This window comes from Phyllobates terribilis, unplaced genomic scaffold (assembly GCF_046119375.1).
Source record: "Phyllobates terribilis strain yellow unplaced genomic scaffold, ASM4611937v1 Scaffold_5__5_contigs__length_657084704, whole genome shotgun sequence".
NCBI lineage: Eukaryota > Metazoa > Chordata > Amphibia > Anura > Dendrobatidae > Phyllobates > Phyllobates terribilis.
Window position 1 is genome coordinate 640581331 of NW_027362765.1, and position 72089 is coordinate 640653419.

The window sequence follows — 72089 nt, forward strand, 5'->3', positions numbered from 1 at the left end:
GGTGTCTTACACTGTGTGGAGGACCATGGCGAGTGTCTTACACTGTGTGGAGGACCATGGCGAGTGTCTTACACTGTGTGGAGGACCATGGCGAGTGTCTTATACTGTGTGGAGGACAATGGCGAATGTCTTACAATGTGTGGAGGACCATGGTGAGTGTCTTACACTGTGTGGAGGACCATGGCAAGTGTCTTATACTACGTGGAGGACGATTGCGAGTGCATTATACCGTGTAAAGGACCATTGCGAGTGCATTCTACTCTGTGGAGTGTAGAGAGGTGTGGGGCCATTATGCTGTATATAGGCCCATTATACTACATGGAGGTCACAGTTGGGGTATCATACTGTGTTGGGGTCACCATACTTTGCTTTGAGAGGTGAGGTGGGGTAACGTAGGGTCATTATACTGCGCATGTGGAGGAATTCACCATGGGGGTATGATACTGTGTTTGGGGGACACTTTTGTTGGCATCACACTTTATGGGGCAATGAAAGAGGGATCTAGGACTTCAGCAGGAGGAAAATTACTATGTAAAGACTGGAAGGTTGTGAGATCTGCTCTTCTGTGACCCCGACAATTATTTACATTTTTTTTTGGGGGGGGGTGGGCAAATAGAACTTCTGTTATGGGGCCCCATGATTCCTATGTACGCCCCTGTTGTGGAACCTACCGAAACAGACTAAGGGACCTTTTTAAACGCTTAGGAAGCCTTTGCAGGTGTTTTTTGTTAATTATTCTCATTTACTGAGATAATGACTTTTGTGTTTTCATTGGCTGTAAGCCATAATCATCAACATTAACAGAAATAAACACTTGAAACAGATCACTCTGTCTGTAATAACTCTATATAATATATGAGTTTCACTTTTTGTATTGAAGAACTGAAATAAATTAACTTTTTCATGATATTCTAAATAGTAAGATGCACATGTATACAGGACAGGAGAAGTAGTACTGCGCAGTGTATATATACAGGACAGGAGAAGTGGTACTGTGCATTGTATATATACAGGACAGGAGGAGTGGTACTGTGCAGTGCAGCATCGGACTGGCATAACCGGGACACCGGACAATCCTCCAGTGGGCCCCCTGTGCGGGATATAGTGGGTGTCAGCCGGTTACTGTTGTCGGACCTATTAGAGGCCGCGTGCTTCTGTTAGGGTGGCTGCTATGCACCACGCGCTGACGTCACCGTGCGGCGCATAGTAGTGGCGTTTAGTGCCGCCAGCCAATCAACACTGTCATTGAACGTCACTGCTATGCGCTGGGCCCTGACGTCAGTGCGCTCCTCTTCTTGTTGCTGGTGTCTCCGCTCCTTCATGTCGCTGTATCCCTGGAATCTACCACCAGGGGTCTCACTATAGCAGCCATCTCAGCCATTACAGGCTCCAGGTAATGGCTTACATGTGCTGCTGTTGATCTGCTGGGATTTATAGTCCAGCACCATATGACATGCTGCTGTAAAAGTGTCGGAGATTGGGCTGATTTGGAAAGTTATAGGGTAACACCACCTCAAGGGACCCAGAGCACCTAGCCAATGCTCAGACGTCAACATCATTCCAACCTGCCACCGTTGTAATCATAGCCCTGTTCAACACTCATATAAACCACATCTGACCCTTTCTTTCGCCGGGCGCTTACGTCAGTGCAAGATGCATAGCAGTGATGTTAAATGGCCAGCAACCTTTAAATGTCACGGCTATGCACCGTGCATCAACATCAGCGCGCGGCCTCTGATGGGTCGGCGGCCATGTTAACAACCACACCGGATATAAAGGCTCAAGAGGACGCCATGGGAGTGCAGGAAGGTAAGAAGAATTTATATTTTGTAATCGTACCACTATTTCACTGTGTATGGGCAGGGTAGTGACATAGAGGCCCAGGATGGAGGGAGGGATACATAGGGGACCAGGATGGGGCGACATAGCATCAAGGGGCCCCAGATGGTTGCAATTACTGCATGGAGTCAAATTAAGGAACATATACTATTAGTTTATGGTGCCAAGTGGGGGACATTATTACTGCTGTAAAATAATTTGCTTTTGAGGAAACTGTCTTCCATGGAGGAACAAAAGGGGGGTCCTGTTACTATGGAGGGCAGCACTATGTCGCTTTTTTTCTTCATCTGACGTAGTGTAGAAATTGGGGAAAAAGTGGGGATGTGCTCGAGAAGCGATTAGCTATAGATAACTGTGTGTTATTTTCAGAAGAGATGAGTCCTGGCTGGAAGAAGTGACAGCAATCTGTGCCAGACAAAGAAAAGCAAAGATGAAGGACTTCACCTAGTGACTTCACTGGTGAGTCAGTGTATTACATGTACACTATATACAGAGCTCCTGTGTATAATGTCTCTGATGATCCCTGTATTACTTATACACTGACACTATATACAGAGCTTCTGTGTATAATGTCACTGGTGATATCTGTATTACCTGTACACTATACACTATATACAGAGCTCCTGTGTATAATGTCACTGGTGATAACTGCATTACCAGTACACTATATTCAGAGCTCCTGTGTATAATGTCACTGGTGATAACTGCATTACCAGTACACTATACACTATATACAGAGCTCCTGTGTATAATGTCACTGGTGATAACTGCATTACCAGTACCCTATACACTATATACAGAGCTCCTGTGTATAATGTCACTGGTGATAACTGCATTACCAGTGTAACATACCTGGCGGCATTCTTGTATAGGGCACCATCTCCCACTATGCAAGATCGCAAACTCGATCCTGTGTATAATGTCACTGGTGATAACTGCATTACCAGTACACTATATTCAGAGCTCCTGTGTATAATGTCACTGGTGATAACTGCATTACCAGTACACTATACACTATATACAGAGCTCCTGTGTATAATGTCACTGGTGATAACTGCATTACCAGTACCCTATACCCTATACACTATATACAGAGCTCCTGTGTATAATGTCACTGGTGATAACTGCATTACCAATACCCTATACACTATATACAGAGCTCCTGTGTATAATGTCACTGGTGATAACTGCATTACCAGTACACTATACACTATATACAGAGCTCCTGTGTATAATGTCACTAGTGATAACTGCATTACCAGTGTAACATACCTGGCGGCATTCTTGTATAGGGCACCATCTCCCACTATGCAAGATCGCAAACTCGATCATCAGTCCAGTCTGCTAGCCTGGCTTCTTTCCATGCTGTCTGTTTGTCTCTGTTCTGACTGCTTAGGGCGGCGGGCCGGTTACCCCTAATGTGTCCTCAGCCTATTGCTGTCAGTCACTGGATATTTAAACCAGCTTCACCTGGAAGCTGATGCCTGAGCAACGCTATCATTCAGTGTTCTCCCTGACTCTGAATGTGCCAGGTTCTGTTCTTGTCTATTTCCACCACTCTGGGGACTGTATTCCCAGACTGGCTCCTGTATCTCCTTCAGTAGCAGTTCCTGTCTGAACTGTACCCTAGCCTGTTCTTCCCGCCTTCTAGGGGCTGTATACCTAGACCTGTTGTCTGTGTTTTCTTGCCTGTCTGTCCGCCTTCCTGGAGGCTGTATTTCCAGGCCAGTCTGAACACGCTCCTAGCCTGTTCGTTCCGCCTTTTCTGGGGGCCGCATACCCAGACTCGCTCCTGTATCTCGTTGCAGTGTCAGTTTCTGTCTGAACACTCAGTTCCTGTCTGAACACGTTCCTAGCCTGTTTCCTGTTTTTTCTCTATGTCCGTACCTTCCCTTTTTCTGCAGAGTCTGAACCTGCACCTAACTCCTTCTCGTTCTCGCTGTACTTCCGTTTGTGAGTTTAGATTCCACTCGCTACTTCATTGCAAGTATCTTGTGTGTATCTGGTTCTGCCTTTCCCTTCCAGTCTGTTCCAGGTGAACAGAGCCCTGTCCCCTCTGCTCTGCCTTGCTCACCGCTCCGGCGGTTCTTGCCTGCTCTGCCTTGCTCACCGCACCGGCGGTTCTTGCCTGCTCTGCCTTGCTCACCGCTCCGGCGGTTCTTGCCTGCTCTGCCTTGCTCACCGCTCCGGCGGTTCTTGCTTGCTCTGCCTTACTCACCGCTCCGGCGGTTCTAGCCTGCTCTGCCTTGCTCACCGCTCCTGCGGTTCTTTCCTGCTCTGCCTTGCTCGCCGCTCCGGCGGTTCTTGCCTGCTCTGCCTTGCTCGCCGCTTCGGCGGTTCTTGTGTGCTCTGCCTTTGCTCACCGCTCCAGGCGGTCTCGCTCTGCTCTGTCTTTGCTCACCGCTCCAGGCGGTCTCGCTTTGCTCTGCCTTTTCTCGCCGCTCCAGGTGGTCTCGCTCTGCTCTGCCTTTGCTCACCGCTCCAGGCTGTCTCACTCTGCTCTGCCTTTGCTCACCGCTCCAGGCGGTCTCGCTCTGCTCTGCCTTTGCTCACCGCTCCAGGCGGTCTCGCTCTGCTCTGCCTTTGCTCACCGCTCCAGGCGGTCTCCCTCTGCTCTTCCTTTGCTCACCGCTCCAGGCGGTCTCGCTCTGCTCTGCCTTTGCTCACCGCTCCAGGCGGTCTCGCTCTGCCCTGCCTTTGCTCACCGCTCCAGGCGGTCTCGCCCTGCTCTGCTCTTGCTCACCACTCCAGGCCATCTTGCCCTGCTCTGCTCTTGCTCACTGCTCCGGCGACCTCGCTCTGCTCTGCTTGTCTACCGCATCTGCGGTTCTGTTCCTGGGTCCCAGTCTGTACTGGACCTTATCTAGTCTGTGCTCCAACCTGCTAGTGCCTCCCTGTCGGCACTCCAGCTGTGCTTGCCAGTACCCCCTGCCTGCATACCTGTCGTGCTTACCAGTGCCCGCCTGTCTGCATACCAGCCGTGCCTGCCTATACCCACCAGTCAGTGTGCCAGCCTAACCTGCCTGTTCCTGTATTCCCCGGTGTGGGTCAACAGCCGTGTCCGGGGTCTGACCTGGAGTCGCACCTGGTCCCTCTGCTCGGTTCCTCCCTGGTGCACAGGCGTCGTATGCCGTCATGCGACCTTGGTCAGATCGGGTAGATACTTAGTTACGCCCCTCCAGGCACTCTCCGGTTCATGGTCCAGTGGGATCACTAAACATGCACATGCCAGTCAGTCCGGGCATGTGCATAACAACCAGTACCCTATACACTATATACAGAGCTTCTGTGTATAATGTCACTGGTGATAACTATATTACCTGTACACTATACACTATATACAGAGCTCCTGCGTATAATGGCACTGATGATCCCTGCATTACCTGTACACTGACACTATATACAGAGCTCCTGTGCACAATGTCACTGATGATCACTGTTTTACCTGTACACTGACACTATATACAGAGCTCCTGTGTATAAAATCACTGCTGATTACTGTATTACTTGTACAGCATACACTATGTACAGAGCTCCTGTGTATAATGTCACTGGTGATCACTGTATTAACTGTACATTATATACAGAGCTCCTGTGTATAATATCACCACTGGTAATATTCATGTTATTAGTATTGTGGTTTTTATTCATGATCATTATTGTAGTATTATTCGGTCACTATATGGTAATATGTGATCTGGTCATGGTGTGGCGGTATTTCTCCTTGTATGGGTATTATTCAGTTACCTTGTTGTGGTAATATGTGTTTTGTTCATAGTGTAGCGGTATTTGTTCCTTGTACAGTACAGACCAAAAGTTTGGACACACCTCATTTATAGATTTTTCTGTATTTTCATGACTATGAAAATTGTACATTCACACTGAAGGCATCAAAACTATGAATTAACACATGTGGAATTATATACTTAACAAAAAAGTGTGAAACAACTGAAAATATGTATTATATTCTAGGTTCTTCAAAGTAGCCATATTTTGCTTTGATGACTGCTTTGCACACTCTTGGTATTCTCTAGATGAGCTTCAAGTGGTAGTCACTAGTGTTGAGCGAGCACTAAAATGCTCGGGTGCTAGAAGCTCGGGCCGAACTCACCGTGATATTCGGGTGCTCGACCCGAGCAACGAGCCCAATGTTAGTCTATGGGAGCCAAGAGCATTTTTGCGGCGGCACCCCCGGCAGTCTGTAGAAAGCCTAAAAAGTGCCCAAAACGATAGTGACAGTGTTCAGATGGCATGGGGACATCATTTCTGACCCCTAGGTCACTGCTGTCAACAACGTTCTCAGAGGTATTAAGCCACTTTTACGGGCTCACAATAAAACGTTCAAAAACTAAACTGAAACGGTTTTCCTGTGAAATATGTTAAGGAACTCCCTTTCCAGGGTAAAGACTTGTGTATAAGGTAAAATAAATAGCCAAAAACAAAAATACTCCTCCACACCTTGGGCTATGTTCACAATTAGCATTTTTTATGCGTTTTTGCACTTTTGTATTGCTTTCAACCGTGACAAATTCATTCACCGGGAAATGTAATTTTAACATTTTACAACCTTATCTGGCCATGTGCTGTATGACACATGCATACAGTGCTGAAAAGACAGCATGGGGAAGACCCCTGGAAGCATCTCTGACACCCAGGTCACTGCCTAAAAGTGTGCCCAACAGAAGTGATCCTTGCCGCATCAAAAGATGCAGACTTGCAGCTATCCCCATGCAAGTCCTTGTCCCAGGGCAGTGTTCAATTGTACCTCCCCCATTCCTTGCAATGCAAGCGCAAGTATGCAGCCTGCCACCCACCCACCCCCAGGCTGCAATACCATACTGCTTGCTTGCTTGCTTGCACTTGAAATTGGGCATTTTAGGCATGTGGAGGTGGAATCTGGCCACCACATCATGGCTGCGTCGGCGGCCTGGTATTCATACTCAGTCCCCAGCCGCCCGGCGGCCGGGTGTCCACGCATGGTCCCCAGCCGCCTAGGGGCGGCCGGGTGTCCATAAACGGTTCCCAGCCGCCCCTATTTGAAGGACAGCCTAACTACAAACACGTGGACAAGTGAATGTGGCCAGGGATGTCCATCTGACTGACGCCTTCACACTAGGTTAATATTGTTGAAGCCAGGACACAGTTTGACACTGGGATGCAACACGTCCTCCAGACATAGAGGATAGCGGGTCCTGGGTCAATCAGGCTTCAACACAAAGTTCAGAAGGTAGACAGCAGCAGTGGTCGGCCTCCTACACAGCGAGTAAATTATTCATGATCATGAGGCCATCCATCTCCTTAGCTTTCTCTTCCTTGGAATGCAAGCACATGTATGTAGTAGTGGCTAGGCCTGAGGTGGTCAGCGTTTTGGAGCATATCCTACCTCCTCCGAGGATTGCTGGATGTTTTCCTGCTACTATCCCAGTTTTATGACTCCTGTTAAAACAAAGCTTCATGTGATGAATGATGGATGAGGTGGTGGCAAAGGAGAAAGAGCAGGAGGAACTGGGATCATTCGCATCAATATCAGGCCAGTCAACCACACATGTCTTGTAGGATATGTTTCTGTACCAAAAGGAGCGGTTCGGCTACACAGTTATAGGGCATACAGTGAGTGCAATGCCTACCAAAAATTTCGAGGCACTCCAATGCCCCTTGGAAGTGACATGAAGGTCAGAGGGCCTTAACTAAACCGTATTTCCATTTATAGCAACTGGGTCTCCTGTACACTGTTGGCCTAAGCAGTGAATGGAAGGATTTCCAAAAATTATGAGGAACTGCAATGCCCCTTGAAACAGACGTGCATTACAGCATACTAAAAACCTTCTACCCATTATTGGGGAGTGGGTCTCCCTTAGTGTTCGCCTATGCATTGAAAAGCAAAAACTGACTAAAATTAGGAGGAATTGCAATGCCCATTGGAAGAGTCGTGGAGATTAGAGGTAATTAAAAACAACATTTCAATGCCCCTTGGAAGAGCTGTGGAGTACAGAGTGGTTTAACAAGATGGTTTTAATGCCCCTTGGAAGAGACGTGGAGGTCACAGTAGCTTAATAAGGCGGTTTTAATGCCCCTTGGAAGGGACGTGGAGTTCAGCGTGGTTTAACAAGATGGTTTTAATGCCCCTTGGAAGAGACGTGGAGTTCAGAGTGGTTTAACAAGACGGTTTTAATGCCCCTTGGAAGAGACGTGGAGGTCACAGTAGCTTAATAAGACGGTTTTAATGCCCATTGGAAGAGACGTGGAGTTCAGAGTGGTTTAACAAGACGGTTTTAATGCCCCTTGGAAGAGACGTGGAGGTCACAGTAGCTTAACAAGACGGTTTTAATGCCCCTTGGCAGAGTGGTGGTCGCAGTGGAATAAAAAGACAATATCAATGCCCCTTGGAAGAGACGTGGAGGTCACAGTAGCTTAACAAGAAGGTTTTAATGCCCCTTGGAAGAGTGCTGGAGGTCACAGTGGAATAAAAAGACAATATCAATGCCCCTTGGAAGAGACGTGGAGGTCACAGTAGCTTAACAAAACGGTTTATATGCCCCTTGGAACAGTGGTGGAGGTCGCAGTGGAATAAAAAGACAATATCAATGCCCCTTGGAAGAGACGTGGAGGTCACAGTAGCTTAACAAGACGGTTTTAATGCCCCTTGGAAGAGTGGTGGAGGTCACAGTGGAATAAAAAGACAATATCAATACCCCTTGGAAGAGATGTGGAGGTCACAGTAGCTTAACAAAAAGGTTTTAATGACCCTTGGAAGAGTGGTGGAGGTCGCAGTGGAATAAAAGACAATATCAATCCCCTTGGAAGAGACGTGGAGGTCACAGTAGCTTAACAAGACCGTTTTAATGCCCCTTGGAAGAGTGGTGGAGGTCGCAGTGGAATAAAAAGACAATATCAATGCCCCTTGGAAGAGTGGTGGAGGTCGCAGTGGAATAAAAAGACAATATCAATGCCCCTTGGAAGAGACGTGGAGGTCACAGTAGCTTAACAAGAAGGTTTTAATGCCCCTTGGAAGAGTGGTGGAGGTCGCAGTGGAATAAAAAGACAATATCAATGCCCCTTGGAAGAGACGTGGAGGTCACAGTAGCTTAACAAAACGGTTTATATGCCCCTTGGAACAGTGGTGGAGGTCGCAGTGGAATAAAAAGACAATATCAATGCCCCTTGGAAGAGACGTGGAGGTCACAGTAGCTTAACAAGACGGTTTTAATGCCCCTTGGAAGAGTGGTGGAGGTCACAGTGGAATAAAAAGACAATATTAATACCCCTTGGAAGAGATGTGGAGGTCACAGTAGCTTAACAAGAAGGTTTTAATGACCCTTGGAAGAGTGGTGGAGGTCGCAGTGGAATAAAAGACAATATCAATCCCCTTGGAAGAGACGTGGAGGTCACAGTAGCTTAACAAGACGGTTTTAATGCCCCTTGGAAGAGTGGTGGAGGTCGCAGTGGAATAAAAAGACAATATCAATGCCCCTTGGAAGAGTGGTGGAGGTCGCAGTGGAATAAAAAGACAATATCAATGCCCCTTGGAAGAGGCGTGAAGGTCACAGTAGCTTAACAAGACGGTTTTAATGCCCCTTGGAAGAGATGTGGAGGTGACAGTAGCTTAACAAGACGGTTTTAATGCCCCTTGGAAGAGTGGTGGAGGTCGCAGTGGAATAAAAAGACAATATCAATGCCCCTTGGAAGAGACATGGAGGTCATAGTAGCTTAAGAAGACGGTTTTAACGCCCCTTGGAAGAGTGGTGGAGGTCGCAGTGGAATAAAAAGACAAAATCAATGCCCCTTGGAAGAGTGGTGGAGGTCACAGTAGCTTAACAAGACGGTTTTAATGCCCCTTACAAGAGCCATGCAGTACAGCATATTAAAAACATTATTCCCATTATTGGGGAGTGGGTCTCCCATAGTCTTTGCCTATGCCTTCCAAGCAAAAGCTGCCAAAAATTAGGATGGAGGAACTTGCAATGCCCCTTACAAGAGCCATGCAGTACAGCATATTAAAAACATTATTCCCATTATTGGGGAGTGGGTCTCCCATAGTCTTTGCCTATGCCTTCCAAGCAAAAGCTGCCAAAAATTAGGATGGAGGAACTTGCAATGCCCCTTACAAGAGCCATGCAGTACAGCATATTAAAAACATTATTCCCATTATTGGGGAGTGGGTCTCCCATGGTCTTTGCCTATGCCTTCCAAGCAAAAGCTGCCAAAAATTAGGATGGAGGAACTTGCAATGCCCCTTACAAGAGCCATGCAGTATAGCATATTAAAAACATTATTCCCATTATTGGGGAGTGGGCTTCCCATAGTCTTTGCCTATGCCTTCCAAGCGAAAGCTGCCAAAAATTAGGATGGAGGAACTTGCAATGCCCCTTACAAGAGCCATGCAGTACAGCATATTAAAAACATTATTCCCATTATTGGGGAGTGGGTCTCCCATAGTCTTTGCCTATGCCTTCCAAGCAAAAGCTGCCAAAAATTAGGATGGAGGAACTTGCAATGCCCCTTACAAGAGCCATGCAGTATAGCATATTAAAAACATTATTCCCATTATTGGGGAGTGGGCTTCCCATAGTCTTTGCCTATGCCTTCCAAGCGAAAGCTGCCAAAAATTAGGATGGAGGAACTTGCAATGCCCCTTACAAGAGGCATGCAGTACAGCATATTAAAAACATTATTCCCATTATTGGGGAGTGAGTCTCCCATAGTCTTTGCCTATGCCTTTCAAGCAAAAGCTGGCAAAAATTAGGATGGAGGAACTTGTATTTCTGGCAACACGGACCACGGTCACCCTGGTGGTATACTGGTGGTGGAGGCTGAGGATAAGGAGAAGAGCAAAATACAGCCGAAATGAGGAAGCGTATACCCATGTGTGGGTGTGAAGGGGTGCATGGGAATACACCTCCCGAAATAACAGAGTGGATTTGACTTTATGTTACTCTGCTGTCATTTGGTGGTGATGAGAAGTCTGGCCCAATCCAGCCCTTGTTCATTTTGATAAGGGTCAGCTTGTCAGCATTGTCAGTTGACAGGCAAGTGCGCTTATCAGTTATAATTCCCCCAGTGGCACTAAAACCACGCTCCGATAACACGGTAGCGGCAGGGCAAGTCAGGACCTCCAAGGCGTACAGAGCGAGTTCATTCCAAGTGTCTAGCTTGGATACCCAATAATTAAAAGGCACAGAGGAATCACAGAGGACGCTGGTACGGTCGGCAAGGTACTCCCTCACCATCTTTTGAAACTTTCCACTCCTTGTGAGAGTACCCCGCGCCTCAGGGCCTGTAAGCTGGGCGGGTCTCAGTGTTCCCCTGCCTCTGCTGGATTGGAGTTGCGTCTCTCTCGCATGTACGCCTTGGTTAGGCAACGAACTGTGACCTCTGCCACTAGAGTGTTCAGATGGGAATTTTTTTAACAGTTCTGCAGCAAGGGCCTTCTGGTACTGCCCCATTTTTGTAGACCTCTCCACCTCAGGAATAAGAGAGTGAAAGTTATCCTTGTAGCGGGGGTCTAAAAGTGTCACCAACCAGTAATGACTGTCACCCAACATTTTGACAATGCGAGGGTCAGGGTTAAGGCAGCGTAACATAAAGTCAGCCATGCGTGCCAGACTGGTAACGGGCAAGACTTTCGTGTCCTCACCAAGATGACGACTGACCATGCTCTCCTCCTCCTCCCCCCTGTCCTCAGGCCACCCACGCTGAACCGACGGTATGACAGTTGTACAGGTATTACCGTCTACAGCGCATGATACCAGCTCCTGTTCTTCCTCCTCCTCCTCCTCCTCCTCCTCTCCCTCATTGTCGCCCAATGCACGTTGGGATGAGATGAGGCTGGGCTGTGTGTATTCGCCCGCTACGGCTTCTTGATCCATCTCATCATACTCTGGCTGCAATGCCTCCTCTTTAATTCTCTGCGGAGAGCGTTGCAAAAGACAGACAAGTGGGATGCTGACGCTAATGATGGCGTCATCTCCACTCACCATCTTGGTGGACTCCTCAAAATTTGTCAGGATGGTACATATGTCAGACATCCAGGTCCACTCCTGAGGTCTTATGTGTGGAGTCTGACCTGAATATCAATGGCCTTGTTGCAGCTGGTACTCCACAACTGCTCTCTTCTGCTCACAAATCCTTTGCAACATGTGGAGGGTAGAGTTCCAACGTGTGGGGACATCACACACCAGTCGGTGTGCCGGAAGCTGCAAATGCTGCTGCAACACAACAAGGGCAGCGGAAGCTGTAGCCGACTTCCGAAATTGAGCTGACAGGCGGCATACTTTGACTAGCAGATCTGGCAACTCGGGGTACGATTTAAGAAACCGCTGAACCACGAGGTTAAGCACATGAGCCAGGCATGGTACGTGTGTGATCTCGCCACCAGGTTACGGCCATTGTCACACACGACCATGCCTGGATGTAGGTTCAGCGGTCTCAGCCACAGATCTGCCTGCTCTTTCACAGCTGTCCACAACTCACAAGCAGTGTGAGGTTTATCACCTAAGCTTATGAGTTTCAGCACAGCCTTGGCTGAGGCAGTACTGCAGTACTTCCAGTTTGTAACTGATGTGGTGATATCTGAGATGGAGACTGAACATGAGGAGGAGGATGATGCGCAGGAGCTGTACACTGTGGGGGCAACTCTGACTGACATAGGGCCCGCAATCCTCAGTGTCGGTAGGATGTGTTTCGTCCCAAGGTCCGACTGGGTCCCGACTTCCACTATGTTTACCCAGTGTGCCGTCAGGGAGATGTACCGTCCCTGGCCACAAGCACTTGTCCACGTGTCCGTTGTCAGGTGGACTCTCCCAGTAACTGCGTTGTTGAGGGCACGGCAGATGTTTTGGGACACGTGCTTGGTAGTGCGGGGATGGCACACTGGGCAAAATAGTGTCGGCTGGGGACCGAGTACCGAGGGAAGGCCACCGCCATAAGGTTGCGGAAGGATTCCGTCTCCACCAGCCTAAAAGGCAGCATTTCCAAAGCAAGCAGTCGTGAAATGTGCGAATTTAGGACTGTGGCCTGTGGGGCGTTGGCTGCGAATTTGCGCTTTCATTAAAAGGTCTAGGATATGGACAATTGAACGCTGCGGTGTGACGTGGACGTGGACGTTTTTTCTTGAGAAACTGCCATAACAAGTGAAGACTGAGATTAGAGGGCATCTTTGCATGCAGTATGGACAGGGGATTGCCTTGCACGCACAACAGGGGGTTCTCTTACACGCACAACAGCGGAAGAAGCAGTGGTGACACCCGCTGATACTGGTCGTGGAACCTGGGGTTCGCCCCACAAAGTCGGGTGCTTTGCTGACATGTGCCTGATCATGCTGGTGGTGGTCAGGCTGGTAGTTTTGTCACCCCTGCTGATGTTGGCATGGCAGGTGGTACAAATAGCCTTTTTGGTGTTATCAGCAGAGTCTTTAAAAAAATTCCAGACTCTGGAAGACCTACCGGTTGTACTGGCAATGTCCCTCGTGTTGGTGTTACTGGGAACTGTTGCCCGCCTTCTGTGTGTGGCCACCACACTGCTTCTTCCTGCCTGTTGGGATACTCTGCCTCCCTCTCCCTGTGTGCTGCCTTCCTCGCTCTGCATGTCCTCCTGCCACGTTGGGTCAGTTACTAGATCATCCACCACCTCCTCCTCTTCCACTTGCGCGCCACGATCCTCCTCCTCACTTTGTGGCAATTGTGTCTCATCATCGTCCACAAATTGCCAGCGTCGACTTCCTCTGGCCGTGGCTGTTCAAATATTTGGGCATCGCTATATGGGATCTCCTCTTCCGCCACTTCTAGTGGAGCAGGCAAGGGGCACAAATATGGAAGTGGACCAGTGAACAGCTCTTCAGAGTGTCCAACTGTGGGACCAGTTGCTGTCTGACGACACTCGGCATGGTGGGAGGAAGGAGCATCAGGGTGAGGAGGAGTATGCGGTCGTGACTCACGGCTACTAAAACTTGACCGTGTGGAAGACAGACCGGAGGTGGTGGTGCCTAGGTAACTGGAAGTATTATCTGCTATCCAATTAATAACTTGCTCACACTGATCAGTTCGCAATACTGGTGTTATAGTGTGCTTCCCTAGTAATTCGGTCAAGAAGTGGGAGCGAGAAGATGTGGCTGTTGGTTGTGGCACATTTTCACCTTGGCCACGGCCCCGTCCTCTACACGCACCATCACCAGAACATCCAGTTCCACGTCCCTTGCCACCCGCCTTGCCCATTGTAAATGAAGTAAAATAGCTTACACTTTCAGTATCAATGGAAAAAGGGTAATAAAAAGGAGATTAGAACCATGGAAGAGGAAAACCACAGTTCTAGTTATCTGGCCTACACCAGAATCTTTTAAACAGATATATTTGTGTCTGAACAGTCATGGAGACACGATTACTGTTTTTTTTTACAGAAAAAAGACCAAAAGCTGGATAATACAGAGATTTGAACTGTGGAACTGCAAAACCAAAGTTCTAGTTATCTGGCCTACACCAGAATCTTTTAAACAGATATATTTGTGTCTGAACACTCAGCGAGACACTATTACTGTTTTTTTTTATGGAAAAAGGCCAAAAGCTGGATAATACAGAGATTTGAGCCATGTAACTGCAAAACCAAAGTTCTAGTTATTTGGCCTACACCAGAATCTTTTAAACAGATATATTGGTGTCTGAACAGTCACAGACACACTCAATTTTTTTTTTTTGGGGGGGGGGGGATACCAAAAGGTTAATCAGACGCGTATTTGTACAGTCTAACTGAGGAAAAAAAAAAATACAGGATTTAGATGAAAAAAAAAGGATTTTTCCTGGCCCCTGAGATCGGGGGATAAGTCTAGCAATTTGACCAGCAGGAGCACACAGGACTGTAATGCACTGTTTGTTAGTATAACCACTGCGTCTCCTATACCGCCTGCCTGATATCTGGGATGGATATTAGTCCTGAGAAGGACTGTTTGTTTGATTTGGCAGGCTTTAGAGACCCTACACTACCTATTTCGCACTATATATCTCTTCCTAACTCAGCAGCACTCTCCCTACACTGTCTGATCCTGGGCGACTGTGTCCAAGATGGCGGCGCCCGGTTTAAAATAATGTCTGCGGCATTACAGTGACTGGCTGGCAATCCCTGCATGTTCATTAGCTCTATAAAGAGCGCCAAACATGCAGGACGGAGACCCGAGCTCCCGCTCGAGTGACCCGGAAATGCTCGGTGCTCGCCGAACATCCCGAGTAGCGAGATGCTCGGGTGAGTACCGAGCAGTGTCGAGCATGCTCGCTCAACACTAGTAGTCACCGGAAATGGTCTTCCAACAATCTTGAAGGAGTTCCCAGAGATGCTTAGCACTTGTTGGCCCTTTTGCCTTCACTCTGCGGTCCAGCTCACCCCAAACCATCTCGATTGGGTTCAGGTCTGGTGACTGTAGAGGCCAGGTTATCTGGCGTAGCACCCCATCACTCTCCTTCTTGGTCAAACAGCCCTTACACAGCCTGGAGGTGTGTTTGGGGTCATTGTCCTGTTGAAAAATAAATAATGGTCCAACTAAACGCAAACCGGATGGAATAGCATGCCGCTGCAAGATGCTGTGGTAGCCATGCTGGTTCAGTATGCCTTCAATTTTGAATAAATCCCCAACAGTGTCACCAGCAAAGCACACCCACACCATCACACCTCCTCCTCCATGCTTCACGGTGGGAACCAGGCATGTAGAGTCCATCCGTTCACCTATTCTGCGTCGCACAAAGACACAGTGGTTGGAACCAAAGATCTCAAATTTGGGCTCATCAGACCAAAGCACAGATTTCCACTGGTCTAATGTCCATTCCTTGTGTTCTTTAGTCCAAACAAGTCTCTTCTGCTTGTTGCCTGTCCTTAGCAGTGGTTTCCTAGCAGCAATTTTACCATAAAGGCCTGCTGCACAAAGTCTCCTCTTAACAGTTGTTGAAGAGATGTGTCTGCTGCTAGAACTCTGTGTGGCATTGACCTGGTCTCTAATCTGAGCTGCTGTTAACCTGTGATTTCTGAGGCTGATGACTCGGATAAACTTATCCTCAGAAGCAGAGGTGACTATTGTTCTTCCTTTTCTGGGGCGGTCCTCATGTGAGCCAGTTTCTTTGTAGCGCTTGATGGTTTTTGCAACTGCACTTGGGGACACTTTCAAAGTTTTCCCAATTTTTTGCTCTGACTGACCTTCATTTCTTAAAGTAATGATGGCCACTCGTTTTTCTTTACTTAGCTGCTTTTTTCTTTTCATAATACAAATTCTAACAATCTATTCAGTAGGACTATCAGCTGTGTATCCACCAGACTTCTGCACAACACAACTAATGAAGAAATCCCACTTATTAAACCTGACAGGGCACACCTGTGAAGTGAAAACCATTTCCAGTGACTACCTCTTGAAGCTCATCAAGAGAATGCCAAGAGTGTGCAAAGGAGTCATCAAAGCAAAAGGTGGCTACTTTGAAGAACCTAGAATATAAGACATATTTTCAGTTGGTTCACACTTCCACATGTGTTAATTCATAGTTTTGATGCCTTCAGTGTGAATGTACAATTTTCATAGTCACGAAAATACAGAAAAATGTTTAAATGAGAAGGTGTGTCCAAACTTTTGGTCTGTACTGTATGTGGTATTATTCGGTCACTATGTGGTGGTAATATGAGATCTGGTCATAATGTGGTGCTATTTCTTCCCTGTATGTAGTATTATTCGGTCACTATGAGGTGGTAATACGTTGTCTGGTCATGGTGTGACTGTATTAATCCCCTGTATGTGGTATTATTCGGTCACTATGTGATGGCAATATAAGGTCTGGTCATGGTGTGGCGGTATTTGGCCTTTGTATGTGGTATTATTGGTCTTGGTGTAAAAAAATACTTATTTCTGTATATTTTTTTCTATCAAGGGCTTCTTATCAGATGCGATCGATCACAGACTATATCACGATATTCTTATAAAAAAATTTATCAATTTATTCTTGGATTGTCCATTAACCCCTTTACGACATAGGGCATATTAGTACGTATCTGTGCCCTGGGCCTTATGGACCAGATACGTATTTATATGCCCTGGCGATTTCGCCCGCACACAGGCTGTGCGGGCGCAATCGCCCCCGGGTGTCAACTGATTGTCACAGCTGACACCCAGGGCTATGTGCAGGGAGCGGTCCTGCACCTCTCCCGGCGCATTAACCCCCGCAATGCTGCGATCGAAGTCGATCGCAGCATTGCGGTGGCTAAGGGGAGGTGATCGGTGTACTCACCTCCTCTTCGGGCCTCCAGTGCTATCTGCCGCGGCTTCCTGGATGTTGCCATGATGACCCGATGTCTTCATGACAACATCCGGGTCACCAGACAGCAGGAAGATTTTTTGAACATGCGCAGTGCATTTCCAAACTATCTTCTCCCTGTCCAGCGCTGACAGCCTGCATGGCACAGGGATGGTGCTCCATTCCTGTGCCATGCAGGCGATGAGAGAAAAAAAAGTGAAAGTCCCATAGTGGGACAAAGTAAAAAAGGAAAAAAAACTGTCATAAATTGAAAAAAAAAATTAAAAAAAATTGTAAAAATATAAAAAAAAAAATAATCCACCAAAAATAAAAATATAATGTACCCATCAATAAATATTATTATGAAAAAAAACACAAAAAAACAATAAAAGTACACATATTTGGTATCGCCACGTCCGGAACGACCTGTCCTATAAAACTGCCCTACTAGTTAACCCCTTCAGTGAACACGGTAAAAAAAAAAAAAAAAAACCCGAAGCAAAAAACAATACTTTATCACCATACAGCCAAACAAACAATGGAATAACACGCGATCAAAAAGACGAATATAAATAAAAATGGTACAGCTGAAAACGGCATCTCGTCCTTCAAAAAACAAGCTGCAATACAGCTCCATCAGCCAAAAAATAAAAAAGTTATAGCTCTCAGAATAAAGCGATGCTAAAAAATAATTTTTTGTATAAAATTGATTTTATTATGTAAAAGTGCAAAACATAGAAAAACGATATAAATGTGGTACCGCTGTAAACGTACTGACCCAAAGAATAAAGCTGCCTTATCAATTTTACCACACGCGGAACAGAATAAAAAAAAAAAAAAAAAAACAATTCCTGAATTGTTGGTTTTTGTTTATACTGCCTCCCAAAAATCTGAATAGAAAGCAATCAAAAAATGGCACATGCCTGAAAATGGCACCAATAAAAACGTCAACTCATCCCGCAAAAAACAAGCTGTCACATGACTCTGTCGGCCAAAATCTGGAAAAATTATAGCTCTCAAAATATGGCGATGCAAAAACTAGACTTTACAAAAAATGCGTCTTTTAGTATGTGACAGCTGTCAATCATAAAAACCCCATATGATTCTGGTATCGCTGTAGTCGCACCGACCCAAAGAATAAAGTCGTCTAATCACTTATACCACAGGAGGAACGGCGTAAAAAATAAACTCTCGGGTTAGGGTTGTGCTAGGGTTAGGGTTGGGCTAGGGTTAGGGCTGGGTTTGAGGTTAGGGTTGTGATGGGGTTGGTATTTTTTTCAAAAGTAAGAAAAAAAGATGACGATATGGCGACTAGTGTTGAGCGCAAGTGCTCACTACTTGAGTTTGCATCGGGTGCTCTGGTATGCATTGAGTATCGTGGGTATTTGAGTGACATGCTCGAGTCTCCACCCCATATGCTTCACGGCCAAAAAACTTTGCGGGGATTGCCTGCCATGCACGAGCGATCCCCCCATGGTTTTTTTGGGGTGTCTAATAACCGTGAAACATGCGGGGCAGGGACTCGAGCATGTCACTCGAGCACACGCAGTACATGGTGCATACCTGAGTACCCGATGCAAACTCAAGTAACGAGCACTTGCGCTCAAGACTAATGACAACTTATTTAATATAATGACCTAATGTTATCAAATTCTGTGTCGTACCTCTGGGTTCAAAATGTTCACTATACCCCTTGATAAAATCCTTGAGGGGTCTAGTTTGCAAAATGGGGTCACTTGTGGGGGGTTTCCACTGTTTAGGCACATCAGGGGCTCTCCAAACGCGACATGGTGTCCGCTAACAAATTGAATGGTAAATCGGCTCAAATTGTTAGCGGACACCATGTTGCGTTTGGAGAGCCCTTGTGTGCCTAAACATTGGAGCTCCCCCACAAGTGACCCCATTTTGGAAACTAGACCACCCAAAGCACCTATCTAAATGCATAGTGAGCACTTGGAACCCCCAGGTGCTTCACAAATTGATTCGTAAAAATGAAAAAGTGGAAAAAAAATACTTTTTCATTTTTACGAATTAATTTGTGAAGCACCTAGGGGTTCCAAGTGCTGTAAGCATGAGGTTACTAAAATAGACGGGCCTAATTTGGCTAGTACATAAAAAATGTTAATTTAAAAAATATATGTGAAGGATATAAGGTAAAAAAGACACATAATGGGCGGATGCTGTCTTGAGGTGGGTTCCAAGTGATCACTATGCATCTAGATTGGTGCCTTGGGGGGTCTAGTTTCCAAAATGGGGTCACTTGTTCGGGAGCTTCAATGTTTACACACACAGGGGCACTCCAAACGCGACATGGTTCCAATTTGTTAGCGGACACCATGTCGCGTTTGGAGAGCCCCTGTGTGCCTAAACATTGGAGCTCCCCCACAAGTGACCCCATTTTGGAAACTAGACAATCCAATGCACCTATCTCGATGCATAGTGAGCACTTGGAACCCGCAGGTGCTTCACAAATTGATTTGTAAAAATGAAAAAGTGAAAAAAAAAAACTTTTTAATTTTTACGGATTAATTTGTGAAGCACCTGGGGGTTCAAAGTGCTCACTATGCATCTATATAGATGCCTTGGGGGGTCTAGTTTCCAAAATGGGGTCACTTGTGGGGGAGCTCCAATGTTTAGGCACACAGGGGCTCTCCAAACGCAACATGGTGTCCGCTAACAATTTGAGCCGATATTCCATTCAATTTGTTAGAGGACACCATGTTGCGTTTGGAGAGCCCCTGTGTGCCTAAACATTGGAGCTCCCCCACAAGTGACCCCATTTTGGAAACTAGACCCCCCAAGGCACCTATCTAGATGCATAGTGAGCACTTGGAACCCCTAGGTGCTTCACAAATTGATTCGTAAAAATGAAAAAGTATTTTTTTTCCACTTTTTCATTTTTACGAATCAATTTGTGAAGCACCTGGGGGTTCCAAGTGCTCACTATGCATTTAGATAGGTGCCTTGGGGGGTCTAGTTTCCAAAATGGGGTCACTTGTGGGGGAGCTCCAATGTTTAGGCACACAGGGGCTCTCCAAACACAACATGGTGTCCCCTAACAATTTGAGCCAATTTTCCATTCAATTTGTTAGAGGACACCATGTTGCATTTGGAGAGCCCCTGATGTGCCTAAACATTGGAGCTCCCCCACAAGTGACCCCATTTTGGAAACTAGACCCCCCAAGGCACCTATATAGATGCATAGTGAGCACTTGGAACCCCCAGGTGCTTCACAAATTGATTCGTAAAAATGAAAAAGTGGAAAAAAAAATACTTTTTCATTTTTACGAATCAATTTGTGAAGCACCTAGGGGTTCCAAGTGCTGTAAGCACGAGGTTACTAAAATAGACGGGCCTAATTTGGCTAGTACATAAAAAATGTTAATTTAAAAAATATATGTGAAGGATATAAGGTAAAAAAGACACATAATGGGCGGATGCTGTCTTGAGGTGCACTAGGCAAGGTTGCTTGAAGGCTGGGTAGTGATTGGTTGATACCTAGAAGGGAAGGGAAAGGTGGTTAGGGAGGTACTGGTTTACCAGTTTGTGACAATCGTTGGAACAGATGAGAGGAGTACGTTTTTGAGTGGGGGATGAGGGTCCAGATGGTTCCCGGTTAGTAGGGGTGTTGTAGGCTGTTAACCTATGGGAATATGGGGAAAGATCAAATTATAATCCAAGAGGAGGAAGAGGAAGACCGGAGGAGCTGCACAGGAGGTGGTGAGTTACAAGTATGTACCAATGTCTGATGTTGCGCCTGCCACCTTCTGTTTAAACCCCACCAAACCTAAAGGCACGGGCTCTGCAGTGGGCTCGAGGCAGAGGCAAGGTGGGGAGAGGAGGAGGACGTCCGGCGATGCTGCCGTCTGTGCGGGGAACAGTGCAGGGGGCGAGGCTGTGGAGGTACTCACAGCGCCGGACATAGGAAGTTCTGTGGAGTTTCCCACCCTGCCCTCTGCGGCTAAGCCGGTTATCACCGGGGCTGGGGGGGCAGGGAAGGATGTGAAAAACACATCTCCAAAGAACACTGGGCACACTGCTGCGACAGGGGCGCCCAAAAAGGACACGAAGACCCCAAAGTCTGTGGGTGCTGGGCGGGCAGAGGTGCCGAGAAAACAGTCTGCCCAGCACAAGGATAAAATGCTGCAGTAGGGGGGCGGGGCGCTCCAGGAGACGACCTGCAGAAAGCCAGCAGCAACCAAAGGGAAACGGGTGTGGTGCTGCATGGAAGGGAGTCTCTGGAAGTGCTCCCCTCCCCCGGCCCAGCAGGTGTGAGTGCAGAGACACCAGACACAAGGGAGGAAGGAATGGAGGTGACTGTGGAAGGTGCAGAGAACAGCAGAGGTAATGGGGTGACAAGTAAAGGGAATGGAAATAGTGGTGCAGTGAATGATGGGAGTAATGGTGGAGCAGATGGTGAGAGTAATGGTGGAGCAGATGATGAGAGTAGTAGGAATGGTGGAATTAGTGGTACAGTGAATGATGATGCAGCAAATGGTGGGGGTAGTGGTGCAGTGAATGATGATGTAGCAAGTGGTGGGGGTAGTGGTGCAGTGAATGATGATGTAGCAAATGGTGGGGTTAGTGGTGGAATGAATGCTGGGAGTTGTGGGAATGGTGGGAGTTGTGGTGTAGCTAATGTTGGGGGTAGTGGTGTAATGAATGGTGGGAGTAATGGTCCTGCGAATGGTGTGAGTAGTAGTGGAGTGAACGATGGGAGTATTGGTCCTGCGAATGGTGTGAATAGTACTGGAGTGAATGGTGGGAGCAGCACTGGTGTTGGTGGGGGGGGAAGTAGGCGCTGGTCCCGCTGCCCCCCCAGCATTGGCGGGGGCTTCAGCCCAAAGCTATTCAGGAGCTGTCAGTGCTGGGGGTAGTAGTGCGCCCTCGTCTGGTGGCCCTGGGGATGGTGACTTGCAACAGCAGCTCCTGGACGCCCTGAGGAGAGGGGAGAGCTCCATCACTGTAGAGGGGAGGGAGGTTGATCTGTCTTTCTGGATAGAGAGACATGGTCTTTCAGCCTTCCGAGATAGAGGGGCAGAGACTGTCTGGTCTCTGCCGACAACGGGGCAGAGGAGTAACCGTAGAAACGTGGTCCGTCTCCAGTGGGTAAGCAAGGATGCCTGTCCTGATAGGTCGAAGGTGGTTGAGCTCCTGCTGAGGATGGGCTTTGCGGCATATGACATCTTTGCCTTGATCCATCCCTAAGGGACCTCCTACTTCGATGTCAGCTTCGTGAGACCGGAGGGCCTTGAGCTTTTCTGGTCTCGCCATGAGCTGGCTCGGAGTCGCCCCGAATGGCATGGTCTCTTTCCCCTGGCAATAACCCGCCAAGATTCAGTCAGGAAAGTGACCGTTTTGACTAGTAATTAGTCGCTTTCCTGTATGGACATTACCACCTGGGTGAGTCGATACGGAGAGGTCACCAATATTCCCGAAAAGAATCTGGATGACCATGGTATCTGGTCAGGGGCCTGGACCTTCATGGTGAGATTGAAGGTTTCGGGAAACACTGTTACCCATATCCCCTCCTCAACCTTTTTGGGGAGGGATAGGATCTTGATTTTCTACCGGGGGCAGCCTAAGGTCTGTCACAGGTGCGGTAGCCCCACACACTTCAGTGCGCAGTGTACCACCCAGAAATGCGCACTGTGTGGGGACCTTGGTCATCTTGCTGCTGCCTGTCGCAGGATTAGGTGTAACTTGTGTGGTGACCTCGGTCACCCGTTCAGTCGCTGTCCGCGTTCCTTCGCCAATGCGGTCCTGAAAGCGACAAGTGCGGGACAGGCGAAAGCCGGGACTAATCTTGCCGGTGAAGGGACCAGTAGGGGCGGGGGAGGCAGGGATCCGGTGAGGAGCAAGCTGCCGCCATCCACTATCAGGCGGCAGGAGAAGCACCGTGGGGACAGGGGGCAGGGAGTAATGTCCCTAAACTCTGACCCAGGTACTTCACTTGCAGCTGAGGATCCTAAAGACAGTGAATTGAGCGAGGAAGTCAAGAGACTTGAAAGGGAAGAGCGAGAGGACGCCACGTCTTCCCAGGAACCCTCTTCTGGTGACAGTCTAGATGAGGGAGAGGGGGAGTGGTCACAGAAAAAGAAAAAGGGTAACAGAAAAACGGCCAGAGGTAGGAGGGGGACCAGGTCTCGAGCTGCCTCTTTGGAGTGCGACCCCTCTGACTCTCTGGCCGTGATCCAAGCGCCATTGGAGGGTTCAGCCGCCCCCCCTCTGGTGGATCTCTCCAACCGGTTCGGGGCTCTCCAGGACCTCCCTCTGGAGGGGGGAAGTGGGGACCCGGGGCCGGAGGTTGCGGACAAGGTGGTTGGGGCTCAGGAGATGGCTGGGTCTTCCTCTCGGGGGGCAAATACAAAGCCCTCTGGGGGGACGACTAACCCAGGACCACCAGACGAGGGCAAGAATGTATGTAAGGAGAGAATGGACGAGTCTGTTTGTCTTAAGCGCACTAAAAACCCGTCATTATCAGAGGAAGAGGTTGGGACTGTCAGTGGTGGGAAGAAAAAGGCTATCTAATTCAATCAATCATGATGGCGGCACCCACCCCGTTGACGCTGGCAACTATTAATGTTTGCAGCATAAAGTCAGATGCGGCAAGGTACACGGCCTTTCATTTTCTCGGCCAACTTGACGCCGACATTTTGTTTTTGCAGGAGACCAGGTTGACCGATATATCAACCTTGCATAAAGCAAGGCGGGAGTGGAGGCATGGGCCCTCCTACTGGTCTCTTGCGGCCGAGCCGTATAGCGGGGCGGCGGTCCTTTTTAAGACCGCAGCGGTTGAATGCAGACGAGTGATCGAATTAGAAATGGGGAGATGCTTGATCCTAGATGTCTCCATGGGGGGACAAGAGCTTCGGCTCATTAACGTCTATGGTTCCCAGTCCAAGTGGGACCGCAAATGTCTCTTCCTGAAGATCAAACCTTTTTTATTTTCGAGTCGGCAGGTGGTCTTCGGAGGGGATTTCAACAATGTCACGAGATCCTGTGATAGAGGAGGTTCCGGAGACCGGCTGGCTTATGACTGCGTCGCGTTAAACAGGATAGTGAGTGAGGCTCGCCTGGTGGATGTCCACATCCGGCACAACCCGGGCGACACGGGATTCACCTTTTTTAGAGGTAGTCAGTGCAGGTCTAGGCTAGATAGGTTTTATTTGAAGGAGGAGGCCGTCTCTTCACCGTTGTCGGTTGTGGAGGTGGAGTTCTCCGATCACTGTTTGATTATGTTTTCTCTGAACGTTACAGAGACTCCTCGGATGGGAAGAGGCTATTGGAAGCTGAATTCGTCACTCCTTGAGGAAGAAGCTGTAAGACGGTCTTTTGAGGAATTCTTTCAGAGCCAGGTACCATTGCTGGGCCTAAGTAACACTAAGTCAGAGTGGTGGGAGATGTTCAAACATCGGGTGGTGAGATTCTTCCGGCAGCTCTCGAACCTCAGAAGCCTGAACAGGGATCGCCTGTATCAGAGCCTGAGGAGGAAACTCGAGCGTCTTGTCTCGACTGGAGGTAGCCGCGAGGAGATCTCCAGAGTGAAGTCCTTGCTGAAGAGGTGTCAGTACGATAGGCACGCATCTTTGGTTTTCGAGAGGGACTACGGGAAGTACTGCTCGCCCGACCCTTACAGAAACTGTAAGATGTCAGTGAATAGTAAGATAGTGACGGGGCTGGTGGACAGTACGGGGTCCCTGAGAAGGTCCAGATCAGGGATCTTGGAGGTCGTCAGTTCCTACTACTCGCACCTCTTGGGAAGGAGGGAGCTTGATCGTGACGGGATGTCGGCTTTCCTGGCTGAATCTGTTCCTGAGCCAGGGGCTGACCTCTCGCTGGGCGATTTGGCAGAAGCGATCAAAGAAGAGGAAGTGAGACTGGCGATCGATGGGCTTAGGCCCAAAAAGTCGCCAGGTCCGGATGGCTTAACATCCGAGTTCTTTAGGACCTTTAGGGACTCTTTTGTCCCCCTCTTGACTCAGGTGTTTAACAAGTGTCTCTCCTCGGGCACTCTGCCGAGATCATTAAGGAGGTCAGCTTTGATCATTTTGTCAAAGGGTAAGGATCCGTCATGCATTGAGAACTGGCGTCCCATAGCGCTTCTCAATGTGGACAGGAAGATTTTGGCTAAGATACTTTTCAACAGGCTGGTGAAGTTTGCACCCCGGCTCCTTTCGGAGGTTCAGCACTGTTGCGTTCCTGGCCGTAGCACTTTTAGTGCTGTTCTAGGTGTCCGAGAGGCCGTGGAGCAAGGCAGGGCGGGCCTCTGGAAGGGGTTCTTGCTGACCCTGGATCAGGCAAAAGCCTTTGATCGGGTTAACCACGAGTACCTCTGGTCCACTCTTTTGAGGTATGGTCTGCCTGGAGGGTTTGTGGACTGGCTTAAGACCTTGTATGCAGGGGCTGAGACTTTCCCTCTGGTGAATGGGTGGATTGGACGACCTTTCGGGGTAGGATCCGGTGTCCGTCAGGGCTGTCCTCTTAGCCCTTTGCTTTACGCGTTTGCGATCGATCCCTTCCTCAGAAGGATCGATTGTGGACCGTTGGCGGGGGTGAGGATGGGCGGGGCGGCGCCGGAGGCTACCCTGAGGGTGGTGGCCTACGCGGACGATGTCACCATCTTTGTTTCTTCGCAAGAGGAGGCAGTGGTGGTGATGTCAGAAGTGGAGCGCTACTCTGAGGCATCCGGGTCCAAAGTCAACCAGGATAAGTGTGAGAGTCTCTGGCTGGGAGGCGGAGATCCCGGGTTTGACCTTCCGGACACCCTCCCCGAACCCCAAGAACAGGCCAAAGTCCTGGGCATCGAATTCGGCCAGGGTGATTACCCCACGAAAAACTGGGAAGGCAGAATCAAAGGTATTGCCCAAAGAGTGGACCAATGGAGGGGTTGGTCTTTGACCCTGAGGGAAAGGGTTGGCCTGTGCAAAGCTTTCCTGCTCCCCTTGCTAATCTACCTGGGCAGCGTCTGTGTCTTGCCAGAGCCTCTCTGGACACGGGTCTACAGTCTGTTCTTCCAGATGTTATGGGGGAACAGACTGAACCTAGTCAAGCGGGAGGTCACTTACCGCACGAGGAGACTAGGGGGTTTGAATATGGTGAACCCCGTGGTGTTCCTAGTGAACACCTTCTTGAAAGTGAACGTGGCAAACCTCTGGAAAGAGAGGGCTCCTCCGTGGGTATTCTCCTGCAAGGGATGGTTTCAGCTTTTCTTACAGGAATGGGAGACAGGGGGAAGATTGAAGGATCTTCGCACACCACACGGGCATCTCCCGGCTTATGTTACCCCGGTTCTGAAAATGATCCGCCGGTGGGGTCTGGGAATGTGGGGGGTGAGGTCCCTCCCGAGGAAACTCCTCGATATGAGGGTCTTGCTTTCTCATTTTCAGAGTCCATTGGCCCTCAAAGACTGCCCAAGTCGGGATCTGGAGGTTGGGTTGAGTTTGTTAAATTCTAGCAGGATCTCCGAGAAGTACTGGGACTTGACTTGGCGCTGCTTCCATGGTAAGCTGTGTGTGAGGGACAATTTGAAGTTCAGGAGCTCCGAGGACAGGAATTGCCCCCGTGAGGCTTGTGCTAACGTGCTAGAAAGCATGGAGCACTTCCTGCTTATTGTCCCTTTAATACAGAGGTGTACAACAGGGTGGGGGCTTCCATTGGTTGGCCGCGGCTGGCTACTCTGTCCTACGCCGGGTGGGCCTATGGAGCGTTCGGAGACCTTGGGAGAAGGGACCGAGACACTTTATTCATAGTCAGCGCAGTGGTCAGGTATTTCACGTGGAACGCACGAGTTTTAGTCTCGACGCAGAGTAAAATCCTCCATGTAGATGAAGTCTGTAGGAACATCCTAGGTGACCTGGTGAAGGTACGTTCTCTGGAGTATGAAAGACTGGGTGCCCGGAGGGCGGCCCGTCTCTGGAGGGGCTTTTCCTTCAGGGTGCCTTAGTCCGGTAGTACTCCTATATTCTGGTGGTGGGCTGATGTCTTTCCACCCTAGATTTTTTGTTTTGTATTTCTGTCTCCTGAATAGAAGGTTTGCCGGCATCGAACTTGAGCCTTGGATGGTGAGTGTGTAGGTTGTGTTCTGTATATATTGTATATAATGTATAATAGAGGGTTTTAGTTAGGTTGGGTGGGGGATTTGGGGGATTTCTTCATCAGCGGTGATAAGAGGACTGATCTAGCCTGGTCCAGGACCCGCCTGGGGAAAAAACTTTGGGGCCTGATCCTAGCTCGGAGTAATCCTGAACTTTGTGGCCAGAGCTGGATCAGGGGTGGTGGGATAGTTAGTGTAGGTCTGTGTTTTATATATATATATTAAAAAATTACAGAAAAAAAAAAAATATACAAAAAAAAAAAAAGGGTTTAAAATTGTCCATGTCACTATTGTATATATTGTTATTTTTGGTTTTCTGTGGTGTGAATGAGGTGCGGTAAGGGGGTGACTGTAAGGTCAGGCAGTGGGACCAGTAGGTTAGTGTTAGTTCCCGGTTGTATATACCTTATATTAGGTTTAGTGTTTTATTGTATATAATCTTGTATATAGGACGGTGTTTTATGTGTATATAGGACGGTGTGAGCGTTGTGTGGGATTGTATATAGTAGTATGAATGAAGCTGGGCCGGGGGTTTTATAGGTTTTATAATATTTATTTCTTGTATATGTATATATTCCTGGGGGGATTTATTTTGTTTCCATTTTCTGTGATTTGTCGTCTTGTTTTGTTCTTATGTTTGGTGTCCTGTAATGTATTATTGTTCTGTCATGTACTGTACTTATTCTATCAATAAAAAAAAGACCTGCAGTGTATATATACAGGACAGGAGGAGTGGTACTGTGGAGTGTATATATACAGGACAGGAGGAGTGGCACTGTGCAGTGTATATATACAGGACAGGAGGAGTGGCACTGTGCAGTGTATATATACAGGACAGGAGGAGTGGCACTGTGCAGTGTATATATACAGGACAGGAGTAGTGGTACTGTGCAGTGTATATATACAGGACAGGAGGAGTGGTACTGTGCAGTGTTTATATACAGGACAGGAGGAGTGGTACTGTGCAGTGTATATATACAGGAGGGGTGGTACTGTGCAGTGTATATATACAGGAGGAGTGGTACTGTGCAGTGTATATATACAGGATAGGAGGAGTGGTACTGTGCAGTGTATATATACAGGACAGGAGGAGTGGTACTGTGCAGTGTATATATACAGGATAGGAGGAGTGGTACTGTGCAGTGTATATATACAGGACAGGAGATGTGGTACTGTGCAGTGTATATATACAGGAGGAGTGGTACTGTGCAGTGTATATATACAGGATAGGAGGAGTGGTACTGTGCAGTGTATATATACAGGACAGGAGATGTGGTACTGTGCAGTGTATATATACAGGAGGAGTGGTACTGTGCAGTGTATATATACAGGATAGGAGGAGTGGTACTGTGCAGTGTATATATACAGGACAGGAAGAGTGGTACTGTGCAGCGTATATATACAGGAGGAGTGGTACTGTGCAGTGTATATATACAGGATAGGAGGAGTGGTACTGTGCAGTGTATATATACAGGACAGGAGGAGTGGTACTGTGCAGCGTTTATATACAGGATAGGAGGAGTGGTACTGTGCAGTGTATACATACAGGACAGGAGGAGTGGTACTGTGCAGTATATATATACAGGACAGGAGGAGTGGTACTGTGCAGCGTATATATACAGGATAGGAGGAGTGGTACTGTGCAGCGTATATATACAGGATAGGAGGAGTGGTACTGTGCAGCGTATATATACAGGATAGGAGGAGTGGTACTGTGCAGTGTATATATACAGGACAGGAGGAGTGGTACTGTGCAGTGTATATATACAGGGCAGGAGGAGTGGTACTGTGCAGTGTATATATACAGGGCAGGAGGAGTGGTACTGTGCAGTGTATATATACAGGACAGGAGGAGTGGTACTGTGCAGTGTATATATACAGGACAGGAGGAGTGGTACTGTGCAGTGTATATATACAGGACAGGAGGAGTGGTACTGTGCAGTGTATATATACAGGAGGAGGGTACGGTGCAGTGTGTATACAGGACAGGAGGAATGTGCTGTGCAGTGTATATATACAGGACAGGAGGAGTGGTACTGTGCAGTGTATATATACAGGACAGGAGGAGCGGCACTGTGCAGTGTATATATACAGGACAGGAGGAGTGGTACTGTGCAGTGTATATATACAGGAGGAGTGGTACTGTGCAGTGTATATATACAGGACAGGAGGGGTGGTACTCTGCAGTGTATATATACAGGACAGGAGGAGTGGTACTGTGCAGTGTATATATACAGGACAGGAGGAGTGGCACTGTGCAGTGTATATATACAGGACAGGAGGAGTGGTACTGTGCAGTGTACAGTACAGACCAAAAGTTTGGACACACCTTCTCATTTAAAGATTTTTCTGTATTTTCATGACTATGAAAATTGTACATTCACACTGAAGGCATCAAAACTATGAATTAACACATGTGGAATTATATACTTAACAAAAAAGTGTGAAACAACTGAAAATATGTCTTATATTCTAGGTTCTTCAAAGTAGCCACCTTTTGCTTTGATGACTGCTTTGCACACTCTTGGCATTCTCTTGATGAGCTTCAAGAGGTAGTCACGGGAAATGGTCCTCAAACAATCTTGAAGGAGTTCCCAGAGATGCTTAGCACTTGTTGGCCCTTTTGCCTTCACTCTGCGGTCCAGCTCACCCCAAACCATCTCGATTGGGTTCAGGTCTGGTGACTGTGGAGGCCAGGTCATCTGGCGTAGCACTCCATCACTCTCCTTCCTGGTCAAATAGCCCTTACACAGCCTGGAGGTGTGTTTGGGGTCATTGTCCTTTTGAAAAATAAATGATAGTCCAACTAAACGCAAACCGGATGGAATAGCATGCCGCTGCAAGATGCTGTGGTAGCCATGCTGGTTCAGTATGCCTTCAATTTTGAATAAATCCCCAACAGTGTCACCAGCAAAGCACCATCACACCTCCTCCTCCATGCTTCACGGTGGGAACCAGGCATGTAGAGTCCATCCGTTCACCTTTTCTGCGTTGCACAAAGACACGGTGGTTGGAACCAAAGATCTCAAATTTGACTCATCAGACCGAAGCACAGATTTCCACTGGTCTAATGTCCATTCCTTGTGTTCTTTTGCCCAAACAAGTCTCTTCTGCTTGTTGCCTGTCCTTAGCAGTGGTTTCCTAGCAGCTATTTTACCATGAAGGTCTACTGCACAAAGTCTCCTCTTAACAGTTGTTGAAGAGATGTGTCTGCTGCTAGAACTCTGTGTAGCATTGACCTGGTCTCTAATCTGAGCTGCTGTTAACCTGCGATTTCTGAGGCTGGTGACTCGGATAAACTTATCCTCAGAAGCAGAGGTGACTCTTGGTCTTCCTTTCCTGGGGTGGTCCTCATGTGAGCCAGTTTCTTTGTAGCGCTTGATGGTTTTTGCAACTGCACTTGGGGACACTTTCAAAGTTTTCCCAATTTTTCGGACTGACTGACCTTCATTTCTTAAAGTAATGATGGCCACTCGTTTTTCTTTACTTAGCTGCTTTTTTCTTGCCATAATACAAATTCTAACAGTCTATTCAGTAGGACTATCAGCTGTGTATCCACCAGACTACTGCACAACACAACTGATGGTCCCAACCCCATTTATAAGGCAAGAAATCCCACTTATTAAACCTGACAGGGCACACCTGTGAAGTGAAAACCATTTCTGGTGACTACCTCTTGAAGCTCATCAAGAGAATGCCAAGAGTGTGAAAAGCAGTCATCAAAGCAAAAGGTGGCTACTTTGAAGAACCTAGAATATAAGACATATTTTCAGTTGTTTCACACTTTTTTTTGTTAAGTATATAATTCCACATGTGTTAATTCATAGTTTTGATGCCTTCAGTGTGAATGTACAATTTTCATAGTCATGAAAATACAGAAAAATCTTTAAATGAGAAGGTGTGTCCAAACTTTTGGTCTGTACTGTATATATACAGGAGGGGTGGTACTGTGCAGTGTATATATACAGGACAGGAGGAGTGGTACTGTGCAGTATATATATACAGGAGGAGTGGTACTGTGCAGTGTATATATACAGGACAGGAGGGGTGGTACTGTGCAGTGTATATACAGTACAGACCAAAAGTTTGGACACACCTTCTCATTTAAAGATTTTTCTGTATTTTCTTGACTATGAAAATTGTACATTCACACTGAAGGCATCAAAACTATGAATTAACACATGTGGAATTATATACTTAACAAAAAAGTGTGAAACAACTGAAAATATGTCTTATATTCTAGGTTCTTCAAAGTAGCCACCTTTTGCTTTGATGACTGCTTTGCACACTCTTAGCATTCTCTTGATGAGCTTCAAGAGGTAGTCACCGGAAATAGTCTTCCAACAATCTTGAAGGAGTTCCCAGAGATGCTTAGCACTTGTTGGACCTTTTGCCTTCACTCTGCGGTGCAGCTCACCCCAAACCATCTCGATTGGGTTCAGGTCTGGTGACTGTGGAGGCCAGGTCATCTGGCGCAGCACCCCATCACTCTCCATCTTGGTCAAATAGCCCTTACACAGCCTGAAGGTGTGTTTGGGGTCATTGTCCTTTTGAAAAATAAATGATTGTCCAACTAAACGCAAACCGGATGGAATAGCATGCCACTGCAAGATGCTGTGGTAACCATGCTGGTTCAGTATGCCTTCAATTTTGAATAAATCCCCAACAGTGTCACCAGCAAAGCACCCCCACACCATCACACCTCCTCCTCCATGCTTCACGGTGGAAAGCAGGCATGTAGAGTCCATCCGTTCACCTTTTCTGCGTTGCACAAAGACACAGTGGTTGGAACCAAAGATCTCAAATTTGGACTCATCAGACCAAACCACAGATTTCCAGTGGTCTAATGTCCATTCCTTGTGTTCTTTAGCACAAACAAGTCTCTTCTGCTTGTTGCCTGTCCTTAGCAGTGGTTTCCTAGCAGCTATTTTATCATGAAGGCCTGCTGCACAAAGTCTCCTCTTAACAGTTGTTGTAGAGATGTGTCTGCTGCTAGAACTCTGTGCGGCATTGACCTGGTCTATAATTTGAGCTGCTGTTAACCTGCGATTTCTGAGGCTGGTGACTCGGATAAACTTATCCTCAGAAGCAGAGGTGACTCTTGGTCTTCCTTTCCTGGGGCGGTCCTCATATGAGCCAGTTTCTTTGTAGCGCTTGATGGTTTTTGCAACTGCACTTGGGGACACATTCAAAGTTTGCCAATTTTTTGGACTGACTGACCTTCATTTCTTAAAGTAATGATGGCCACTCATTTTTCCTTACTTAGTTGTTTTTTTCTTGCCATAATACAAATTCTAACAGTCTACTCAGTAGGACTATCAGCTGTGTATCCACCAGAATTCTGCACAACACAACTGATGGCCCCAACCCCATTTATAAGGCAAGAAATCCCTCTTATTAAACCTGACAGGGCACACCTGTGAAGTGAAAACCATTTCCGGTGACTACCTCTTGAAGCTCATCAAGAGAATGCCAAGAGTGTGCAAAGCAGTCATCAAAGCAAAAGGTGGCTACTAGTGTTGAGCCACCCCCGTAGTGTTCGAGTTCGGTTCGTCGAACACCCGTGTGTTCGCCGAACTGTTCGTCGAACACCTTCGAACACCGTTAAAACCAATGGCAGGCAAACAAAAACACATAGAAACACATAGAAAACACCTTCAAAGGTGTCCAAAAGCTGACAAACTGCTCAGAAGACATAACTAACACATGGAAAAGTGACAAGTACATATAGTCATGCGAAAATAAAAGAGGTGGAGGAGTAAAAGGAGGGGGAGACACAGATATAGGCATGTCATGCCCTTCTAAAATCCAAAAAGTGAGAAGCCGACACGGCCAGTCCGCTCCTGCCCGTGCCACCTCCGTGTCGCCGGGTTTGTGCCAGAGCCGCGGTGAACCCTGATGGCCAGCCCCCCTCTCCCAATACTGGTGCCTGTCTGCTGGTGGGTCGAGCGAGCCCCCCTGTGGTGGAGGCAGCTCTAAGCTTTTTAATTTAAATTGTCTCTCTAATTTGAATGAATACACTTTAAATCCATTTACAAGGATCTATTGGAGGGCAAGTCTCATGCCAGCAGCCGCGTAATTCCAGCTCCAGTAGCGTCCACTAAAGCTGCTGCAGTTAAAAAGCTTTTATAAGGATCGAGCTCGGCTGTCCACCGCAAGGCATCCTACTGCCAGTCCCAGCCCCTATGCCTTGGGGTGCCTCCTGATGCTCTTCACTGAGTATCCCGTGGTCCCGAAGCATTTCCTTTGAAAAAATTAAGTGTCCAAACTACAGGTGGTGTAGCTTGCTTAACAGCCGGGATAATCCGCTGACTAGCAGACCCTGCTACTAGGCACAAAGTATTTCCTGGGCTAGATGCAGTTAAAAATTTGTAATTAGATACTCTCGTTGGATGCTGAGAAAGCATTCCATAGAGTCTCCTGGCACGCCATATATGATTCTGTTAAAAAGCTTGGGGTAGGGGTCTAGGGGACCCTTTTATAGCCAAAATCATGGCCCTGTATCGCAATACGTCACCTAGGCTGAAGATAAATGGAACTGTAGCACCCTGAGGGCTCGGTTGCTACAGAGGTATTGCACCTCACCCAGAGGTGTGATATCTCACTCTCAGGTAAGGATGTAGTGTGGATCAGGACCCGACACCTGCATGCATTACACCACATTGCCGTAGGGCAGGGCGACCAATATGCCCCTGAGATGGGCACGACAGTCCCTGTCCCTGGCTGGAGTGGGGGGAGGGAACACTGAGGAAGGGGAACCCTGTAGTGCAGGAGCAGGGAGGAAGCAGTTCCTGGGTGCATTGAGAACGGAGTATAAAAGGTGGGCACCATCTTAGTTCAGTGCAGAGAAGTCTGAGCAGAAGTGGCAGGGAGCAGGGGCTCTGCATGAGCTCTGCTCCGGAGGCGGGCCTAGTAACAGAGGCCCAGGCCTGGAAGAGGGAGAAGGAAGGAAGAGGAGCGGAGAAGGCTCCAGGAACGAGGAACGAAGGGATCTCAGGGGTGCGGACGGGCGAGTCGCCACCGCACGCCAGAATCCACCTGCGTGGAGGGGTCAGGCCAAAGGGGGAGACCGGTCCCCGAAACTAGTGGAGGCAGGAAACGACCCTCAGCTAGAAACAGGAGGCTGTGACATTTTATGTGGCGCAGCCCCTCGCTACACCCGCTAGGAAGGCACCACATAGGGTCAGGGAAACTAGCGCCAAGTTTACCAAGAGGAGGCCCGAGGCAGCCGGACAGAAGGGTTGGTAAGAAAGGCCAGACAAAGGACACACAAAGGGGGTCCTGTGAAGCACTCCAAAGTTATCTGGGAGTTGTCTGAGCCCCTCACCTGGTGAGCACAGTACGACGTGGGCAGCCGTTACCTGCAGACGTGGTCTGGATAATAAGAACTGTGAGTAAAGGCCCTGGACTGCATCACTGACTCCGTGTCATTACTGCTGCTGCCCTGCACCATCACCCCCATCCTCCGCATACACTGCCCTGAGGCTATACTCCTCCCGTGGGGAGTTATGCTACGCTCTGCTGCACCCACAACACCAGCCTCAGCGGTCTGCCCTGGAGTGGCGGTTCACTCTGACCGCAATCCACGGGTGGCGTAGTCGGACATTTAAACTTCAAAACCACATAAATAGTTCCGCCACTGGTTTGACCGCCCTGAGCCACGGAACCGGGTTGCCGCCACGGAGACTACAACCACCAGCATCCACCAAAAAGGGTCCGGCTCCTGGTGTCCCAAGGCCCAGGGGGCGCGTCAGAACATTTTCATCACCTTTCACAATCACCAATGGGACAAGGCAGGGATGTTCTCTGTCCCCTCTCTTATACATCCTAGTGACGGAGCACCTGCTCTCATCAATTCGCCATAACCCCAATATTAGGTGGATTGAGGTGGGAGGCACCGAGTACAAGTGCTCTCTATTTGCTGATGATGTCCTAGTATATATCACTCAATCACATATATCCATCCATGCTGTTATGGCTGAAATAGATCACTTTGTTACATGGTCAAATTTTAAAATCAATGCAGCGAAGTCTGAGGCCCTCGATGTCTCCCTCCCCAAATCCATATAGGATTCCATCCAGTCCAACTTTCCCTTTGCCTGGCCCTCACAGGGTATCAAATACTTAGGAATTCCTATTCATAGAGACCTCTCCCATCTATGTTATCTTAATTTTGGGCCCTTTATTGAACAACTCCATACAGACCACGGTTGGCAAGTTAGAACTGTAAGATTCACTACGTGAACCACTGGTGTTTTGTGGAAAAGCACATGTACACTGTGTTCCAAATTATTATGCAAAAAGTGTTTAGGAGTGATAAGGGAAGAATTTGTTTGTTTGTCAGTTAAACTCATTGATGGTGATATGTGTCAGGGCTCTTTATATCACTGTAAGCAATTGCAGACACCAGTGCTAATTAGTTTGGCAGGTGTGTCCAATGAAAGGCAAGACTACTTAAGAAGGCTGTCTCACATTATTCAGCAGCCTACATTTTCTGCCAAAATGGGAAAGAAAAAGGATGTGTCGGCTGCTGAGAAGCAACAAATTGTGGAGTGTTTAGGTCAAGGCATGACTACAATCAACATTGTGCGATGATCAGGATGAAGTGTCTTGGCAATCAAGAAGTATGTAGCTGATTCACAGTACACACGTGTGCGTGCTGATAAGGGCAAATTGAGGACTCTTTCCTACAGGCAATTACGTCAGGTTGAAAGAGCAGCGGCAAAAAAGCCTTGTCATAGCAGCAGACAAGTTTTTGAAGCTGCTTGTGCCTCCAACGTCCCCCGAACAACAAGATGCAGGGTCCTTCAGAGGTTTGCAGCTGTGCATACGCCATCCTGTCGACCTCCTCTATCCACTTCACACAAGCAGAAACGGCTCCAGTGGGCCAAACATTACATGAAGACTGATTTCAAAACTGTTTTGTTCACGGATGAGTGCCGTGCAGCGCTCGATGGTCCAGATGGATGGAGTGGAGGATGGCTGGTTGATGGACACCCCACGCAAACACGGCTACAGCGCCAACAAGGAGGAGGTGGAGTAATGTTTTGGGCTGGAATCATGGGGAGAGAGATTGTCGGCCCCTTTAGGATCCCTGAAGGCGCTAAAGATGAACTCCATAATGTATGTGGATTTTCTCAAACAGCACTTCCTGCCATGGTTCAAGAAGAAGAACCGTGTATTTCACAGCAAGATCATTTTTCTGCATGATAATGCACCATCTCATGCTGCACATAAAACATCTGCATTTCTGGCTGATATGGGCATAAAAGGGGACAAACTTATGGTGTGACCCCCATGCTCCCCTGACCTCTACCCCATTCAGAACCTTTGGAGCATCATTAAAAGGAGTGTCTATGATGGCGGGAGGCAGTTCACATCTAAGCAACAGCTCTGGGAGGGTATTCTGTCCTCATGCAAAACAATTGAAGCAGAAACCATCCAAAACCTGACAAACTCAATGGACGAGAGAGTTCAGAAGCTCCTTTCGAACAAGGGGTCCTATGTGAAAATGTAACATCACCTAGAATAAAGTTTTGAGTTGAAAACTGTTCGATTTCAGTTTCTAACAACCTGCTAATGCTTATAATTTCAAAAATGACCATTTTTTTGGTCTTTATTAAAATGAAAAGGTTGATCGAAAAGTTTGGGGGATCTAAGAGTGTGGCAACCCAGTAGTCATGATTACTTCGAATTCTGACAATATGAGGGTCATGCTGCAGGTAGTGCAGCAAGAAGGCACTTATGTGTCTTGCGCATCTCGGAGCCCCAAAATTATTTTCCGGGCTAGATGCAGCTAAAAATTATTTTTAATTTTAAATCTGGTGGAGCTTATTATAGATGGCCTAATAGGATCAGTGCTGCACACTGCTACAAAGCCCAAATTATTTTCCAGTCAAGATACAGATAAACATGATTAGTAATTTGAAAGCTTAAAACGGTTGGTAGGGTGATTTTAAACAATCATCAAGCTTTTACTCTCCCCAGGATGACACAGGGGTAGAAAAGTCGTTTCGGATCCATGATTTGTTCATCTTTATGAACGTGAGTCTGTCTACATTATCAGTGGAGAGCCGCGTGCGCTTATCTGTCAGCACACCACCAGCAGCGCTGAACACACGTTCAGACAGAACGCTGGCTGCGGGGCATGACAAGATCTCCAAGGCGTAAGTGGCTAGCTCCGGCCATTTATCCAGATTGGAAGCCCAAAAAGAGCAAGGGTCCAGTGACACAGTCGTGGCTTCAATGTTTACTTGGAGATACTCCTGTACCATCGTCTCTAGGCGTTGACTATGTGTCAGACTTCTTGTCTCCTGTGGCCTTGCAAAGGATGGGCTAAAAAAGTGGTGAAATGATTCCGCAAAATTGATGTTACCACCAGATACTGTGGTTCTGTTACGGTTTGAGTGCTGAACACTTGACGGTCCCACGGTTGGCAAGTTGGAACTGTGAGATTCACTACGTGCACCACTGGTATTTTGTGGAAAAGCACATGTAAGATTCTGCAACAGTCTCTGCTGATACTCCTGCATGCGTGCATCCCTTTCTATGGCAGGAATAATTTCTGCAAATTTACTTTTGTACCGGGGATCTAACAGTGTGGCAACCCAGTAGTCAGGATTATTTCTAATTCTCACAATTCGAGGGTCATGTTGCAGGTAGTGCAGCAAGAAGGCACTCATGTGTGTTGCGCATCCAGGAGCACCAAGTCCCTGTTGTGTTGGTGGCGAGGTAACAATCATGCTTCCTTCCTCTGTCCTCTCCCCCCAACCTCGCACAACAGAAATGTGATCAAGGTCTCCCTCATCTGATGAGTCTTCCATCAGTTCGTCCTCCACTTCTTCCTGGGCTCCTGCACCTTCCTCACTAGTTTGGCTGCTACCATGCGCCCTGGTAAAACCATCTCCCCCACCCTCACATGCCTGCCGCCTTGGTGCTGCCGACCGTCTGGACCTTGCAGATGTTAGCCCTTCCGCATACAACTCCTCCTCCTCTACTTCCTCCACCTCCTCTTGTGCCACCACCTGACTCCGAATTCTGTTTAACATGTGCTCCAGCATGTAAATCACCGGAATAGTCATGCTGATAATGGCATCGTCAGCACTAAACATCTTCGTCGCCATTTCAAAACTGTGCAGAAGGGTGCATAGGTCCCTGATCTGAGACCACTCCTCCAGCGTGATTTGCCCCACCTCTGAATCTCGTTGGCCCAGGCTATACGTCAGAACGTATTGCACCAGGGCTTGTCGGTGCTGCCACAGTCGCTGCAACATGTGCAAAGTTGAATTCCACCGGGTAGGCACATCGCATTTTAGCCGGTGAAGTGGCAGGCCCAACGACTTCTGTAGAGATGTAAGTCGCTGAGCTGCGGGATGCGAACGGCGGAAGTGAGCACACAGCGACCGTGCCCTCTGCAGAAGGCCATCTAGTCTGGGATAGTGGGCTAAAAATTGCTGGACAACCAGGTTCAACACGTGAGCCATACAAGGCACGTGTGTGACATTGCCCCGGCGAAGGGCCGCACCCAGGTTTGCAGCATTGTCGCACACGGCCTTCCCTGGTTTCAGGTCCAGTGGAGACAACCATTCATGAAATTGGTTCTCCAGAGCTGACCACAACTCCTCAGCTGTGTGACTCACATTTCCCAGACATTTCAATGTAAAAACCGCCTGATGACGTTGAGCCCTACTGCCAGCATAGTAAGGAGGTGTGCAGGATCCCTTCTGCGCAGTTAGAAAGCTTGTGGCATGACCAGACAGGCTTTGGGTGCAGGTGGAAGACCGAGAGGAGGTTGAGGAGGCAGAAGCAGTGGAGGAACTTTGACATAAAGAGGATTGACGCACAACTCGTGGGGACGGCAAGACTTGGACAGCAGCCCCTTGTCCTGCTGTCACCATAGTTACCCAGTGCCCAGTCAGCGACATGTAACGCCCCTGTCCATGCCTACTCGTCCAAGTGTCTGTGGTGAAATGCACCCTGTCACACACAGAGTTTCTCAAAGAAGCGGTGATGTTGTGTGCGACATGCTGGTGGAGCGCAGGCACACCTTTCTTTGAGAAGTAGTGCCGACTGGGCATCTGGTACTGGGGCACTGCGACGGACATAAGGTCTCGAAAATCCTCTGTGTCCACCAGGCGGAAAGGCAGCATTTCTGTAGCCAAGAGCTTGCAGATGGTGAAATTCAACCTCTTAGCTTTCTCATGGCTAGGAGGAAATGGTCTTTTACTTGTCCACATCTGAGGGACCGAGGGCTGGCTATTGTGCTTAGACGGGGTTGATAAGGGTGTCCCCGGCAAACTGCCGGTCTGTGAGGAAGATGCAGGCGGACATGTTAGGTTGCCTTGATCCAAAGGTGGTGCTATCGATGTCGGACAGCGCTCAACACCAGCTGCTGTTACCACCTCCAAAGAAAATGATGACCTGCCAATCACGCTGGCTGTTGCGGGTAAAGAGGTGGCAGGTCTGCGCCCCAAAACAGGTGTGACTGCTGTCCCCCCAGTCACAGAGGATGAAGAGGCCGCGGATGCACAAGATATGGCAGACGGTGGTTGGCCCGGCCGGCTAGGCCGCATTGTAGCACACTGAGCTTCCCACTGCAACTTATGCTTCATGTCCATGTGCCGGTTCATGCATGAAGTACTCAAACTATGTATTTTTTGGCCTCTACTTAGCTTTTGCTGACAAATGTTACAGATAACACGAGTTGGGTCATCTTTATCGATCTGAAAAAATGCCCAGGCTATGCAAGGCTTAGCACCCATGCGACCTGAAGAGCCACCACGACTTGTGGTGAGAGGCAGAGTTGTGTTTGAGGATGCAGTTGTTGACGTGCTTCCAGTACTACGTCTCTGTCCAGGAAGGCGCAACCTGACCTCGTCGTCACTAGCATCTTCCTCCACCTCCTCTGCTGACCTCATCTCTTGGCTGACTGTGGGTTGACAGTAAGTGGGATCTCCAACCTCATCATCATCACCCTGTGTGTTATCACACCCGTCGTCCTCAGAGCCAACCTGTTCCTCCCCTGACAAAAAACTAAAGTTGTCGCTCCAATCAGGTATTTTAGTCTTATCATCGTCTTCCTCATTGTCTCCACCAACAGGAGTTACAGTTTGGGAATGAGGGTCTACATTATGGTCAGAACCTTCTGCGTCTGGTCCTGGATCCGACTCATAAAGATTCTGGGCATCAGTGCAGATCATTTCCTCGTCTGGATTCACAGAAGCGCTGGAGTCGACCTCTGATTCCCAGGCTATAGTATGAGTAAACAGCTCTGCAGACTCAACCATCTGTTCTACCTCATACTCAGACGGGCAGCTAGAGATTTGGGAGCTGTGAGGAAGCAAGTGCGATTTGGGTGACACCTTTGAGGACTGGAGTATTTGTGATGTTGAAGTTGATGTGGAGGAGAGCCCACTTAAAGGAGCACTTGATATCCGTTGAAGCACCTGCTGTTTTTGTGCCTCATCTGGAATTTGTAGCGATTGGCGTGGCCGTAAGAAAGGGATCTTATCACATTGTCCGCTAAAAGAAGTAGACATTTTAGTTTGGCTGGAAGATGGTCTTTCTTCTGCAGATGTTACTGTTGCTTTAACACCTACCCCACGGACACAACCTTTTTTCCCCTTCCCAACACGCCTATTCCCCTTTCCACCAGCAGCAGGCCTTTTTCCACTCATTTTGGTGGTTAACTAATTCACAACTCTGGAGTTGTTTGCACAAAAAAACAATGGATGGTAACCGAGCAGAGCTGAGTGGCCAAACTGTGGTATTAGGCCAAAACTATTGGCTGGGTTAGATGCAGAAAAAAATATATTCAGTTTGCAACCTGATGGAGGTCAGTATAGATGGACTAATACAACAAGTCCCACACACAGCTAGAAGCCCAAATATTTTTTCAGAGGTACTGTAGATGCAGATAAAAATTAGTTTTAATTTGCAACCTGATGGAGGTCAGTATAGATGGACTAATAGAGAAAGTCCGACACACTGCTAGAAGGCCAAATATTTTTTCAGAGCTAGATGCAGAAAAAAATTATATTCAGTTTGCAACCTGATGGAGGTCAGTATAGATGGATTAATAGAACAAGACCCACACACAGCTAGAAGCCCAATATTTTTTCAGAGGTAGATGCAGAAAAAAATATATTCAGTTTGCAACCTGATGGAGGTCAGTATAGATGGACTAATACAACAAGTCCCACACACAGCTAGAAGCCCAATATTTTTTCAGAGGTAGATGCAGAAAAAAATATATTCAGTTTGCAACCTGATGGAGGTCAGTATAGATGGACTAATACAACAAGTCCCACACACAGCTAGAAGCCCAATATTTTTTCAGAGGTAGATGCAGAAAAAAATATATTCAGTTTGCAACCTGATGGAGGTCAGTATAGATGGACTAATACAACAAGTCCCACACACAGCTATGAGCCCAAATATTTTTTCAGAGGTACTGTAGATGCAGATAAAAATTAGTTTTAATTTGCAACCTGATGGAGGTCAGTATAGATGGACTAATACAACAAGTCCCACACACAGCTAGAAGCCCAAATATTTTTTCAGAGGTACTGTAGATGCAGATAAAAATTAGTTTTAATTTGCAACCTGATGGAGGTCAGTATAGATGGACTAATAGAGAAAGTCTGACACACTGCTAGAAGGCCAAATATTTTTTCAGAGCTAGATGCAGAAAAAAATTATATTCAGTTTGCAACCTGATGGAGGTCAGTATAGATGGATTAATAGAACAAGACCCACACACAGCTAGAAGCCCAATATTTTTTCAGAGGTAGATGCAGAAAAAAATATATTCAGTTTGCAACCTGATGGAGGTCAATATACAGTACAGACCAAAAGTTTGGACACACCTTCTCATTTAAAGATTTTTCTGTATTTTCATGACTTTGAAAATTGTACATTCACACTGAAGGCATCAAAACTATGAATTAACACATGTGGAATTATATACTTAACAAAAAAGTGTGAAACAACTGAAAATATGTCTTATATTCTAGGTTCTTCAAAGTAGCCACTTTTTGCTTTGATGACTGCTTTGCACACTCTTGGCATTCTCTTGATGAGCTTCAAGAGGTAGTCACCGGAAATAATTTTCACTTCACAGGTGTGCCCTGTCAGGTTTAATAAGTGGGATTTCTTGCCTTATAAATGGGGTTGGGACCATCAGTTTTGTTGTGCAGAAGTCTGGTGGATACACAGCTGATAGTCCTACTGAATAGACTGTTAGCTGCTTTTTTCTTGCCATAATACAAACTCTAAGTAAAGAAAAATGAGTGGCCATCATTACTTTAAGAAATGAAGGTCAGTCAGTGCGAAAAACTGGGAAAACTTTGAAAGTGTCCCCAAGTGCAGTTGCAAAAACCATCAAGCGCTACAAAGAAACTGGCACACATGAGGACCGCCCCAGGAAAGGAAGACCAAGAGTTACCTCTGCTTCTGAGGATAAGTTTATCCGAGTCACCAGCCTCAGAAATCGCAGGTTAACAGCAGCTCAGATTAGAGACCAGGTCAATGCCACACAGAGTTCTAGCAGCAGACACATCTCTACAACAACTGTTAAGAGGCGACTTTGTGCAGCAGACCTTCGTGGTAAAATAGCTGCTAGGAAACCACTGCTAAGGACAGGCAACAAGCAGAAGAGACTTGTTTGGGCTAAAGAACACAAGGAATGGACATTAGACCAGTGGAAATCTGTGCTTTGGTCTGATGAGTCCAAATTTGAGATCTTTGGTTCCAGCCACCGTGTCTTTGTGCGACGCAGAAAAAGTGAACGGATGGACTCTACATGCCTGGCTCCCACCGTGAAGCATGGAGGAGGAGGTGTGATGGTGTGGGGGTGCTTTACTGGTGACACTGTTGGGGATTTATTCAAAATTGAAGGCATACTGAACCAGCATGGCTGCCACAGCATCTTGCAGCGGCATGCTATTCCATCTGGTTTGCGACCTGATGGAGGTCAGTATAGATGGACTAATACAACGAGTCCCACACACAGCTAGAAGCCCAATATTTTTTCAGAGGTAGATGCAGAAAAAAATATATTCAGTTTGCAACCTGATGGAGGTCAGTATAGATGGACTAATACAACAAGTCCCACACACAGCTAGAAGCCCAATATTTTTTCAGAGGTAGATGCAGAAAAAAATATTCAGTTTGCAACCTGATGGAGGTCAGTATAGATGGACTAATACAACAAGTCCCACACACAGCTAGAAGCCCAAATATTTTTTCAGAGGTAGATGCAGAAAAAAATATATTCAGTTTGCAACCTGATGGAGGTCAGTATAGATGGACTAATACAACAAGTCCCACACACAGCTAGAAGCCCAAATATTTTTTCAGAGGTACTGTAGATGCAGATAAAAATTAGTTTTAATTTGCAACCTGATGGAGGTCAGTATAGATGGACTAATAGAGAAAGTCCGACACACAGCTAGAAGGCCAAATATTTTTTCAGAGCTAGATGCAGAAAAAAATTATATTCAGTTTGCAACCTGATGGAGGTCAGTATAGATGGATTAATAGAACAAGACCCACACACAGCTAGAAGCCCAATATTTTTTCAGAGGTAGATGCAGAAAAAAATATATTCAGTTTGCAACCTGATGGAGGTCAGTATAGATGGACTAATACAACAAGTCCCACACACAGCTAGAAGCCCAATATTTTTTCAGAGGTAGATGCAGAAAAAAATATATTCATTTTGCAACCTGATGGAGGTCAGTATAGATGGACTAATACAACAAGTCCCACACACAGCTAGAAGCCCAATATTTTTTCAGAGGTAGATGCAGAAAAAAATATATTCAGTTTGCAACCTGATGGAGGTCAGTATAGATGGACTAATACAACAAGTCCCACACACAGCTAGAAGCCCAAATATTTTTTCAGAGGTACTGTAGATGCAGATAAAAATTAGTTTTAATTTGCAACCTGATGGAGGTCAGTATAGATGGACTAATAGAATGATGCTATGCCCAAAAGATTTTACTTCACTAGGTGCAGTAAAAAAATTGGTATTCTATACACAGGTGGTATATCTTGCAACACAGATAGGCTACTCCACTGACTAACACACTCTGCAATAGGCCAAAAAGGATTAGCTTTGCTAGATTCAGCCAAATGCTGTGAAAAAAACTTGCACAGCACTGGCACAGACCTGCCTGGCAAAAACTGATAGGAACTGATGTAACCTAGTCCTGAAAAGGACTCCAATTACAATTAGTCTTTACTCCCTCAACCTATCTATTTAAGAGCACAGACCTCCCTGATAAAAGTCGTAGGAAATGCTGTAACCTAGTCCTTAAAAGGACTGCAATCACAACTATTCCCTACTCCCAAGCTATCTGTATATTTGTGCGAAAATTGGCTTGAAATTAACAAGGTATAGCGCACACAGCAACAGCGGTGCCGTCTAACACGCAGCTGCAGCAGTGAGAAAATGGTGGCGACGGGGAAAATGGCTTGGTCTTATAGGGCAAGGACATGTGTGAAAAAAAGCACTTCGCTCCGTGTGTGCGCTGCTGATAGGCTGACAGATTGCACCTCCCCACTGCAAATGCGGGAAAGAGAAAAAAAAATGGAGATCTTCATTGTTCCTGCAGAGATCCATCCCCTGCCCCTCCCCCCACCCCGCTGTACACTCAAACTGCGTATTAACATTAATTTTCATCATTACTGAGAAAAAATCCAGTTATGATTTTGGTGCACGAACAGTTATCGAACATAACCTCGAACAGCCGAATTTTTCTCAAATTGTTCGTGTTCGCCGAACGGCTCGAACACCGCCCAAAACAGCTCGAATTTGAGATTGGCGAACAGTTCGAGTAGAACAACGCTCATCTCTAGTGGCTACTTTGAAGAACCTAGAATATAAAACATATTTTCAGTTGTTTCACACTTTTTTGTTAAGTATATAATTCCACATGTGTTAATTCATAGTTTTGATGCCTTCAGTGTGAATGTACAATTTTCATAGTGATGAAAATACAGAAAAATCTTTAAATGAGAAGGTGTGTCCAAACTTTTGGTCTGTATTGTATACAGGACAGGAGGAGTGGTACTGTGCAGTGTATATATACAGGACAAGAGGAGTGGAACTGTGCAGTGTATATATACAGGACAGGAGGAGTGGTACTGTGCAGTGTATATACAGGACAGGAGGTGTGGTACTGTGCAGTGTATATATACAGGACAGGAGGAGTGGTACTGTGCAGTGTATCTATACAGGAGGAGTGGTACTGTGCAGTGTATATATACAGGACAGGAGGAGTGGTACTGTGCAGTGTATATATACAGGAGGGGTGGTACTGTGCAGTGTATATATACAGGACAGGAGGAGTGGTACTGTGCAGTGTATATATACAGGAGGAGTGGTACTGTGCAGTGTATATATACAGGACAGGAGGGGTGGTACTGTGCAGTGTATATATACAGGACAGGAGGAGTGGTACTGTGCAGTGTATATATACAGGACAGGAGGAGTGGTACTGTGCAGTGTATATATACAGGAGGGGTGGTACTGTGCAGTGTATATATACAGGAGGGGTGGTACTGTGCAGTGTATATATACAGGACAGGAGGAGTGGTACTGTGCAGTGTATATATACAGGATAGGAGGAGTGGTACTGTGCAGTGTATATATACAGGAGGAGTGGTACTGTGCAGTGTATATATACAGGACAGGAGGAGTGGTACTGTGCAGTGTATATATACAGGACAGGAGGCGTGGTACTGTGCAGTGTATATATACAGGACAGGAGGAGTGGTACTGTGCAGTGTATATATACAGGACAGGAGGAGTGGTACTGTGCAGTGTATATATACAGGACAGGAGGAGTGGTACTGTGCAGTGTATATATACAGGACAAGAGGGGTGGTAAATTACAGCAATGGGAGAAAAGACCTACCCAAGATGCACAGCGAGTCACTGTCTATACCATCTTCCACGCTCCCCCTGTGACTCGCTGTGCATCTTGGGTAGGTCTTTTCTCCCATTGCTGTAATGTATTTTTCATCATGGGTATGAATGAGTTCATTACAATTCTTTATTTAATGGCAATTACTTTGCCCTGACTATTTTGTATATGCTCCTTTCCCATTCATTTGTGTTTCTTATACAGCTCAGCTGAGGAGAAACCTTCATCATTCTTTGTATTTATATTTTTCTATCTCCCTTCTATTGATATTTGGCACATTCTTGGCAATAGCCCAGTTTTGGCATTTTTGTATGGAATATGAGATTATATGTTTGGGCCCTAGGGCATTGTGCAATTGTGTCTTCTTTTGAAGTGTTGAGAATTTATAATCTGTCCATCCTACCTCAATGTACTGTACCATCTGGCATTACCTCCTTGTCTGTACTCTATTTTGTGCTTTTATATCTTTTTATATCTTTTTGCAACAAATTGCTGGTCTGTACTCCTCTCTTTCATGTTTCGATTGAGCAGCTTGTGTGGATGGTCCTCTGTTCTGCTTATACAGAGCACTATCTGTTTGTTTTTGTATTTAATGTCTATGGCAATTTTTTGTTATTTACATACTTAGATTTGCATGGTCTCAGTCCGGCACCTTGTCACTTCTGGAACCCTTGCCACCTTAACATAGCCCAGCTCTGCTTCATGAACACTGTCATTTTGGAACCACATTAGTATTTTCCCAGTGAATACTGGAGGAATGGTACCTGTGTGAATGACTGTTCTGACAATAACAAACTCTTCAGAACAAACTCTGCAGTTAGAGGCATTAGAAGATATTAATTAGCGCACAATATACAAGACCAGCTTTTCAAAGTCAAATCTGTGTCTGGATTGCCCTTCCTAAACTCTTAGAACTCTGAGTTGTCCAGTCATTTGTTTACTTACTTACCATAAAGATAAGTAGATAAGCTCCACACACAATACATGACTCACTGATACACAATAGTACACTGACAACAGCAGCCAGGCAGCCCATTTATGACCTAACAGACCAGCCCACCAGGCATCTGCCCAATAAGGCAGATTAACAGTCTGGGCCTGGAGGCTAAAATAAAATTGAAAGAAAATGGTAAAGAATGACAAGAGACATTCCAGCATCAGGCAAATCCGATAAAAATACCAAAGATTTATTCAAATAATTAATAAAATCCACTAACACTAAATCCACTAATATCGAAATATTGTTGTTGTTACGCTCCTAAGTGGCGCATGTGTGGCATGTGGACCCATTGTGCCACAGACCGGACTTACCCTGGAAGGGCATAACTAAGCAGCTACCTTGGTGTTCACTGTAGTCTATAGTGGTAAGGTCAGACTTGTGCGGCAGGTAGCTGCCAGGTGCCACTCCAGAGCATGTTTGGCAGTAGCAGCTGACCCCAAGGGTCAACAATATTTAGACAGGGCAGGACAGCCACTTGGGACAGGTTCAGACTGTGCAGACAGGAGGCCATTGGGACAGGTTGGTCTTGGGTAACATCTGATACCACTGATGAGTCCATGTGGTACAGATACCGCGGACGAGGTTACAGATCCAGAGTTCAGGCCTGGGGTGGTGAGTAAGCCAGTGTCCCTGCATGGAGGGAGAAAAGGATACCATGCAGGGATGCCAACAATGGCACTGCAGTTTGAAACATAAAAAGGCTATGGACAGAACAGCTCAGTCAGCAAAACCAACACGTTTTAACCAGAAGGTCTTAATCTTAAAGGGGTTTTCCCACAAATAAAGTACAGAACATGGTCTGATCATACCACAGCTCCTGGTAAAGGGAGGAAGAAAGAGAGTGCTCTAATAGGAAAGCACGATATCGCAGCTGATTCTTTTTGTGAGGCAAAACATTTCACTGCCTGTTTTTAAGCAATGTTTTACCTCACAAAAAAGAATCAGCTGTGATCCCTATGCTGTCCTTTCTGTATACTCTCTTTTGTGTCCTCCCCTGGCCAGGAGATGTGGTATGATCAGACCATGTCTCCGTACGGTGAGACACAGTCACTAAACAGTACATAACAGGGGCACATTTGTACGATTATCCCAGCACAGGAACATTTTTTTAAACACATCCAATTGTGGAACTTATTTTTAAAGATCTGTTGATTAAAATTAACTTTGTTCGTGGGAAAACTCCTTTAAAAAAAAGTCTTATAATTATGTGTTTTGTGTGCAAAAGTAGCAAAACATAAAAAGCTATACCTTTAGTACTGCACTAATTATACTGACTCATAGAATAAACTTAACATGTCAATTATATTGTATAGTCAACATTGGGAAAAAAACACCAATATATAAAACTGAAAAAAGTAAAAGTTACTATTACTACTAAATGTAAAGTTACTATTTTTTTTATTCTGCCCCGCTTCCAAATGAAAACATGTTTTGGGAAGTGACTGTTGGTTAAAAATCTGGTAAGTGACCGCAGCCCCAGCCCATTGATGACATTCAGTTTAAGGTTCTACAGTGCGCGCCCGCAGTCTCAAACAAAATGTCATCGGAAGTGTTAAAACAGGAATTTGTCGTAGAGAGGGAATGGTAGGAAATTTTTAATTTATGTAAATTACAAAACTGCTTAGTTTTTAAAATTACATACTTTAACATTATATGGTTGCCTATTAAGTTTTGGACAACCCCTTTAATGTCCTTAATTATTATATATAGTGTCATCCCTTAATACAGTGTCCTCTCTAATTATGTATAACACTGTCCATTGTTATACATGGTGCCGGACAATATTATAGTGTTCTCCCTTATTATGTAGAGCACCATTCCTTATTATAGTGTACTCTCTTATTATGTATATACTGTCTATTATTATATATGGTGAAATACCATATTACATTGTGTCCACATTTATTTTGTATACCACATTCCCTTATATAGTGTCCTCCCATATTATGTATAATTTCATATCTTTAGGCTAGGATCACACAACCATAATTTTTTTATCTGTGAAACTGGGCCAATTATGCTAATCACACTCTGATCAGAATATGATCCAATTTTATCGGATGTGGTGTCCATTATTATATACAGTCCTTATTATGTATAGCAATATCCATTATTACATAGTAGATTGCCTTATTATGTACAGATCTGTTTATTGTCCTCCCTTATGTACAGTGGTGTCCATTATTACATAGTGTCTTCCGTTATGTACAGTGGTGTTCATTATTATGTAGTCCTTATTCTGTATAGCACTATCGATTATTACATAGTGTCCTCCCTTATGTACAGTGGTGTTCATTATAACATACAAATATCAAAAGACTGAGCGTCACTTCCAAACAGAAAGCAGGTATATCACTTCCAAACAGACAAATAGAAGTGATGGTCAGTCTTTTGATATTTGTATACATAGGCTCTCTGGCTGAGCACTCCACCCATCAGCATCTCGCAGTTTTACACAGCAGGATCCTACCTTCTCATACAAATGTAGGCAGCCCATGAAATGAATCATATTAGGATAGGTCACAGCAGGGAGAATCGCCTTATCATGGCTGCTGGATACGCATGAATTGGCCAACTTATGCGCTAAGTATTCTCAATTTTTTCTATTTTCTAGAGCTAGTAATGCAATTCAAATTTAATTTAATTCACATTATTACATACAGTCCTTATTATGTGTAGCATTATCCATTATTACATAGTGTCCTCCCTTATGTACAGTGTTGTCCATTATTACATACAGTCCTTATTATGTATAGCAATGTCCATTATTACATAGAATCTTGCCTTATTATGTACAGATCTGTTTATTATCCTCTCTTATGTACAGTGATGTCCATTATTACATAGTGTCCTTCCTTATGTACAGTGGTGTCCATTATTACATACAGTCCTTATTATGTATAACACTATCCATTATTACATAATGTTCTCCCTATGTACAGTGGTGTCCATTATTACATGCAGTATTTATTATGTATGGAACTATCCATTATTACATAGTGTCCTACCTTATGTACATTGGTGTCCATTATTACATACAGTCCTTATAATGTATAGCAATGTCCATTATTACATAGTATCTTACCTTATTATGTACAGATCTGTTTATTGTCCTACCTTATGTACAGTGGTGTCCATTATTTCATAGTGTCCTTATAATATATAGCAATGTCCATTATTACTTAGTATCTTACCTTATTATGTACAGATCTGTTTATTCTCCTACCTTATGTACAGTGGTGTCCATTATTGCATAGTGTCCTTCGTACAGTGGTGTCCATTACATACAGTCCTTATTAAGTATGTCACTATCCATTATTACATAGTGTCCTCCCTTATGTACAGTGGTGTCCATTATTACATACAGTATTTATTATTAGAACAGATACTGGACTTGGCAGTTCATAAATATTAATACATTGTTTGAGTGGATAATGTCAATCACACATTAATTTAATTGACATATACTTTACAGACCAAAAGTTTGGACACACCTTCTCATTTAAAGATTTTTCTGTATTTTCATGACTATGAAAATTGTACATTCACACTGAAGGCATCAAAACTATGAATTAACACATGTGGAATTATATACTTAACAAAAAAAGTGTGAAACAACTGAAAATATGTCTTATATTCTAGGTTCTTCAAAGTAGCCACCTTTTGCTTTGATGACTGGTTTGCACACTCTTGGCATTCTCTTGATGAGCTTCAAGTGGTAGTCACCGGAAATGGTTTTCACTTCACAGGTGTGCCCTGTCAGGTTAATAAGTGGGATTTCTTGCCTTATAAATAGGGTTGGGACCATCAGTTGTGCTGTGCAGAAGTCATGTGGATACACAGCTGATAGTCCTACTGAATAGACTGTTAGCTGCTTTTTTCTTGCCATTATACAAATTCTAAGTAAAGAAAAACGAGTGGCCATCATTACTTTAAGAAATGAAGATCAGTCACTCAGAAAAATTGGGAAAACTTTGAAAGTGTCCCCAAGTGCAGTTGCAAAAACCATCAAGCGCTACAAAGAAACTGGCTCACATGAGGACCGCCCCAGGAAAGGAAGACCAAGAGTCACCTCTGCTTCTGAGGATAAGTTTATCCGAGTCACCAGCCTCAGAAATCGCAGGTTAACAGCAGCTCAGATTAGAGACCAGGTCAATGCCACACAGAGTTCTCGCAGCAGACACATCTGTTCTACAACTGTTAAGAGGAGACTTTGTGCAGCAGGCCTTCATGGTAAAATAGCTGCTAGGAAACCACTGCTAAGGACAGGCAACAAGCAAAAGAGATTTTTTTGGGGCTAAAGAACACAAGGAATGGACATTAGACCAGTGGAAATCTGTGCTTTGGTCTGATGTGTCCAAATTTGAAATCTTTGGTTCCAACCACCGTGTCTTTGTGCGATGCAGAAAAGGTGAACGGATGGACTCTACATGCCTGGTTCCCACCGTGAAGCATGGAGGTGCAAGGGTGATGGTGTGGGGAGGCTTTGCTTTTGACACTGTTGGGGATTTATTCAAAATTGAAGGCATATTGAACCAGCATGGCTACCACAGCATCTTGCAGCTGCATGCTATTCCATCCGGTTTGCGTTTAGTTGGACCATCATTTATTTTTCAACAGGATATTGACCCCAAACACACCTCCAGGCTGTGTAAGGGCTATTTGACCAAGAAGGAGAGTGATGGGGTGCTACGCCAGATGACCTGGCCTCCACAGTCACCAGACCTGAACCCAATCGAAATGGTTTGGGGTGAGCTGGACCGCAGAGTGAAGGCAAAAGGGCCAACAAGTGCTAAGCATCTCTGGGAACTCCTTCAAGATTGTTGTAAGATCATTTCCGGTGACTACCTCTTGAAGCTCATCAAGAGAATGCCAAGAGTGTGCAAAGCAGTCATCAAAGCAAAAGGTGGCTACTTTGAAGAACCTAGAATATAAGACATATTTTCAGTTGTTTCACACTTTTTTGTTAAGTATATAATTCCACATGTGTTAATTCATAGTTTTGATGCCTTCAGTGTGAATGTACAATTTTCATAGTCATGAAAATACAGAAAAATCTTTAAATGAGGTGTGTCCAAACTTTTGGTCTGTACTGTACCTGCCTAGACCATAGAATGACAGACCATTTGGAAAAGATACATATACCCAAAAGAAAATAGCCGAACAATTTGGTCATATAAGGACAAAATCATAGAATCAGTTTAAAAAACCTTAATAACCAGTGGTTATTAAATGGCACTACACAACGGAGTGCGCATACACAAATAACAAAAAATAATGAAAATGGCAAAATTAATTGACAGTTATAAAAATGATTAGGCAGCCAGACTCAAGATTATTATATGGAGTCCAAAGGTATCATTAATAGTGTTGAGCATTCCGATACTGAAATATCGGGTATCGGCCGATATTCGCGGTATCGGAATTCCGATACTTAATTCCGATACTATTGCAATATCGTATACCGGAATCGGAAGTTCCCATAATGCAATGAGACATTTTCATTTTATTCAGCCAATGAGGATCCTAAGAAGTGTGGGCACATCCTGTTAGGCATGTAGGCATCTTAACTAATGGCATGGCTGTGATTGGCTGCTGAAATGATGTCATGATGCACTATAAAAGCCACCGCCGCCATTTTGAGCTCACTCTGCTGTGAATTCAGTTAGGGATAGGACGCTGTTGTTCTGAGGGACAGTTTTAGCTACCTATTTGCTCTATACTGCTTTACCCAAGCTACTTTCTAAATCACTGTGCCTTGCAGTGCTAGTGCACAGTTCCCTGTGCTGTTCACCGCTATCTGCAAGGTCTGTGTGTGTGAGTGCAGCTCACCCTGTAGTGTGTGCTTCAGCCAAGTCTGGTTGTAGTGCACTCAGTGTGTGTCACTGCCTCATACATTGTCCTTTTTTGCCAATTCATAATTTTTCCTGATATCTCCTATTAGTGTGGTGGTTCCATCTGTATTCAGCTAAATTGGTTCCAAACACACTATATAGGAGTAGATAGAGAAATTTTTTTCCGTCTTGCAGCACTAGTGCACAGTGCTCTGCATCTGTACTGTTCACCGCTGTCTGCAAGGTCTGGTGTGTGAGTGCAGCTCACCCTGTAGTGTGTGCTTCAACCCCGTCTGGTTGTAGTGCACTCAGTGTGTGTCACTGCCTCATACATTGTCCTTTATTGCCAATTCATAATTTTTCCTGATATCTCCTATTAGTGTGGTGGTTCCATCTGTATTCAGCTAAATTGGTTCCAAACACACTATATAGGAGTAGATAGAGAAATTTTTTTCCGTCTTGCAGCACTAGTGCACAGTGCTCTGCATCTGTACTGTTCACCGCTGTCTGCAAGGTCTGGTGTGTGAGTGCAGCTCACCCTGTAGTGTGTGCTTCAACCCCGTCTGGTTGTAGTGCACTCAGTGTGTGTCACTGCCTCATACATTGTCCTTTATTGCCAATTCATAATTTTTCCTGATATCTCCTATTAGTGTGGTGGTTCCATCTGTATTCAGCTAAATTGGTTCCAAACACACTATATAGGAGTAGATAGAGAATTTTTTTTCCGTCTTGCAGCACTAGTGCACAGTGCTCTGCATCTGTACTGTTCACCGCTGTCTGCAAGGTCTGGTGTGTGAGTGCAGCTCACCCTGTAGTGTGTGCTTCAACCCCGTCTGGTTGTAGTGCACTCAGTGTGTGTCACTGCCTCATACATTGTCCTTTATTGCCAATTCATAATTTTTCCTGATATCTCCTATTAGTGTGGTGGTTCCATCCATATTCAGCTAAATTGATTCCAAACACACTATATAGGAGTAGATAGAGGAGCCTTTCTGCAGCATTGGGCCCTGCAGCCCCAGCCAGATTAGTATTAGCCTATTTTTTGCAGCCTCATCTATTGCATTGTAGGTTACCTTCCTACATTGTAATAGCTACAAAAAGTTTGTGATACTATCGTTATTACATCTTTAGGCACATCCAGTGTCTTTTTGTGACAAAAAAAACCTAAATAAAGTTCACCAAACACTCCACTTTACAGTTGTGTAGGCCACATTAGCTCATATTAAAGTCTAGTCCACACTTTATAAAATTAGTGTTTCTTATACCTGTTAGCAGCTGTTCAGGAATAAGCACACTAAGCCCTTAGTACTTTTCTGCCTATCTTTATCAGTCTACCAAGATGAAGAAGGCAGGGAGTAAGGCATGTGGTCGTGGTCGTGGGCGTGGGCGTGGAGTTTCTGCAGGGAGAGGACGTGAGGATTCTGTGCCTGCAGGGAGAGGACGTGGGGATTCTGTGCCTGCTGCGGGCACCAGTGACTCAGCATCCCCCAGTTTTACCAGGGAACAGTCCTTTATGCGCAGCTTTGTAGGAGCTAGCCGTACCCCACTGCTGCGCGAGGACCAAATTGAAGCCGTTGTCGGATGGATGGCAGCTAACGCATCGACTTCAATTAGTTCCAGATCCTCTCAGGTCCTGAGCACTGAAGAGCACCCATCTGTCTCTTCACCACCTGCCAAATTGCCCAGGCAATCAGAGAGCCCTGGACAGGAGCCATCTCTACTTCTGTTCTCTGAATCTCTTGGCTTGGAAAGAGGGGGCCAGCCAAGCAGAATTCGAGAATTTGAAGAAGAGGTAGTATGCAGTGATGCGCAACCGTTTTGTCTCTCTGAATCTGAAGAGGCGGGTGGGCCAGTGCCTATGGTCAGCAGCACACCTCAGTACGCATCTGATGATGAGACTCAGGTGCCACTTTCTGGTGCGTACTGTGCTGTCGAGACTACCCAGGAGAAGCAGTTGTTTGAAGAGGGTGGTGTAGATGATGAGGTCCTTGACCCATCATGGCGTGAGGGACAGGAAGGTGGTGGGAGCAGCTCTGAGGAAGAGATTCCCCGAACGGCCCAAAAAGGAGGGAGAGGGAGGGGGCAGACTTGGTTGCCTGTAGCCTCCACTTCGGCACCCATTAGGAGCATGGCTCTTCCAAAATCCAAAGCGGGCGCTCCCAAGACTTGCAGTGCCTGGTCCTTTTTTGACACAGTTGCAGATGACATTTGCTTTGTCAAATGCAAGCTGTGTAATCAGAAGGTGAAAAGAGGGAAAAGTGTCAGCAACCTCAATACCACAAATATGTGGAAACATGTGCGGACCAAGCACGTGGTGGAGTTACACAAACACACTGAAGACCTAGGCCAACCTACAGCGCCACCTACCACCTCTTCAGCTCGTGTTGTAGCCTCTTCCTCCAGCTCACACACAGCTGGTTCGGCTTCCTCACAGGATCGCCATGGAAGAATCTCTGGCACTGTTGTACAGAGACACAGTGTAATTCCACCCACAGCACCACTTTCCCAGTCATCCTCACACTCCCAGGCCAGTCTACAGCCATCGTTAGCACAGGCATGGGAGAAAAGGCGCCCATACTCGGCAAACCACCCCCGAGCACAGGCTCTGAATGCTGGCATTGCTAAACTACTGGCCCTTGAAATGCTATCATTCAGGCTGGTGGAGACTGACACATTCCGTAACTTTATGGCATTGGCAGTCCCACAATACAACGTGCCCAGCCGCTTTTATTTCAGCAGGCAAGCCGTCCCTGCCCTGCAACATCATGTGGAGGGAAAAATTAAACATGCGCTACAAAACGCCGTCAGTAGCAAGGTCCACCTGACCACTGATGCGTGGACCAGTAAGCATGGACAGGGACGATACCTTTCCCTCACTGCCCATTGGGTAAATGTTGTGGAGCCGGGTACAGATCTTGAGAGTGGCGCTGTACGTGTTCTGCCAACTCCAAGGATTGCAGGAATCCAGTCTGTACACATTGACTCCTCCTCATACTCCAGTTCCTCTGAATCAGCGCTGCAGGAGCCGTCACGGTCTACCTCCACATCGACCCGTGAACGGTTACCTGTTATGATGACCGATATGAGCACAGCCGTGGCCAAACGTCAACAGGCCGTATTAAAATTAATTTCTTTGGGGAATCGAAGCCACACAGCGCAGGAGCTCTGGAATGCCATCAAGCAGCAGAGTGACGTGTGGTTTGTGCCAGCGAATCTCCAGCCAGGCATGGTAGTGTGTGACAATGGCCGAAATCTGGTGGCAGCTCTGGGCCTAGGCAACCTCACTCACATCCCATGTCTGGCACATGTGCTCAACTTGGTCGTGCAGAGTTTTTTGAGGGACTATCCGGATCTTGATGCACTGCTTCACAAGGTCCGCATAGAGTGCGCTCACTTGCGGCGTTCCAGCAATGCAAGATCACGCATTGCAGCTCTGCAGCGCCGATTATGTCTTCCGGAACATCGCATCATATGTGACCTACCCACCAGGTGGAATTCAACGTTACATATGTTGGAGAGGTTGTGTGAGCAGCAGGCAGCAGTAATGGAGTACCAGCTGCAGCAGGCGCAAACAAGTCGCAGTGCGCGCCGTTCACACTTCACCACCACTGAGTGGGCCTCTATGAAGGACATTTGCCACGTTTTGCGTGCCTTCGATTATTCCACGCGGATGGCGAGTGCAGATGATGCACTAGTCAGCATGACTATCCCCCTTATCTGCCTGCTTGAAAAAACACTGCAAGCACTAAGGGACGAGGTTTTGGAAGAGGTGGAGGATGAGGAGTCACAAATGCCATCTGCTTCTCTACAGTCTGCGCAACGTGGTTCCTCACAAAGGCCTAGGCAGGGGACACTTTGTGAGGAGGATGAGGAGGAGTCAATGGATGAGGAAGACATCTGTCCAGAGGAGGGAGGTACACAATGCTCTAGTAGTCAGTATCTAGAGCGAGGGTGGGGTGATGCAGAGCAGGCAGAGATCACGCCTCAAGCAGGGGACAGCGTTTCTTGGCCAGTTGGCAGTCTGCAGCACATGGTTGATTTCATGCTGCAGTGCCTCAGAAACGACCGCCGCATCGCCCACATTCTCAACACGGCTGATTATTGGGTGTCCACCCTCCTAGATCCTCGCTACCGGGACAACTTACAAAGCCTCATAACACCATTGAACCGGGAGCGTAAAATGCGGGAGTACCAAGACGCACTGGTGCATTCCATCATGTTCTCCATTCCAACCGAGAGCAGTGCTGCTAGTGCTTTACAAAGCAGCTCAGTGCGTCGAGGCAGTGGAGGAAGCTCTGCACAAAGAGGGAGCAGAAGCAGCGCCTCAGCACAAGGCAAGACCAGTATGGCCGAAATGTGGCAAAGTTTTGTGTCCCTGCCGCCACAAATGTCTACACCATCACAGACAGCTCCAGTCAGCAGGAGGCAACGTTTCCGTCAGATGGTGACAGACTACATGTCTTGCCCTCTTAGTGTACTCCCAGACGGCTCTTCTCCCTTCAAGTTTTGGGTCTGTAAGCTGGATACATGGCCAGAGCTTAGTCAGTATGCACTGGAGGTGCTAGCTTGCCCTGCTGCTAGTGTATTATCGGAACGCGTCTTTAGTGCCGCAGGTGGTGTACTAACAGACCGTCGCATGCGACTATCCTCCGATAACGTTGACCGGCTTACTTTTCTCAAAATGAACAAGGCCTGGATCTCTCATGAATTTGCCAGTCCTCTTCCAGAATAAATAATTGGTTGGCAACAGTATCCAGGTCTCCTGTTCTGTTCATGTTTCTACCACCTGAACTGTAATCCCTGAGCTCCAACACCGCCAGTTGGCGCTCGGAAGTGCCGTCTGCACAGTCAACACTTGCTGCCGTGTTATTGGGGTTCAGTAACGTCAGCTGTTCTCCTGCTGTGCGGACGGCAATTTCTCCTGATTTGTCCACATCCACTGTACTACACATTTTAAAGTTGCTCCAATTACTCCTCTGGCTCCTCTGTTTTCATTCTTATCCCTGGGCTCCAGCACCGCCAGTTGGCGCTCGGAAGTGCTGTCTGCACAGTCAACACTTGCTACCATGTTATTGGGGTTCAGTAACGTCAGCTGTTCCCCTGCTGTGCGGACGGCAATTTCTCCTGCTCTGTCCACATTCTCACTACTACAGATTTTAAAGTTGCTCCAATTACACCTCTGGCTCCTCTGTTTTCAGTATTATCCCTGAGCTCCAACACCGCCAGTTGGCGCACGGAAGTGCCGTCTGCACAGTCAACACTTGCTGCCGTGTTATTGGGGTTCAGTAACGTCAGCTGTTCTCCTGCTGTGCGGACGGCAATTTCTCCTGCTTTGTCCAAATCCACTGTACTACACATTTTAAAGTTGCTCGAATTACACCTCTGGCTCCTCTGTTTTCATTCTTATCCCTGGGCTCCAGCACCGCCAGTTGGCGCTCGGAAGTGCCGTCTGCACAGTCAACACTTGCTACCATGTTATTGGGGTTCAGTAACGTCAGCTGTTCCCCTGCTGTGTTCACGGCAATTTCTCCTGCTCTGTCCATATTCACTGTGCTACTTATTTAAAACTTGCTCCAATTACACCTCTGGCTCCTCCGTTTTTAGTATTTACCCTGGGCTCCAACACCGCCAGTTGGCGCTCGGAAGTGCTGTCTGCACAGTCAACACTTGCTGCCGTGTTATTGGGGTTCAGTAACGTCAGCTGTTCCCCTGCTGTGCGGACGGCAATTTCTCCTGCTCTGTCCACATTCTCACTACTACAGATTTTAAAGTTGCTCGAATTACACCTCTGGCTCCTCTGTTTTCATTCTTATCCCTGGGCTCCAGCACCGCCAGTTGGCGCTCGGAAGTGCTGTCTGCACAGTCAACACTTGCTACCATGTTATTGGGGTTCAGTAACGTCAGCTGTTCCCCTGCTGTGCGGACGGCAATTTCTCCTGCTCTGTCCACATTCTCACTACTACAGATTTTAAAGTTGCTCCAATTACACCTCTGGCTCCTCTGTTTTCATTCTTATCCCTGGGCTCCAGCACCGCCAGTTGGCGCTCGGAAGTGCCGTCTGCACAGTCAACACTTGCTGCGGTGTTATTGGGGTTCGGTAACGTCAGCTGTTCCCCTGCTGTGTTCACGGCAATTTCTCCTGCTCTGTCCATATTCACTGTGCTACTTATTTAAAACTTGCTCCAATTACACCTCTGGCTCCTCCGTTTTTAGTATTTACCCTGGGCTCCAATACCGCTAGTTGCTGCTCAGAAGTGCCGTCTGCACAGTCAACGCTTGCTCCAGTGTTATTGGGATTCAGTAACGTCAGCTGATCCCCAGCTGTGTGTCCGGCAAATTCTCCTGCTTTGTCCACATCCACTGTAGTACGGATTTAAAACCTCCTCCAAATACACCTCTGGCTCTTCTGTTTTTAGTATTTACCCTGGGCTCCAGCACCGCCAGCTGGTTCTCGGCAGTTCCATTGGCTCTTGTACCTTCTGCTACCCATCCGGGTTCCAGTACCGTCAGCTGGTTCTCGGCAGTGTCTTTGGCACGGGTACTCCCTCCTGCCCAGCCTGGTTCCAGCACGCCAGCTGTTTCCGGGTAGTGTCAACGTCACTTTGCCTCCAATGCGTTGTCCTGTCGTGTTGCGGTCGGGTTAGCCGACTCTATGGTGCCTGCAGTTTAGGTGACTCCTATGTGGGCTGCGGGATCTGGCAATGAAGGCTGGTTCCATAGTGCCAATAGGACAAGCACCCTCTGTAGGACTGTGGGTTTTGGTAACTGCGGCCGGCTCGCGGCCTTGAACTTTTTTTTTACATGGGTACCTTCTGCTACCCATCCGGGTTCCAGTACCGTCAGCTGGTTCTCGGCAGTGCCTTTGGATTAGGTGCCTCCTTCTCGGTATCCAAGTTCCACCAACGTCTGCTGGTCCTTGGTAGTGCTTTCTGGCACAGGTACCTCCTGCTTAGTAACCGAGTTCCAGTAACATCAGCTGGTCCTCGGTAGTTCCATTGGCTCTTGTACCTTCTGCTACCCATCCGGGTTCCAGTACCGTCAGCTGGTCCTCGGTAGTTCCATTTGCTCTTGTATCTTCTGCTACCCATCCGGGTTCCAGTACCGTCAGCTGGTTCTCGGCAGTGTCTTTGGCACGGGTACTCCCTCCTGCCCAGCCTGGTTCCAGCACGCCAGCTGTTTCCGGGTAGTGTCAACGTCACTTTGCCTCCAATGCGTTGTCCTGTCGTGTTGCGGTCGGGTTAGCCGACTCTATGGTGCCTGCAGTTTAGGTGACTCCTATGTGGGCTGCGGGATCTGGCAATGAAGGCTGGTTCCATAGTGCCAATAGGACAAGCACCCTCTGTAGGACTGTGGGTTTTGGTAACTGCGGCCGGCTCGCGGCCTTGAACTTTTTTTTTACATGGGTACCTTCTGCTACCCATCCGGGTTCCAGTACCGTCAGCTGGTTCTCGGCAGTGCCTTTGGATTAGGTGCCTCCTTCTCGGTATCCAAGTTCCACCAACGTCTGCTGGTCCTTGGTAGTGCTTTCTGGCACAGGTACCTCCTGCTTAGTAACCGAGTTCCAGTAACATCAGCTGGTCCTCGGTAGTTCCATTGGCTCTTGTACCTTCTGCTACCCATCCGGGTTCCAGTACCGTCAGCTGGTCCTCGGTAGTTCCATTTGCTCTTGTATCTTCTGCTACCCATCCGGGTCCCAGTACCGTCAGCTGGTTCTCGGCAGTGTCTTTGGCACGGGTACTCCCTCCTGCCCAGCCTGGTTCCAGCACGCCAGCTGTTTCCGGGTAGTGTCAACGTCACTTTGCCTCCAATGCGTTGTCCTGTCGTGTTGCGGTCGGGTTAGCCGACTCTATGGTGCCTGCAGTTTAGGTGACTCCTATGTGGGCTGCGGGATCTGGCAATGAAGGCTGGTTCCATAGTGCCAATAGGACAAGCACCCTCTGTAGGACTGTGGGTTTTGGTAACTGCGGCCGGCTCGCGGCCTTGAACTTTTTTTTTACATGGGTACCTTCTGCTACCCATCCGGGTTCCAGTACCGTCAGCTGGTTCTCGGCAGTGCCTTTGGATTAGGTGCCTCCTTCTCGGTATCCAAGTTCCACCAACGTCTGCTGGTCCTTGGTAGTGCTTTCTGGCACAGGTACCTCCTGCTTAGTAACCGAGTTCCAGTAACATCAGCTGGTCCTCGGTAGTTCCATTGGCTCTTGTACCTTCTGCTATCCATCCGGGTTCCAGTACCGTCAGCTGGTCCTCGGTAGTTCCTCAGCTTTCTTGTACCTTCTGCTACATTTCCAAGTTCAAGCTTTTTGAAATGGTTCTTGGTAATCACTCTGGATCTCCCTGACGAGGACCCTGAAGACGAGGACCCTGAAGACCAACCCTAAGAAGACGAGGACCCCGAAGACAATGACCCTGAAGACGAGGACCCTGAAGACCACCCCGAAGAAGACGAGGACCCTGAAGACCACCCCGAAGAAGACGAGGACCCTGAAGACCACCCCGAAGAAGACGAGGACCCCGAAGACGAGGACCCAGAAGACCAACCCGAAGAAGACGAGGACCCCGAAGACGAGGACCCCCGAAGACGACGACCCTGAAGACCACCCCGAAGAAGACCAAGAAGATGACCCTGAAGAAGTTGACCAAGAAGACAAAGAAGAGAAGACAAGCACCAAGATACAGAAAAACAAGAGACAGAAAACCAAGAAGCAGAAATACAAGAAGCTGCAGAACAAAAAGCGGAAGAACATTAAGCATAAGACTAAAAATCAGAGCAAAAGATAATATCTAAATTATAAGCAGAAGATGACTAAGCAGTGTATGGGGGTGAGTCCGTTCCTCCTCGTGGTGCCCCTGGAAAAGACCTGCTGCTGCAGGCCAAACTGAACGCGGACAAATCCTGTTGTAAATCTTTTGTGACGGGCAGAACGAAAGGTGTAATGTCCAACCTTTTATAGATAACAACTACAGGAATGCCTGTCACAAATAAGAATATGATGAAGAAGAAGAATATGAAGAAGATGAAGAAGTAGAATATGAAGAATGTAAAAAAAAGAATAATACGAAGAAGGTGAAGAAGAAGAAGGTGAAGAAGAAGTGGATGAAAAAGATGCTGAGGATGATGAAGGAGAAAGTGTGGGAGAAGTAAAAAAGAAGGTGAAGAGCATGGAAGTAGTGAAACATAAATATCTGACAAAATATAAAAATACTTAACATAGTTAATATTTCCGTAACTCAGAACATAATAAAAAAATATTAATTCCTGCTATTCCATTTGACTGGGCTAAACCTCTATGCCTTTATTGTCTCCCCCACCTCCCCCAATACATTCTACATTATTCTTAGTTGTTTTCCTTCATGTAGAAATAACCTACAAGGAAAGAAAGGGTTTATTTTAATTCCGATATTTATGTCCCATTGACTTGCATTGGTTTCCGGTATCGGAATCGGCGATATCCGATACTTTTTCGGTATCGGTCCGATCCAATCCGATCCGATATTTCCCGATATCGGAAGGTATCGCTCAACACTAATCATTAATCAAGAACAAGGCATTTAGAAAATTCATATAAATAATAATAATAATAATCAAAGGGCACAATATTCCAAGAGAAATATATATCTATATATGTACACTAGATGGTGCAATGTGAACCCAGTTAAGCTGTCCTGTTTTAGACTAAAAGATTCAGCATAATTATTATTCATTTATTTATTTATATAGCACCATTGATTCCATGGTGCTGTACTGCCCCAACAATAGTGTTGGTATTACACCATTCTACTGGCCAACTATAGATCAAGGAGGATTGTGGAGTTACCACCAGAAAAATGCATGCACAAAAGATTCTCAATATATACAGTACAGACCAAAAGTTTGGACACACCTCATTTAAAGATTTTTCTGTATTTTCATGACTATGAAAATTGTACATTCACACTGAAGGCAACAAAACTATCAATTAACACATGTGGAATTATATACTTAACAAAAAAGTGTGAAAGAACTGAAAATATGTCTTATATTCTAGGTTCTTCAAAGTAGCCACCTTTTGCTTTGATGACTGCTTTGCACACTCTTGGCATTCTCTTGATGACCTTCAAGAGGTAGTCACCGGAAATGGTTTTCACTTCACAGGTGTGCCCTGTCAGGTTTAATAAGTGGAATTTCTTGCCTTAATAATGGGGTTGGGACCATCAGTTGTGTTGTGCAGAAGTCAGGTGGATAAACAGCTGATAGTCCTACTGAATAGGCTGTTAGAATTTGTATTATGGCAAGAAAAAAGCAGCTGAGTAAAGAAAAACGAGTGGCCATCATTACTTTAAGAAATGAAGGTCAGTCAGTCCAAAAAATTGGGAAAACTTTGAAAGTGTCCCCAAGTGCAGTTGCAAAAACCATCAAGCGCTACAAAGAAACTGGCTCACATGAGGACTGCCCCAGTAAAGGAAGACCAAGAGTCACCTCTGCTTCTGAGGATAAGTTTATCCGAGTCACCAGCCTCAGAAATCATAGGTTAACAGCAACTCAAATTAGAGACCAGGTCAATGCCACACAGAGTTCTAGCAGCAGACACATCTCTACAACAACTGTTAAGAGGAGACTTTGTGCAGCAGGCCTTCATGATAAAATAGCTGCTTGGAAACCACTGCTAAGGACAGGCAACAAACAGAAGAGACTTGTTTGGGCTAAAGAACACAAGGAATGGACATTAGACCAGTGGAAATCTGTGCTTTGGTCTGATGAGTCCAAATTTGAGATCTTTGGTTCCAACCACCCTGTCTTTGTGCGACGCAGAAAAGGTGAACGGATGGACTCTACATGTCTGTTTCCCACCGTGAAGCATATAGGAGGAGGTGTGATTGTGTGGGGGTGCTTTGCTTTTGACACTGTTGGGGATTTATTCAAAATTGAAGGCATTCTGAACCAGCATGGCTACCACAACATCTTCCAGCGGCATGCTATTCCATCCGGTTTGCGTTTAGTTGGACCATCATTTATTTTTCAACAGGAGAATGACCCCAAACACACCTCCAGGCTGTGTAAGGGCTGTTTGACCAAGAAGAAGAGTGATGGGGTGCTACTCCAGAAGACCTGGCCTCCAAAGTCATCAGACCTGAACCCAATCAAGATGGTTTGGGGTGAGCTGGACCGCAGAGTGAAGGCAAAAGGGCCAACAAGTGCTAAGCATCTCTGGGAACTCCTTCAAGATTGTTGTAAGACCATTTCCAGTGACTACCTCTTGTAGCTCATCAAGAGAATGCCAAGAGTGTGCAAAGCAGTCATCAAAGCAAAAGGTGGCTACTTTGAAAAACCTAGAATATAAGACATATTTTCAGTTGTTTCACACTTTTTTGTTAAGTATATAATTCCACATGTGTTAATTCATAGTTTTGATGCCTTCAGTGTGAATGTACAATTTTCATAGTCATGAAAATACAGAAAAATCTTTAAATGAGAAGGTGTGTCCAAACTTTTGGTCTGTACTGTATATAAATAAAGGATTTCTAAGTAGAAACACCCTAAAAGAACCTCTTACAGATGGACAAGCAGATTGTCGGACTCTCAGACTATATATTAATGATTGTGTTCAAGTGAGTGTGATACAAGCAACCAGAAAAGATACTGGGTCCGGGGGGGCGTGACTGACTGGATGTGGACCTGAGAGGACATGCAGCAGAGGAGCTCCCGCCGAATGCTACCTAAACACCGGCAAAACCCCTGAAATACCGGCCATCTACCTTCATCAAATGGGTCCCTTTAGAAGCCGGCCCTCGGTGCCCTCAGGTGCTGCTTCAGCGGCTTCCTTGATGGTTATGGAAGCTTTCCTGTTGAAAGATTCGGCGGGCCCGGATGCTCCGGCACCACCTTGCCCCATGCTGTCTTGCCGCACACAGGAGGATCTCGCTCAGCATGAGACGGAAAGCGAGGAAGAGATAGGAGAAGGAGAGTCTCCATCAGCGGCTGCAGAGGGAGAGACATTGGGGTCTCCTGTCCCACAGTCACCCTGGGGGGGGGAGGGTTTTGACCCTGAAGGCAGCACGGCACAGGCTGCCAAGGGACACGGAGAGACTTTTTCTGGGGCCCACGTGGACCCATCTTATAATGATTCATGAGTAGAGTCACTTCCTGCACTAGTGAACAAGTCCCGGAGGGGGGCACCTCTGATGTGGGGTCTGCTTCAGGGGCCAGTCCCACTGCAGCCTGTAGGTCTCCTTTGGTGACATCTGAAGATGAGGACCATGACCCGGGGCCTCTTTTAGCCCCTTCTGTATGGAAAAAAATCCTGTCTTTGTTGCCTTCTAAAAGGACTTTAAAATTCTGATTCCTGAAGTCAAAGAGGCCTGCAGATCTGAAATTACATGTGTGAGGCATAACTTGCAGCACTTAGCAGGTCGCATAGATGTATTAGAAGGGGAGCATGATGTTACACGTTCCCATGTAGAAGAGCTGCAGAAGCTAATTCTTGCACAACAAAGGACTGTGAAAGACCTTAACACACAAATGGAGGACTTGGACAATAGAGGTACAAGGTGAAATATCAGATTGCAAAGTATCCCTGAAGCTAATGAGCAAGAGGACCCTAAACTAGTGCTCCAAACTATTTTTAATTCCATCTTGGGGGATCCTCCGACCACCCCTATCAAGATGGATAGAGCACACAGGGCCCTACAGCCAAAAGGTTCTACGGTGCATCCAAGGGACATTGTTTGTTGTTTGCACAACTTTGAAATTAAAGAAAAATAATGAAAAAGGCCATACTCCAGAAGGTCATAGTATATGGACTCTGATATCAGCTGTTCTCAGATCATAAAGTTGGTATCGGCTAATCAAGGTGGGTTGCCCCCCCAGCCTATCTTAACTCTAACCTCCTAAAAAACGACAGACACCATGTCTTGGATGTAATTGGCCACAGTGGCCTTTTATTAACGCAATAATAAAAACGTGCTGTATATCTATTTACATCAAGACGCGTTAAGGTCCTTGAAGCTAAGAAGGGGTCTGGTGATCCCAATGACAGAACTCCACTTGCTCCCAGTCGCGCACTACAGGCTCGGGATCACCATTCAAAATGGTTTGAAACTGCCACACCCGGGACTCGACATTCTTTCGTCATAAACTGCCCCCATCTGATCCCACCTTCTCTATACCTGTCCCCACCCCACTACTCCACTTGCTCCCAGCTGCGCAATACCGGCTCGGGAGCACCATTCAAAATGGTTTGAAACTGCCCGGGACTCAACATTCCTTTGACGTAAGTCCCACAAACCACCAGACCCCAATACCACGCATATAACCGAGGGATCAGTGTCTTGTGGATACTCCCATACCAATTTATCACCAACTTCAAGGACCCTACACACGCCACCACAAGAGTACGTGACACTTTAAGTACTCGAGACCCCCCCTTTCTTTTATAGAAATCGCCTGTTCAATGCCTCTTCTAATGCTGATGACCATATGTCAATTCCATCATTGTTCAAATGAACGCCGTCGCTCCGCCATTTTCCAACCCGAAATGCCTGACTGATATTCCCCTGTTCCCAGAGACAAATTTTTAAACTGCCCTATCGACCTGGCGTTTCGCCAACTCTTACGGGGAACAATCTCTAACCAGACTGTTACCATCCCCGGAAAAGATGCCCAAAGCCGTGAAAAATCATGCCTGACGTCTCTAACTAGTTCCTTAAATGGCCGAACACCTAGGTCATTACCCTCAACGTGCAAAAACAGTATGTCCTTGGGGCGATCTAAACACACAAATTTATTTACCTCCCGCAATACCCTGCTCCACCCCTTCCCTCTAAACCCCAGCCACCGTATAGTGTCTGCGTCCCTTGGGATGCCAAATTGCCTTCCATCTCGCCTCTTGTCCGCTAGCTACGCGCCCCAGTGGACATAGGAGTGGCTCAATATCCAGACCAGTAAAGGGGAACCTAAGCGGAAGACAATATCTTTATTAGAATACAACCATACACATTTATTGCAAGTTAACTAATGCCTCTGGTCTCACATATGATAAAAAAACTTTTGGATTCCCACCTCCCTATGCATTTGACGGTTTTCCATGCTTAGACTGCACGCCGCCGCCTCTGTTTCGGCCCCTATCCGGAAGGAGTCAGAGGCAAAACTTAGCAGATCCAACCCCACCTTATTCAGACATTTTCTAAAAATGCTGATGAATTGATACCTTGATAGAAATGTCCTATCTTCGTGACATAGTAGGGGGCCGACAAACTGTTAACTGCCATTATTACCCCCATGTTCTCGCAGCAGAAACAAATCCGTTTGTTGCGCAGCTGCGGGCCCCACAGTATTGCCGCTACCATGATTGGGAAAATTTCGAGCAATGCTATGTTTTTTACCAACCCCGCCTCCTTCCAGTTGTTGGGCCATTCTCCCGCACACCATTGGCCCTTGAAATAAGCGCCGAACCCTGTGCTACCTGCTGTGTCTGTGAACAGTTCTAAGTCGACATTGTCCGTTACTTCTTCCATTATCAATGAACGGCTGTTATACACTTCACGGAATGTAGCCCACACTGTCAAGTCCTCTCTATGTTCTTTTGACAATCTGATGTAGTGATGTGGGGCCCTCACTCTGACCATCGTCCCTGACAACCTTCGGGAGATGATGCGTCCCATGGGTATCACCCTACATGCAAACTTCAACTTACCTAATAACGATTGTGTCTCCCTCAACGTCATCTTTTTTAGTGCCACCACCTTTTCCTCTGGTAACCAAAGTTCCCACTTCTCAGAGTCGATGATGATCCCAAGGAAACAAATCTGCGCGGCCAGGCCTTCCGTTTTCCCGGATGCTAAGGGGACCCCGAATAACTCCGCCACCCACTCCATGGTGTGCAATATGGATTCACATTGCGGTGAGTCTTTTGGGCCAAAGCATAAAAAATCGTCGAGGTAATGAATACAGGGAGTCCTCGGGTTACGACGGTCTCGAGTTACGTCGTTTCGTGGTTACGACTCTTTATACGACGCTCATTCCTACTTACGAGGTTTAGCGTCGTTAGTCGAACTGTACAGCTGTCCCAGTATCTCCAGCACCTTCTGCAGCTTCCTCCCAATAAGTAAGCCTGTTCTCTCTTTGGAATTGTTATCTTTGTTTATTATAGTACTGTACACTGTTTATTACTGTTACAGCATTACAGTACAGTATTTCATTATTAAACGTACTGTACTGCACAATATTTTACTGTACCTATGTTTATTGATAATTATGTAGGGTACTGTGTTAGGATAGGTGTTTGGATAGGCTAAGTGTTTGCAGTACTGTACTATTATTATGGTACAGTACTGTATGAACCTATGATCCGACTTACGTCGAAATTCGGTTTACGACGCCGCGTAAGAACGGATCAACGTCGTAAGTCGAGGACTACCTGTAATTGGTGTCCCCCCAGACATGTCCTTGACGATCCATTCAAGGAAGCAACTGAACACCTCGAATAAGGATCAGGAAATGGAACAACCCATGGGCAAACAGCGATCTATATAATATGCTCCTTCCCAAAAGCAACCTAGTAGTCGAACACTATTTGGGTGTACCGGCAGTAACCTGAACGCCCCTTCAATATCTGTCTTGGCCATCAGCCCAGGGTCATGACCTAAGGGTTATTAGGGTCATCCCTAATTTTTTTACCCAACTGTTGGCTTTGCCAAAGGAGGTATAGACCACCGACCTTAATTCCGCAGCGATGCCGTCTTTCACTGAACTACCTCTTGGATACGATAAATCGTGGATTAATCTAAATTCTTTGGATTCTTTTTTGGGCATGACCCCGAGTTGAGACACCACTACGTTTTCTAATGGTAGCTCCTTGAATGGTCCTGCCATTCTGCCCAACTACACTTCCTTTCTTAACTTTTCTGTAACTACTGCCGGGTACTGGTAGGCTGATTTTAGGGTCTTGAAACCCACCTCAAAGCCTGCCGCCAGCAGCTCAGCTATTTGCCTATCTGGGAACCTATTTAGGAAGGGATGCATTTTTGCTAGTTTCACCGGTGTCACTCCTTTGGGAATTGCTGGGAGTAGCCCCCCCTCTTCCCTTCTTATAACATTTATCCGCCCAGTGTGACGACCCATTACAGTTGGCGGCGAATTTACACTGACGCTCATTGAATTGTCAGCATAGTTCTGACCTCTTTCCGCTCGCTTGTGTGGCGCCCCTGAGGGTTCGGCCGCCACAGGAATGCTGCACTTCTTTAATGGAGTGTGGTGTTCCTCCTCTGAGGTAAGTCCAGTGTGATGGTAGTTACCTAGTTTTGCATCCAACACCACATTTCTCCACCAGAGGGAGCTAGTATGCACTAGGTGCTGCTCCCCTGGTTACAGGGAGACTGGGGAACACAAAGTGGTAGGAACCAGTTAGTGGGTGTGGGTGGAGGAACAGTTAGTTAGTGACACTTCTAATTTCATATTTAATAGAATGCCATCTTTGATCTTGGTTCTTCTTCTCTGGTCTTTTGCTGGTCCTGTGTGGACCTGTTCAGCCCTTCAGACCTGTGTGGTCTCTGACAGTGTGTCTGTCAAGTGGTCGTACTGTGCTGTCATCTACTGTGTGTTAATGTGACTTCCCTCCGGGAGCGCAGATCCTGTGTGGGCCTGCACCGGCATGGGACACAGCCCTCGTACCCCGATCTATGGGACGAGAGGGAGGTTGCAGACAAGGAATGTCTCAACCTGACCAAGGACCAGGATCAAGAAGGCCTGGGAGCTTTAGAGTGTGGCTCCCAAGCAAATGGGTCCTGGGGAGGATGCAGACGGAGTGGAGCACGCCACCTGTCCTCTTCTACCTGATCTATTCAGAGGGATTCCGGCTGCAAGAGGGGTACCGGCCCCCGACACCCGACCTGGTACTCTACGTCCAGGACGGGAAAGCCCGGTTAGGCCCTGAGGATCCCGGCGGGCTTCGGATGGAGAGGAATTGCCACCCGAGCCCTACAACTGAGAGGAGCTCAGAGGGAGACCCGGCCTATCTACACACGCACAGACGGGAAGGGGTAAAGTCTGTAGTGCAGGAACACTCTGGTGTAGTGACGCTACCAAACACTGGACTTCCTCGGAGGTAGTCGGACCCCCGTCCCTGGTGGCCACAGGAGGAGCAGGGAGAAGCCTTGCGCTGCTTATGAGAACTGTGAGTAAAGCCTTGGAAATTCATCCCTATGGCCTCCGGACTGTTCATTACGCGCCGTACCGGGAGACGCCGCATCCCTACTCCCGCACTACTGGCCCCCAAGATCCTGCCTTGCCTGGCCTGAGGCCGCTCTCCACCTGTGGGGAGCCGCGAGAACTTTAGCCGCCATGACATCAGGCCTCAGCGGACTGTAGCGGCGCTGGTGGCGCATCACCAGACACCACAGGTGGCGTAGTCGACAATTACCACTCAACCCGGATAGCCCTAACATCATTTTTAATGTGACGGCCCTGGGCACGGAACAGGTCAAGGCCACGACTGCATCCCCCTTCTCAACATCTGACCCGGCTCCGAGTACCCCATCTTACCAGGGCAGGGCTTGCGAGGCGTCACATCACTGGCGTAGTCGGCAGGATTATCGTGCCCGCAGCAACGGAGAAAAGTGCCCATTGCTATTGGGTACTGTGTGCCTTACACCTTGGACTGTTGTTTTACACTTAAAATGGCGCCCGCCCAAGAAGAACAGGCGCCATCACGCAGTGAAAAGACTGACTTTGTACACCACCCATCGTGGGCTGGGCTCCCGCTTGGCGCCAAAAATGTGGACTGCCCCTTCCATCAGAAACTGTCCGCGGGGTAATGCCCGTCAAACAGGATGGGCTGAACGAAGGCGGGCCTGTTAGCATGCCGCCCAGGAACCACCCCGAAAGAGGAGGGAGAAGAAGAAAAGTAACAAGGTGCGGGCATTGTAGTTGGAGCTTGGCAGTGAACAGAGGCGGTCATGGATGCCCCTGGGAACAAAGCCATGCGACTACTGCAACCGATCCAGGCCCTTCATCTGGCGGAGAGGCTAGCGGCAGTGTGTTGACACCAGGAGACTTCACGTTTCTCAACCAGGAGGCCCCAGAGCTTGCTAGGCGGCAGAGAGAGGCCCAGGAGGCAGCGACGGCTGCGTGGAAGGCAGAGATGCTGCAGCGGATCCGAGACCGCCGCCGAGGAGAGGAGGCTCTGGAAGCAGTCGGCCCGGAGGTCGAAGTGGAAACCGACCTGACGGCAGGTGAGGATGCAACCCCTGCCCCGGCTGCGGAGCCCTTGGAGCTGATCCTGGACCTCATGGCGGAGTATGTACATCCCCAATTTGTCACCTGGGAGCAGGCGCTGGCTCCTGAGCTGCAAGCGGCAGCTATCGGTGGTGATTTGCACTGCCACGAGAGCTCCGTGACAGAGGTGCCTGGAGTTGCGGAGGTGACTACCGACTCCAACCCGGATTGGTCCACACTACTGGAGGACTTGCAGCAGCCCGTCCTAACACCGCTACCTGCACCGGTGGTGACCTGGCCCGAGTCCGAAGAGTGGGCCTGGGAAAACCAGGGGGGGGCGACCTGATGGGCTTCCCACGGGAGACCACCGCTGAAGCGCAGAGGAGGAGCCAATGGTGTAGTGATCAGGTCCTCCAGCTGGCACGGGAGCGACGGTGGCGGGAGCAGCGCTGCGAGAGACTCGAAGTCCGGACCAAGGCTTTCAAGACTCGGGCGCGACAGGAGGAGGCTATCCATCCCAGTCCCCGGTATGAGGGCAGGATCGTGCGGTTTCACCACGAGGAAGGGTGGGGGTTTATTCGGTGTCCCCTCTTCCGTGATGATGTGTTCGTCAGTAGGCGGGACGTCAAGCCGCGCCTGAAGAAGGGACACCCCGGCCGGAACCTTTTCCCGGGCGATACTGTGACTTTCGCTCGCCACCAGGGGGAGCGTGGGTGGTACGCCCTGGACGTCCGCAAAGTGTCCGGGAGTGACTCCACCACCTCCTCAGCCTCGGGCGACTGGCTACCCTCTGTCGGGAGGAACGTGCCCTTCCCCCACGTGAGCCCCAAGTCTGAAGCAGCCCCCTGGCTGCTGTAGTTATTGTTTAAAGTTTAACTGTTGCTGCTATTTCTGTGTGATCCTTCTTTTATAGAGACTTTGGTCCCTGCGGACTATGACAGGCGGCG